General features: G+C 35.5%; 6 protein-coding genes across 12 annotated transcripts; 2 read left to right on the forward strand and 4 right to left on the reverse strand.

Annotated features, from left to right (window-relative positions):
* Positions 1-3,837: 3,837 nt before the first annotated feature.
* On the reverse strand, positions 3,838-13,632 carry LOC126722116 (uncharacterized). 7 transcript variants are annotated; one of them, XM_050425265.1, is made up of 11 exons: positions 13,487-13,632; positions 13,181-13,325; positions 12,339-12,399; positions 12,108-12,240; positions 11,695-11,818; positions 11,406-11,462; positions 11,187-11,283; positions 10,372-10,579; positions 7,747-7,807; positions 4,558-4,658; positions 3,838-4,248 (listed from the first exon to the last, which is right to left on the reverse strand). In XM_050425265.1, the coding sequence occupies exons 1-10, from the start codon at positions 13,576-13,578 to the stop codon at positions 4,593-4,595; spliced, it is 1,044 nt and encodes a 347-aa protein (XP_050281222.1). In that variant the 5' UTR covers positions 13,579-13,632; the 3' UTR covers positions 3,838-4,248; positions 4,558-4,592. The 7 variants fall into 7 exon arrangements, 5 of the variants coding, with proteins under 5 accessions (XP_050281222.1, XP_050281225.1, XP_050281223.1 ...); XM_050425266.1 differs by lacking the exon at positions 3,838-4,248 and adding an exon at positions 4,284-4,341; XR_007653966.1 differs by lacking the exon at positions 7,747-7,807.
* A 4,853-nt stretch (positions 13,633-18,485) lies between these two features.
* On the forward strand, positions 18,486-24,080 carry LOC126721946 (nuclear pore complex protein NUP62-like). The gene is made up of 5 exons (XM_050425090.1): positions 18,486-18,511; positions 19,049-19,307; positions 19,360-19,422; positions 19,510-20,926; positions 23,131-24,080. The coding sequence occupies exons 1-5, from the start codon at positions 18,486-18,488 to the stop codon at positions 24,078-24,080; spliced, it is 2,715 nt and encodes a 904-aa protein (XP_050281047.1).
* Positions 24,081-26,775: 2,695 nt separating this feature from the next.
* LOC126722120 (uncharacterized protein At3g28850-like) lies at positions 26,776-28,363 on the reverse strand. Its single transcript, XM_050425273.1, has one exon. It carries the CDS (start codon positions 28,190-28,192, stop codon positions 27,044-27,046), a length of 1,149 nt encoding a protein of 382 aa, XP_050281230.1. The 5' UTR covers positions 28,193-28,363; the 3' UTR covers positions 26,776-27,043.
* Positions 28,364-33,628: 5,265 nt separating this feature from the next.
* On the reverse strand, positions 33,629-34,526 carry LOC126721947 (uncharacterized). Its single transcript, XM_050425091.1, has 2 exons — positions 34,300-34,526; positions 33,629-34,210 (listed from the first exon to the last, which is right to left on the reverse strand). The coding sequence occupies exon 2, from the start codon at positions 34,190-34,192 to the stop codon at positions 33,629-33,631; it is 564 nt and encodes a 187-aa protein (XP_050281048.1). The 5' UTR covers positions 34,193-34,210; positions 34,300-34,526.
* An 8,785-nt stretch (positions 34,527-43,311) lies between these two features.
* Positions 43,312-43,846, reverse strand: LOC126721948 (KH domain-containing protein HEN4-like; the record flags this gene model as incomplete). The annotated part of the gene is made up of 1 exon (XM_050425093.1): positions 43,312-43,846. A coding segment is annotated over one exon (528 nt), but the record flags the coding sequence as incomplete, so codon positions are not given.
* Positions 43,847-44,402: 556 nt separating this feature from the next.
* Positions 44,403-45,035, forward strand: LOC126721949 (agamous-like MADS-box protein AGL61). Its single transcript, XM_050425094.1, has one exon. The coding sequence runs from the start codon at positions 44,403-44,405 to the stop codon at positions 45,033-45,035; it is 633 nt and encodes a 210-aa protein (XP_050281051.1).
* The last annotated feature ends 27,054 nt before the right edge of the window (positions 45,036-72,089 follow it).

The raw sequence follows: 72,089 nt of genomic DNA on the forward strand, positions 1-72,089 counted from the left end.
ATTTAACAATCAAAATTCGTCAGAATAAGCACTATGATCGCTTTCACTCTCAGTGATCTAACTCTAAATATGGTCATTCTCACTTCTGCACCTTTTGTAGGACTTGAGGCCATTTTATTGAATATTGTCGAAAGCATGTCCATGTCACACTAGAGGCCCGGCTACCTCAAATTAGTTAGATAATTTTTCATACAATTTTTTCTCACTTTGATAAGTATGGGTGGGATTCACAGTTTTTTCATTGAATTTAAGCTTTTTCAATTGGTGGTTGAGGAAAGTGGAAATTTTTTCTCATTAAATATTTTTGAACGGGGCAAACACTTCATGAAGTCAGTATTCATGGGCAAGAATGTAGCGTTATGGTTGATGAAGAATATAGAACACATTATGGTAGGAATCAATCCCAAACAGTTTTTTATGCTTAAGGAAGGAGATATCGCATACACATTGCAGCAAGGATCAAACTCTTTCGGTCAGTTTCTTTTAGTGTCTGAACTCAAAGTTGGCGGGTGTCAAAGGTCTATCATAATCCCTGGAGGCAAAGCACAAAATGGTTGGAAGGTCTTTGGGCTTGAATTGAGGAAGATGTTGGAACCTGACCAATATGCTTTAGGTGGTTCAGGCAAGGCCAAATTTGTGCTCATCCACAGAGGAGAATGTCAGGGTTTCATCCCTCTCAGTCTTTTGTTAAGACATTGAAGGGTCAAGTGCAGTCAAGGGATGTGATTCAGTCACAACATATTACAACCAAGGATGAAGATAAGAATATGATTCAAGAGGAATTTGTGGAGAGGCAGAATCAATCAAGGGGGTTGTTGGCAATGAATCCAAAACTTATAGGTGCTAAGGGGGGGAATATTCAGGTGGGCAAGCCTAGTACAATGGTGGTGGGAGGAGGGGATAGGAGGGAGCAATGCATTGATGTGAATACTAATTTAGGAGAGCAAATTCCGACAGAAAATGGGAAACGATTCCCATTAAGTTTCAGTTTGAATTCAAAATCAAATAAAAATGGGAAGAGGAGTGATATTAGGAGATCATGCTTGATAGGGAGTGGATTAATTGTGGAGGTTGATGAGAAAGGAAAGAGACGGGTTTCTTGGTATAGCACTAAAGAGGGAGTAAAAAACTTTAAATGGGTAACATGAGCCTGTATAGAACTTGGCAAATGTAAGTTAGGTTTGGGCCCTAACAAGTTGGTAGCCCAACAGACACTTAGTAATTCTAGTTTAGGCTCAAGTACCACAAGCCCAAACACTTTTGAGCTTGGGGAGTGTTCCAAAGATTTTGTAGGGCCTATACTCTCTTCCCATAGTCTCGAGAAGGTTGGGGAGAGCCCTTTGGTGCCTCCGATGAGCTCTATGGTGCTGGCACAGGTGGCGAGATGTCTTGTGATGCCATAGAAGGCATGGGTTAAGGCTGAGAATGCCCAAAAGAGTTGCTCGATGCCTTTGATGAGTACTGTTTCTCCGATACAAGTGGCGTGATTCACCAAGACACCAATTAAGGACTATGATGAGGCCAAGAAGGCTGGAGAGAGACTTTTGGTGCCTCCGATGAGCTCAGTGGTGCCGGCACAGGTGGCTGGATGTATCGTGATGCCACAGAAGGCGTGGGTTAAGGCTGAGAAGGCTGGAAAGAGACTCTCAGTGCCTCTGATGAGTATTGTTTCGCCAATACAGGTGGCGTGATGTACCACGTCTCAGAAGGACTATGATGAGGCCGAGAAGGCTAGAGAGAGCCTTTTGATGTCTTTGACGAGTGTTGTGACCTCAACACAAGTGGTGCATTGTCCCGCTAAGCCTTGGAAAGTTTGTTCTGACACTGAGAAGGATGAAGAGATTCCTTCGGTGTCTCCGATGAGTATAGAATTGCCGGAAAAGGTGACGCACTGCCTCTAGAAGCCTTAGAAGATGGTAAAGAGTGTCATCTGCGATGGAATTTGCTCTTTTGGCTTCAAACTGATGAATGGAAGATCGGGTTTGATAGTTCTATGGTCGTCGAACCTCATCCCGTTGCCATGATTGGTTAGCCCTTCTTTCTTCAATCTTCTTATAGGGTTGTCGAAAGCTAGTCTTTTGGGCTTAGGAGATATGGGTGGGAAGGAGAATGTAGTGTTTCATGCAGATTCTCTTAGCTTATCTAGGGTTTCCTTTTCAGCGACAGATGCAATGGTTTTATCAGTGGGTTTGGGTGAGAGCGAGGAATTCTTAGATTGTGCTCCTCTGAAGATTATTACTCCAAATGGGTTGACTACTTCGGTAGAACAGGAGGAGGACGATGAGATTTTGAGCCTTGAGGCTAAGTTGAATATTTTTGGATGGGTGAAGCACAGAATTTCCGGTTTCAGTAAATTGGTTGGGCTTTCTATGAGCCGTCATGAGACACTATGCATTGCTCTATAACAAAGGTTGGAATCTGTGAAGGAGGCAACCAATGTGTTACATAGGGAAGTCAGTGGTAATCAAAAAGTTGTTAAATCTAAGAACAAGGGAAGAAGAGAGCTAAGAAATTTGGTCTCATTGGTGAATTATGATTGGAGATAGAATGTTTAATTGGTGCTTCTGTCAGTAGTTGGGAGACTTTAGTTGTTATGAAGCTAAAAATGATTTCAGGGAATGTTAGAGGTTTAAATGATCCTCAGAAACGTTTGGTAGTGAAAAATTTGTTACAAAAGTGGAAGTGTGATGTAGTATGTCTACAGGAGACAAAGATTGCAAGGATTAATAGACAAATTGTTTGTAGTTTGTGGAGTTGTCCGTATGTGGATTGGGTTGCTTTGGAGGCGGATCAGACTGCTGGTGGGGTATTGATTATGTAGGATAAGAGGGCTTTGGAAAAGATGGAGGCCATGGTTGGTACTTTCTCAGTATCAGTTAAGTGGCAAGGGGTGGTAGACGGTTTTATATGGGCATGCTAAGGGGTTTATTTTTCATATTAATTGCTCAATAGAATCCATGGCCCAGAAAAAATTCAAACGATTGGAATTAAAAAAGAAATAGGTTTCTAATATATAAATAGAATAGTTTTTGTTAGGAGTCGATCATTGGACATGAGGAGAGAAAAAAAAAATCAAATGAAAAGATAACGTATCAAGTCTAAAAGGAATTTCATAGAACAAATGTCATGTTGTACAAAAATAACATATACAGAACAACTAAATAGGTGAATTCAAAGCAACCCAAACTAAGCATTTAAAGAAAAACACATGTAATAAAATTAACAATTAAAGAGAGAAAAAAACTTCAATCACAAAACTAAATCACATAAGCTCAATATAAAGTTCTAAAGAACATAACAATTTATCAACCTAAAGCAGAGATGCAAAAAAAAAAAAATCACCAAAAAATTGAGAGAGAGAGAGAGGGTCTTTTTTTGTGAGGGAAAATAATGTAAAGAATTGAAGAGAGATTGACAAATTTATAGTAAGAGTGTGAATAAGAAATGACAAAACAAAGGAAGATGAAGAGTGATACGTTTTAACGTAGAGGGTAGTGGGGAGATGAAAATGTAAGGTAGAGGGTAATGGGGAGATGAAAAGGTAAGGGATAGAAAAATGTTAGAGAAAGTATAAATATTTAAAAAAAAATTAATAAATGTTAAAAAAAATTATAGGAAAATTGGAAAGAAAAATGATAATGACGTGGACACTGATAAGGCTTAACTGAAGTGTAGCAACAATAAATGCTACCCTTAAGCTTTTAGATATATATAGATTATGGACCATCACTGGCAAGCTAACCCAAAAGGCTTTTCATGGGAGTCCAATAATTACGAAGGGGCATAGTTAAATGCTACCCTTAAGCTTTTAGATATATATAGATTATGGACCATCACTGGCAAGCTAACCCAAAAGGCTTTTCATGGGAGTCCAATAATTACGAAGGGGCATAGTTAAATTGAATCAGCTAATTTTTTATACCTACTCAAATTAACATGGTTTGGCTAATAAGTTCTTGCGCATATGATTCATCTTCCAACTATCAACACAATTCATGCCAACCTAACAAAACTACCCATCTTTTATCACTGTAATAGTATAGTGCCCATGTAATATAGTGACAATCTCCATAGCTCTTTTGATCATCCTCCACACTAAAAATTTAGCTCCATCATGTGTCACGGCCATTCTGAACCCTAGCATCAGTACTGATCTTATAAAATGATAAAGGCAACATTGCAGGCATAAGGGTATGCATGGAGCTTCCTAGATCAGTAGCTGACATGCACAAATCCAAATTTCCTAACCTGAAGGCACGAAATTATCATGGAAGTGAAAACCCAAGCCCAAAAATAGGATCACAAAATTGCAATAGCTTTGAATGTAGAGGTTGTACCTTTCTAGGATCAAAATCAGATAAAAAGAAAATATTAATGTAGGTGTAAATCCACCACCAATACCATTCTAGTAAAGATATAAAGGCCCATAAGTTATGAAAATTATTCATCAGAAGAACATTAAATAATATCATTGCAAATGCCATTTTAGCCTAGCTTGTTCTATATAAGTATGCATGAAGGCTTCCTCCAATGAATTCGTATATGGTAATAAATCACCTTCAAATAAATGAAGTTGAGAGGTAAGGTGGCATTTAATCAACTCCAGCTGAACATAGCTGAGAGACAAGCTTGACTACTCCCCACATGGGTGCATCATTCTGCAAGTAATACAATAAGCTGTATTAGCAATATAATCCTTATTAAGGATACGATATCTTTGGCAAAATCTAGCTAGACTACCCCAACATCCAGACGTGCGTAGTAATACTAATTTTTGTGCTTGTGTAGAGATCTCTTGTAACCAAAACAGTCTTAACTTTACATCATAGAGAGTTGACTCCCACATTTTTTTCTGATCAGAAGTTCCATTAATGTAGACCCTGCATACAAAATGCTTCAATACTTGGGATGTCATATGGTCAAGAAGATTACTGATGCGGGGGCAACAAGGACAAGGAAGAAGCTTTATCAAGGCCATTTCAAATTTATAAGTTTCAGTTTATTCAATTTTAGACAATAAGGATATTTTAGGAATCTAATAAAATATGGAACGGGACAGATCTACGGGATGCAATTAATTGGAATTTCATGTTTTGTAATAAGGCCACACTTGTTCTATTCATGGTTTTAATTTGAGCCCGAGATAGCTTGTAGACCAAGTTGGCTTCTGGTTTTAAGTAGATGCAATAGGCGTTAATTTTTTTTTTTTTTTTTTTTTAATCATTGGTTTATGAATTTTGTAGAGTTTGGAACTTTGATGCGGCCATTGAAGATTAATTTTTTACTACTTCACCAATTCGTCTATTCAAGATTTATTTTATGGGGTCCATATGTGAAGTCCAATCAAAGTTTGGTCATGTGGTTTTAAAAATCTACTTGTGTCCTAGAGTTAAATCAATTTTTAATTTAGGTTTTTGTTCGTATCAACCCAAAAAAAAAAAGTCTTTGTTTAACACAATATGCTCAATTTTGTATTAATGGCAAAAAAAAACCTGTAATTTCTTCAATCCCTTGAATAAAAGGTATTTTGATAGTTTAGTCTTTTTTTTTATTTTTTGGAAGAATTTGATAGTTTAGTTGAGTCTAGAATTTTCTAGATCATAAGTATCTAAGATTTTAATTCATTTATGTCCAATTTAGTCTTTTTTTTCTAAACTATTATCAATAGAACATATATTTTTGGTGTCCACTTTTTAAATTTTCCAAAATGCCCTCACACATTAATCACAATAAATTTTAAAAACTTCAAATCATAGGATCAAATAAGGGAAATAATAAATTTCAAACACCTAAAATTTAGGTACATTTAAAATTTAAAACAGATTCCCCCATATTCCCCAAATTCATATAACTAAATGTATGTTTCTGGCTTTAGAATATTAAAATAGAGTATAAATATGAAGTTCTTATAGCTTCTTCTACTTTTCTTTTTTTTTTTTTTTTAAATTTTTAAAAACACATGTAGTTCATGTAAGAGACTAGTTAGTTATAAATCTTATTAGAATTCAAACTAAAATTTCTAATACTACTAGTACAAGAAAGAGTTCTTACACATATTTATGCTCAATATACTTAAAGGATAGTGCTCAATATACTCAAAGATAGATGGAATTGATTAATTATTGGGTGTTTTCAAGCACCTTTGTGTGTTCTTTTCTCATTTTTTCTTCTCTCTTTCCCTCCTCTTTCTTGTGTTATTATTCACAGGTACTATTTTGCATAGTTATCAGAATCAAACCAGAGGTCGACCTGGCTAAAGGATTGGTTCATTAGTTCAACCGTACATTAATTAATTATAATAAAATATTTTATATTTATAAAAATAAGTATAAAAAAAGTCATTAATGTAAATTATAAAAAGGAAAATAGAAAAATTATATCATATGACAGAAATTTAGAACAAATAAAAAACTAAACACATCATTCATGCAATTGTAAAATGTTATATAATTATATATAAATTATAGAGGCATGTAGATAATCCATTCTAATATATATAAGATTTAACAACTAATAATATAAATACACTGAAAAGTAAATTCTTGAAGTAACATTATAGTTTAATAAATTAAAAAAAATACATAAAATAAGAATAACATACTTAAGGTTTTCAGGTTTGACACATCTCCTAGTAGCTCTTAGTGGCTATAAGTACTTTTTTGCTTATTTGAATAGCTATCATAGTTAGGCTTGAAATACCATTGTATCCATCAAAATAAGAATAGCTATCGTAGTGGTAAATGGTATTGACTGAAAAAATATAATAATAAACAAAAATGTAACTTTTCTAATAGTAATGCACAGAATGACACAAACAAGTAGGTCTGGGGCTTAAGATTCTCTTATTTTTCCATTCGGTCTTGTCTTATCCGTGGTTCAAAGCAATTCACCTGTAAAGTTTCTGTGGTTTTCACAGTTTGAGACTGTATCGTTGCTTATCCGGTATGTAACTTCAAACCATTCCAGATTTTATTTCGAAACACAGTTTAACCAGTGGTCCGGTACGGCATTTATAATACTTCTATTTTGTTCATTCAGCACATAAACACTAAATTTCTTTCTTTCCTTCTTCAAAACCCTAAGTCAAGCTGTATCTCTTACCTATCGAAATCCATAAAACCTCACTTTCTCTATCAAAAAGCCATAAAAAATAATAAATAAATAAATAAAACTCAACAACCCCTAGCCAATCTCAAGCCCTAACCCTTTCTTTTGCAACTCAAAACCCAAGATCCAGAAATCAAGCCCTCACCCTTTCTTCTACGACTCAAGACCCTAGATCTGGAAATCCTACTAGAACTTAATTCACCACAAGTACATGTTAGACATATTCCCCAATTAATCCAACATCACTCTCTTCAGTTAGGTTCTTAGGAAAACCCTTATGTTTTAGGTTATTTTTCTCTCTTTCTTATCACAAATCTGGTCCTACATCAATTACCCAAAGACAAAGTCATTCTAACAAAATGAATGTTGCCAAATCCACAGATTCATCTAGATAGCTATACAAGATTTTTCATCAGATATTTTGATTGCTTAATTTAGTCAGATAAAATCATTGCCTAAGGTTGTGACAGCAGTCCAGGAGAAGAATACCGATTAACAAGACTATTCTTGAGGCACACCAAAAAAGGAGGAAATAGACAAACCAAATATGTGTTGTTACAAGGCATTCAACTCACTAGGCCCACTGGTGCATGTAATAACTTATTTACCAATTAGAAAAAGAAAAGGAATTCAACTCACCAGGTAAACAACATCAAAGGCTTTGCTGTAGCTACTAAGAGATTTCTCAATATGGTCATTCCTGAAATACCATTTTATAGGGTTTAGTAACTAAAAAAGTATGTGATTACAGAATTAATAATAAGCAAGGAAGATGGACAAGTAAAAGAAGCCTCAATATCATGATTAAAAACTAACAAATAGATTGCTTGTCCTCAGTATTATTTTTTATGCGTGATTACAAGGATACAACATTAGTGGTGCTTTAAAGCTTTAACTAAAACAAGTGATCACTCAAATCTGCAACTGAAAATGACCATAGCTTCCCGCAGAACCAAATAACTGATCCTTTTCTTTCAGCAGCTATTGCACTTTACACACAGATTCCAACTTGCCAATCAATATAAATTTTATGGCATGGTTTTTACTCTTTTTTGGAGGGTGTGGGGGATGGGGGAGAGGGGGGATTGGTTACTAGTCATGCCCAAAGGTGACACAAATAGAGTGCCCATCTCAAAGTATTTATAACAAGAAAAACTCACCTTAACCAGTCCTTGGTAATATAATCAAGCATCTATAATTTAGTGATAATCTGATATTGATAACAAAGACAGTCACTTTTTTAAGCATCTTTTTCCCATTAATCAAAACTAATCCCTATTTCTCTTCCACAATTACAAAGAAAACATCTTCTACGTCCACACTTAGCACTGCATAGCTTGATAACCTGCTAACTGTAAAGTATTCCTCTACAATCTTAACAGAGTGTTTGTTTCACAGAAACAGATCAATAACAAATCATATGATCTTATAAACCATCTTTCAGCAGCAATGTAATCAATCTATACACAATTGAAAAATAAAATTAATAGCTTTGAAAAGGCACCCTCAGTTGAACAACACAAATTCCTGTAAAGAATAAGAGGCTAGAAGTCTAAAATACGTTTTACTTGCAAATTATTGTAATTACAACTTCAGATGGAGTTTAAGGAACTTGGCAGTTTGGAAAGCACAGCTCTTATCTTTCCATTTAGCTGCAGGCTGTTCAATTGCACCCTCTTCTGGTTTCAACAGCATGTATGCACCTCCTACCTCAATCTATTTTCCATCAGGCAGGCTACCCACATCCATTCTTACCTTAAAACAAGGACATTATAATTGACACCTTGTTTTCTTTTTTATTTCCTTTTGAATGGTATGGTGTGAATACACACTTGCCTTGTTGGTATTTTGGCCCTTATGAACTAAGTGACTATAGGTGAGGTCGTTCTTCTAAATTAGAGTCAATGATGGGCTTCAACGCTGAACCCAAATCTCACTCTCCTTTGATTAGATTTTAACAAAGAGTTGCATGATGTTAACTAGAGCAGTTACCTTTATCCAATGCCAGTGAGAGCAAGCCCTAGCTCATTCTATCTTCCTAGTTTCTGTTTTTGGATAAGTAATGATATTTTATTAAGAGAATAGACTACTATATGCGCACAACAATGAACACAATGCACAAAAACAAAATCATTCTTTGAAATCTACAAGGGAATTGCTATTTAAGACCCCACCCACACACAAGACCAATCATATCTAGATCTAATCATCAATGATTCCAACTGAGAAATTGATCTTTCTGGATCTTCAAAAGTTTGTCTGTTTCGTTCCCTCCACAATATCCACATCAAACATAGAGGGACAACATACCAAATATCCAATGAGTGCTTCCCAAACCAATTTCTACGTGCAAACAAGAGATCAACTACCCACTTAGGTAACCCATTTAATCCCAAAAACTCTAAAGACAAAGCTCCACAAAGCATAAGCAAGATCACAATGTATCAATAGATGATACACCATCTCCCCACTGAACCAACCAACTAAATATGAACCTCTCTTGATTAGATTATCACAAGTAAGAATCATCCACCATGTTGCTATCCAAACAAAGAATGAAACCCTTTTTGGAGCCTTTACCCATAAAAAACTCTTCCTAGTTTCTTGAACTGCTCAAGAACATTCCTGAACAAGAAACTTGTTGGATATGTTGCTACGCTACAGTCTCCATCCTCAAACAAAAATCCTAATCAGGAAAACCAAAAGAGCTCTAACATGAAAAGAATAAAATCAGCAAAAAGGATTTGGAAACAAACATTTAGTTTACAGAAATAGAAATATTAAACAAAGTGCAGAAACAGTAAAAAAAAAAATTAGATCTATTGTCTGGTACCAGGATTTGAGAAATTTGAAATGTTCGATTGTTATCCAAGAGCATTGTGCAGTGAAGGAACTAAATATGCATTCTATATGCTTTTACAGCGACTGATGTTAATCCAAAATTAATTTTCCTAGAACTCTTCATAAATGTTTCAAAATATATTTTCCAATGACAAAAAGAAAAAGGAAATATGATAGCATCTCACAAGCACTTTACATTACATGAGGATATAAGTACATGTAGTGATAACTTCATAGAATTCAGACAAAGGAAGACTTATATGTTTAAAGATGGTTAATGAACAGGGATATATGTAAAATTTATTCAAGTGATATACTAATATAATAAGAATAGTTTTTTTCTTTTTTTTATTATTTTTTTTATTTTTTTATATAAGTAATATAATAAGAATAGTGGGTGTTGGGAAAGTTTAGAAAACTTACAGAAAACCCACTGATATTCGAGTCTCATAGTTCAAACCATCAGACATTCCCAAGTCTCCAATGTGATCACCAAGAAGCAGCACATTGGTCCTCCTCTTCACCGAGGCATTGTCATCAGTTGACCCATTAATATCACCCAATCGGTCATGTAAAGGAGCAGCCATATCAAGAGCATGCTCATTTTTATTGAGGCTATGAATAGTCTTCCCTGTAAATATTTGCAAGCATAATTAAAAACAGATCCAATATGAAAACCCTGTTTTATAGGTCTAATATAAAAACCCTAAGACAAAAGTAACCAGAAATGATTAAGTTATTATACATTACTTGCTTAAAGATTTTTTAACGATATGTATATAACGGAAATACTAACATAGGTATGAAATTAATATTCTGTTGTAAACTGGCACTACTCAAGGATCATTCAATTGATACCCAAAAAACTTGTCATCAATTAAATATGAACTTGACAAAATAATCATGTCAATTTCACTATACGACTTTCTTGTGTGTTAGTTTTATCAAATAGACACAAATATCTCAAAAGAACTCATTTCCACTGTTTCAGAAAGGAGTTCATAAAACTCAAAGAATGCGTGCCAGATTTTCTAAGCTAACACAGCAAACTCCATGGACAGAAACTCAGAAAGTAATCTAATCAGGCCATTATAGATCAATTGAAAGCTTCAGACATGCAACTTTATGTAGATTACATGCAACTTTATGTAGATTACAGGAAACGCATGAATATGAAGTGGAACTCACTCCTATTATTATAATAAGTTTCTTCAAGGGTTAGAAGAACTAAAGGATACCTTTAAAAGAGACAAGGCGACCGTCACTGTCAAATATCATTCTGTTTGAGACAATTTTAACATTTTTGAAAGATCTATGAAGTTTCTGCCTCAGGACCTAGTACGGTGAGAAAAAAGGCATCGACGCTTAAAAAGAGTTCAAGTCAGGCCTAAACTTAATGAATAAAGGTGACGTGTTTGGAATATGAACCACTGTAAGGAAAAATTTGTTAAACTAACCTCTTCTATGATATCAGCAAGCCCTGCGGAAAATATAAGAACAGGAATGTCTCTTTCCTGCAAATTATAAATAGACAGAGTAAAATATTAAAAAAAGGCAGAATGTCTCGGATAACCAATAACCAACATAAAGCGATCAGCTAATCTAGCTAGTACTATACAAAACAGACCCAAAATCAAAAGACCAAATTTTTCATTGGATAGCTTGGAATACTTTGTGTCACAATCATACAAGTCCCAGATTAGAGTCCGGGGAAAAAGAAAATACCTTGGTTGAGATTAGACTTACCTCCAAAAATTCAAAAAGTTCAGCAACACCCTCCCTAAAAGCAATTGAGGCATTAGCAACGGATTGCTTTATTGCATCATATGTAAGGCCTCCCTCAATAAGAAGTGCATGAGTTTTCCCCCACCTGCAACAATGGAATCAACAGTTATATTCATAGGCCATATAATTAACAAGGGATAATTTTCCAACAAACATAAACATTTAGATGGATAATTTTCTTATTGGTACCAAATGGGTTTTGTACCCATGACCTTATCGTCCACCCACACTTATGAGACAAGGAAGTGCCATTAAAGCAAGGGCTCAATGGAATTGTTGGGGAATAACTAAATTGTCTCATTTAGATGCTTATAAGCTACAATAATGGTTATATTAGATTAAAGAAAGGCATCACAGTTATTGATTTCATGTACCACTCCTCCATGAGCCTTGTTTTCTCTTCGATTGGAATTGTTGGGGAAAACTCTAATGGATGATAATATTCAAATAATTGCCGCCTCTTGGCATCAAATTCTGGATTCTCCTGTCGCAAAAGGCCATGACTGCCTACACATGTTATTAGAGAAAACTGAAACCTAATCCTACAAACAGAGTTATAAGAAAGAAAATAATTACATAACAAAGTAATTGCCGTAAAGACTTACTTGACCCAAGTTGGCCATTGATCGAATACTTTGTTAATGTGCGATCAAAATCTGCAATTACCTGATATTGAAAATAAAAGAATACAATGTGGGTTAAAGAGTAAACTATGAATATCCACTCCAAAAAATTATTCAAAAGAAATGAAGAATTAATTGATCCTCTCTCCCATTTGTTTTCAATTCGATAAAAATAAATTTATATTATCTCAAGCCCAATTCTTCTTGTTACCTAATAAGAACATAAACAACAACAAAGAAAATAAACAACACGATTTCTAAATATGAGCTCTGATTACCACTAACATAATGCAGTAATTGAACCACGGACATGTGCTTATAGAAGCAACAAACTACCACTATCCATAAACGCCTCTCGTCACATAAATCACGTTTCATATCCAAAAAACAAACAAATGTGAAATTCTATTTTTTTTTTAGTGGTAATTAAAGTACCATGAACCCCTCTATTTCAGCTCGATGGAATGAATTCTAGAACAATTTTTAATACATAATATTAGTATACACCAATACTAATAATATGTCAAAAACCCAAAGGAGTTGGTTTAGTGATTCTTGGGTTCAAAATCTCTTTCCTGTAATAATTTAGTGTGTGTTGGACGAGGGACTACATATACTCGAGAGAATAGTCAGATACTTGAAGAGTTCTGAACAACCTCGTTTGTCAAAAACTAAAATAATTAATAAAATTGGAATTGTTTTTTTTTTTTTTAGTTTTAATTTTTAAATGTTTGGTTAGAACTATTCAATTTTAACATTAAGAATTGAACATTGTTTGGTTTTTGAATTATTCAGAATTTCACCATAATGAAAGCCAAAAAGACCTGGAGTTTTTGATGACCAGTGCTTCGAATTGCAGCGATTTTCTTGTCGAGAAGCTCACGGTCACCGACTACCATCTCGGAAGCAACCGTGGAGATGGAGATATCATTTCCTTCCATGCCGATTGGTAAACTATTGAACCAAACCCTAGCCAAGAGAAAAAATGAAAGTATGTATATACATACGTAGATGTACGTAAATGCAAGGATTATGAGTGTGAAGGAAATGTAGATGTATAATACTGATAATAATAAGTATCTGAATTATGAAAGTGTGAAGTTTTGATTTGGGAGTGAAGAGAGAGGAACCTGGGAGTGGGAGCAGAGAAGGAGTGTTTGCGAACGGTGGTGAAGGTGCGAGGGATATTGGTGATGATGCTGCCTTGCAGTCGATTACTCATTTGAGTGTGTTTCTGTTGATCGAAAGGGAAATAATTTATTGCCCTTCCTGCATCTCGCTCTTCTTTTTTTGCATTGCATTTAAATACTCTATTTATTTTTTTTTTTTTTTGCAGGTAAAGGAAAATAAAATTTCTTTCCATACTAGTTGGAAAAAAAAAAATCAAAATTTTCATATATATCTTTTTAGTGTGAATTTTGAAAATCCAACTCTTTAATTTTATATCCCTTATGTTTTTAATATGCATATCAAATTTCATTCAAATTGAATATTATTTAGTATTTGATCAATAAACTTATTTTTTATACACAATTTTAGATCATAAAAATTTGAAATTTTAACATTTGTTTGATGAGATAGTTTGGAGAGAAACTTTGTTCAGTAAAGTATGTATAATTATTCCATTAAAATAAAAAAGTATGTATAATTCTAATATTTACTTTAATGGACACTCCTAAAAGGCTTGGGCTAATTTCAGCAAACTTTTCAAAATTTGATCAACTTAGTCTCTAATAAAAAAAGGGGAGATTGATCAACTTAGTCTTTGATCCAAAAAGGGGGGAAATTTGTGTTACGGTTTAGAGATTAAATTAGTCATTTTTGAAAAATCTTAAACATGACTGACATTAGTGTAAACTTAGGTACAGTATCTTAAGTGTTGTTCCTTATGATTTTCTCTTAAGATTCAGTCATGTGGCTACTTAATTAAAAAAATATACTTTCATCCCATAAGAAAAAATTCACATGACAAAATCTTTAGAGATGAATCTAACGAACAACACCTAAGTACTGTACCTAAATCTTATCCTTAATTTATTATCTATTCTACACTAAGGTTTTTCTTTATAAAAATATTATATCAACAACACTTTCACATTAGATTCTAAGTGGTAAGTTGTTGCTAACTGTTACTAATAAGTAAAATAGTAATTTTAGTAGTAAGTTTTAAATTAGAACCAATAAAAACTTACTACTTAGAATTTATTGTGAAAATGAACTTAGCACTTCTCTTTCCCTTATCACACTAATTTTTTCTATAGTTTAAATTAAGACACTCAATTTCTCTAAAATACAAATTATTTATACTAATTTTCATTAAATGATTAAAAAATTTAAATATTTTCTATTTTCTATTTTCTATTTTACCATCCACTTAAAAAAAAAAAATCATCAACACTGCTTCTAATAGGAAATTCGGTATTTATTAAAACAAATTAAACTTTTTAAGATTTGTTTCAAGATGAATGAATGTACATAATTTATATTTTAAGAGAAATGAATATCTCATTCTAAATTAGTAGAGAAGTGAGTATAATAATAAAATAAAAAAACACAGTTGGTGGTCACTCCAATTTCCCAACTATTAACAACTCATACTGTTTCTACTGCATTTTAAATAATAATAATAATAATAAAATAAAAAGTAGTAGAAGAATGATAAAAATATTATATCAACAATACTTTCACATTAGATTCTAAGTGGTAAGTTGTTGCTAACTGTTACTAATAAGTAAAATAGTAATTTTAGTAGTAGGTTTCAAATTATAACCAATAAAAACTTACTACTTAGAATTTGTTGTGAAAATATTGTAAAAGTGAACTTAGCACTTCTCTTTCCCTTATCACACTAATTTTTTCTATAGTTTAAATTAAGACACTCAATTTCTCTAAAATACAAATTATTTATACTAATTTTCATTAAATGATTAAAAAATTTAAATATTTTCTATTTTCTATTTTACCATCCACTTAAAAAAAAAAAAATCATCAACACTGCTTCTAATAGGAAATTCGGTATTTATTAAAACAAATTAAACTTTTTAAGATTTGTTTCAAGATGAATGAACGTACATAGTTTATATTTTAAGAGAAATGAATATCTCATTCTAAATTAGTAGAGAAGTGAGTATAATAAAAAAAAAAAAAAACACAGTTGGTGGTCACTCCAATTTCCCAACTATTAACAACTCATACTGTTTCTACTGCATTTTAAATAATAATAATAATAAAATAAAATAAAATAAAAGTAGTAGAAGAATGATAAAGTGCCACAACAGTGTCCTCTCATCTCCTTAAGCATGACAAATACAATACCAGCATCAAAATTCATGGGCTTCGTAACATTGGAACTTGAAGTTCCTAACAGCCCACGAACTCCGAGTTTTGATGGTCTCCTCCTGGCTCCATGAATCATATCCATGTTTTTAGATGGACAAAAATTAAGTACAGTATTTTAGGGGTTAGTTTTTAGTTTTTTTTTTTTAAATTTAATTATGTGGTTACTTAACTTAAAAATACATTTTCATCTCATGAGAAAAAATTCAGATGACAAAATGTTAAAAGAAGAACTTAAAAAATAGCACCTAAGTACTATACATAAGTCTTGCTCTTTTAGATTATACTTAATACTAGCTAGCAAATATGGTTGTGTAGTTTTCTTATTAAAAGATTCATGTCACTTCATTAATAATTTAAATGTAGGAAATTGTTGCGAATTTTCAAAATAGATTAATGTTTAGCTACAAAATTAATTGTAACTTTAAGTTACAATTTTACTCAATATTTTTTTATTAGAGGTAAATTTTTACAAATTCACCGTTAGATTATATTTTTTTTCTTATATCCTTCATGTTTGCAAAATTTCTAAAAAATTAAAAATTAATCGTTATGTCATCAATAAAATGTTTAAATTGCAAATTTTTGTATTTTAAAATTATGCATAAAATATAACCTTATAGATCATATGGTAAATAATATTCGATTGACACCAAATTTAACATGTGTATTATGAGTATAAAAAATATGCAATTCAACGATTAGATTTTCAAAATATATAATAAAATTTTGCAATTAAATTTTATCCTTAAAATATGCACTGAATTGCATTTTAGTAAAGATTGAGGTAGGATCTGTACATGTGAAAGACACCTGAATGTAGGTGATATTTGTGGCTGCAGCATTAATCTTAAAAACATGCAATATTCAATATATACTAAATAAAGTAACTTATTTCTTTTTCCGAAAAAAATTATTATTTGGTAGAATATTCAATATATACTCAATAAAGTAACTTATTTCTTTCTCAATTTACTTTTGACTCCCTTTTTTTCCTTACTTTTCTTTTCTTCCATCCTTTCGTTTTTTGCTTTCATATCAGTCGTAACTCCACTACAATTGCATTTTCTCTCTCTGCTCCTGCTTATCTTTTCCTCTTCACTATCATTGCATTTTCTCTCTCGGTTCCTGCTTACCTTTTTCCTCCTTTTTTTTTTTTTTTTTTTTAGAAACGATTTTAATCAATACTTGGTAATATAGAATTGTTTAAAAATTACTTTTGGAAATAGCCTTGTCAAAAAGTCTCTTATTGGAGAGACAAGTCAAGCCTAATTCCGTCTCTTCAAAAGACAAGTATATGTTGTATCTAGAGTTGGTCATGCTAATATGGAATTAAAAAAGGAAAAAAAAAAAAATATATATATATATATATATATATATCATCTTTTCAAAAGACAAGTTTAGTTTGAAACATGGAACTCATCTTTGGAAAAAAAAAAAAAAAAAAAGTTCCACTTAGTCAACATTGTCTTTCAATTTTTTTTTTCTTTTTTTTTTTTGAAAAACACAAAGCACTGCTATTTAAGCAAATAAATTTTAAAATGTATTATTAAACAACAATGACCTGAAGAATGTGATAAAAAAAGTGAAAAATAAAAAACAAAAGGAGTGTAAGACTCAAGTTAGTGTAGTATATATAATTTAGAGTGAAAAAACATGTTTGTGTTTTGGAACATATACGTTCAACATTGGCTTCCTCATCTTTAGGTAGTGAATCTGCAGGACATAAATTTGGTGTTAGTTCGGACCCAAAACCGGAGTGCTCTAGCAGGTTAGTGTATATTTATTGTTACTAAATATATTAAAGGAATTTATTGATTGTCTCCATATTTAGTTATGTTTGGTCTGTCTTGGTGTGATAGATGGTGGTAGGGGTGGTTATCTTGTTTGAAATATATTGATGCTGTCTTATATATGTGTGATTTTGTGTGTTTGTTGTTTTGGATAAAAAGGGGGTTCTATTAGAGGAACATATTGGAACAGTAGTGGAGGGATACTCCTAAGTCAAGGATGAAAAATGATTCACAAATGTAAATTATAGTTCTTCCACCATCTGAGGGGGACAAGTTGAAATTTTAGTTAATTTGTATGTGCAAGGACTTTTGAGATCTATGTCTAGCTTTGACCCATTTTAGTACAAAACATCTGTAGCCTGAATATAATAAGTAATGTTGAACGTATCACAAGTTTGCCTCCCCAGGGTTAGTTAAGAATTCTTCCATAACTTTGAATAACTGGGAAATTAAGGTGATAATTTCCCTATGGTTCTTGAGCATTTGAAGCAAGTGTGATATGGCTCTGAATCTGGAAATAGAACCTGTCAAATCCATGTTTAATTCTTGAGTTCAGTAGTAAGTCTGTATTTGCACAAAAAAAGAAACTAAAAGATGCAGCAGTTATAGAACAGGACACAGCTATAGAATGGAATGGCCAGGGAATTAAAGTTTATTTCCTTTGTTGTTTGTACATATTTTTTTGGCTACTTTATCCTTTTAATGAAGTTGTCTTTTCTCAATAAATTTTTTTTCTTACCTATCAGAAAAAGAGACAATTGTATGTTTGATAATTAAAAAATGGGAGTGGTTTGTCAATGCGCTCAACTCAAGTTATTTGTTTTAGAACCTGGGTGCATGTCTAACTTACCAATTCAGGGAAAAAGGGTTGTAATATCAATTGTTTAGATTATATAGAGATGGAGTTGTAGCAGACACCTGTTTGTATGTGGAGCTATAATTTTAATGAGAAGTTGAGTTGTAATGTCCTTTGGAATTGAAGGGATATAAAATACGTTACATGGTCTCTTTGTTTTTCTTTCTGTGGTAATTAATATGTATTGATAGTCATGATCACGTCATCAGTGCTATGGCTTACTTTTGAATTTGTGAAGACTCTGCATTTCTATGATGGAATTATACTGAATTTTTGAAACTTATGGCATACAAGACGTATTATTTACTTTTTGTTACTCTGTCCAGTGATAATTGATATACATTAATTATCCTGATATGCTTCAACAGTTCTGCAACATGTTTTTGTATTGTGAGGTCTTTTTATGTACATTCATCAATTTCACCTGGGTAAAATTCACTGCTACCATTCATTTATGGACAGAAGAGGTCTATTTGCTACAATACCAAAGTCTATGTACTAAATTGGTGAAAAAATAGTGTGGGGTGATTTTACAACAGCATCAAAGTTTAGCAGTCTAAGGACGTTTTATTTATTTCACATTTAAGTTAAAGCCTAATGTTCAAAATGTAATGTTTTGACTTCTTAGATTTAGACCTAGTCGTCTTTTGTTGAGTAATTGATCTTTGTGAATTTCTTTCTTAAATTTGTATGCTTTTTATCTGCAGCTTTTCAACTTTTGTGGCTGGTGCAACTGATTCTATGCCTAAAGTACCTGAATTGGAAAAAGCTGACAATAAGAACAATTCAAATGCGGGAGTCACTTTTAGGACACCAGAAACTGCATTTTCATCTGCTGCATCAACATCAACACCTACTGCAAGTATTGGCGTCAACACCAGTGCCAATAATTCTTTCTTGAATAATGGGTCTCTGTCTTCAAGCCCATCTTTCCCTTCAACCATTCCACCTCTTCTTTTTAATAATGTTCCCATTCAAAATTCATCAAATAGCTCTACGTTTACTCTTACTTCCACAGGCAGCAGCGGCAGCAGCACTACAACCACCAGTGCCTTTGCCACCTCCATTACCAGCAGCACCAGTCTATCTACCTCAGCTGCATCAGGGCCTATTTTTAAATTTGGACCCATAGTTGTGGAAGCACCAGTAACAGCTACTTCTGGAATAGCATCAGAAGCTGCTAAGGATTGGCAATTTCAGCGGCAATCTTTTTGTTGGCACATCTGCTACAAATGCAAGTACAGGAAGTAGCATTTTTAGATTTAGTGCTGCAGCCACGTCTTCCGCTGCTAATAGTCAGTCTCAGGGTTCTACCCTTTTCAGTGCTGGTAGTGGATCTGCGCTTAGTGCACAGGCATCCCCTGCTGGGACTGGGGTTGCAGCTTTTACCAACAGCATTCCCATTCAATTCAGTTCATCTGCGCCATCCCCATCATTTGGATTGGCTGGCAATACAGCTCTCTCTTTTGGGAGTTCATCATTTGCTGTGTCAACTCCTGCTGCTAAGCCTTTTAATTCAGCAGCTGCTTTTGGACTTGGCACTTCTCCTACAAATGCAAGTACAGGAAGTAGCATTTTTGGATTTAATGCTGCAGCCACGTCTTCCGCTGCTAATAGTCAGTCTCAGGGTTCTACCCTTTTCAGTGCTGGTAGTGGATCTGCACTTAGTGCACAAGCATCCCCTGCTGGGACTGGGGTTGCAGCTTTTACCAACAGCATTCCCATTCAATTCAGTTCATCTGCGCCATCCCCATCATTTGGATTGGCTGGCAATACAGCTCTCTCTTCTGGGAGTTCATCATTTGCTGTGTCAACTCCTGCTGCTAAGCCTTTTAATTCAGCAACTGCTTTTGGACTTGGCACTTCTGCTACAAATGCAAGTACAGGAAGTAGCATTTTTGGATTTAGTGTTGCAGCCACGTCTTCCGCTGCTAATAGTCAGTCTCAGGGTTCTACCCTTTTCAGCGCTGGTAGTGGATCTGTGCTTAGTGCACAGGCATTCCCTGCTGGGGCTGGGGTTGCAGCTTTTACCAACAGCATTCCCATTCAATTCAGTTCATCTGCGCCATCCCCATCATTTGGATCGGCTGGCAATACAGCTCTCTCTTCTGGGAGTTCATCATTTGCTGTGTCAACTCCTGCTGCTAAGCCTTTTAATTCAGCAGCTGCTTTTGTACTTGGCACTTCTGCTTCTTCAACAGATGCCAACTCTAATAATGCCATAGGTAGTACTACTTCAAGCTTGTTTGGTTCTTGGCAGCCTTCAAATTCTCCAATATTTGGTTCAAGTTTGACATTCAACTCTTCATCTTCATCAATTGGGTCGTCCGTTGCAGCATCTACTGCTTTTGTTGCTGCTACAACATCACCCTCAACTGGGTTTTCCTTCCCAATATCATCTACAACTTCTGTTCCTACCACTACATCGCCTTCATCAGGGTTTTCTTTTGCAGCATCTACATCTTCTGTTGCTGCTTCTACAACATCCTCAACTGGATTTCCCTTTGCAGCATCTGGTGCATCTCCCTCAGCTGGGTTTCCATTTGCAGCATCTACAGCTTCTACTGCTGCTCCTAGCAGCGCACCTGTTGCATTTGGATCATCCATTGTTGCATCATCCATTGTTCTATTAGTTGTTTTTCTCAATTAATTATTGGTTAATTAAATTATTGTTTATTAGTTGCACTAGCACACATCTACGTGTACATTACACTAAGGATCCATTTGGATACAGCTGAAAACTGATAACTAAAAACTAAAACTGAAAATTGAAAAACACTGCAGCAAAATAATTTTTAAATGTGTAAATAGTACCGTGGTACCCATTTTTAATGAAAAAGTTGCTGAAAAGTGTAGTTTGTGGGACTCATGAACAGTACACGAGAGTACTATTCACAGAAGAAAAGTCAAAAAGTTACGGTGGGGAAAAAAAAAAATCTGAAACGCAAACGTGCGTCTGGAAAGCGCAAAACGCGCTTCCCAAACGCACTCTAAAAGAGCCAGCCATGTGCACATTACACATCCGATGAGCTGATGTGCACGTTACACTGCTTTAATTATTGTTTACCCTGCCCCATGTGTTCATCCACCCCCTCTCCCACCCTCACCCCACTTCACTCCACTCCACTCCACTCAACTCAATAGACAAGCCAGTCAAGCCTCAAAAAAATTTCCCCAATCACAAGAGTTAACTGCCAATCAGAAAATTTCACAATCACAATACACATTACACTAAAAAGACAATTAATAATTTAAGGGTCATGCTAACGAGTACCCTTAATTATCTATTTTAGGAAAATTTTGACATTACTTTTATGAGAAATGAAAAAACTGTCAAAACATTTTTTTTTTTTTCTTTTCCCACGAAAATTTACTTTTACGGAATTCTTAAAGAGTGCCCAACACTCATTAGCTTTTCCTTAATATCTCACCGACACAAATACACACACCAACACTAACAGCAACACCCACCAACACCAACGGATAAGATATTAAGATAAATCCAAATTCAAAAAGTTAAAAAATCAGTCCAATATTAATAAAGATAAAGTTAAAGTTTAGCAATTCAGTGGCCCAATCACAGAATCAAATAAAGACCAATCACAGAATCAAATAAAGACAAAGTATTAAAATTAGTATTAAAGAATAAAGAAAGAGAGAGAGAGAGAGGGTCATAATTTTCATTTCAGACTTAGTGATTCAGATAGAAAGAGAGTCAGAGAGGGAGGGAGCACTTGCACCAGAGCAGACGAGCACAAGGCGCGAGCGACGACGAGCGATGAGGACGATCTGGACTGGACCGATCTCCGACGACGAGCGAGCTGCGAACGATGTGACCGATCCGATCTCCGTGACTCCGGCTGTTGGCAGTTGGCTTGAGTCTAAGGCGTTGCTCTGAGGGGGACTGAGGCGTTGCTTGCTCTGTCTTCACTATTTAGGTTTGCTTTAGGCCTTTAGGGATTTCTGATTTAGAATATTAGAAGTGAGTTTTGATTTGATTTGCTCTGCAGCCCTGTATTGGGGTTTGGTTTGTTTGTTTTTTTTTTTTTTTTTTTTTTTTTTTTTTTTTTTTTTGAGAATACATGGGTTTGCCTCTGCAATCTGTTGGGCTTGCCGAGTTGCCAATTTTTTTTTTGGGCTTTCTTCTTTTTTATTTTTTTTTTGCGTGAAAGTAGAACAATTAATTTTTATTTATTTTTATTTTTTATAATATGAGGGTATTCCTAATACAGAGCAAGTATAAAAAAATTTGTAATTTTTTTTTTCAGGTTTTCTTTCAAGTCAGGGTGTTCCTGGGAACACCCTGATTTGCACGTGGCGTCGCCACTGGGGCCCATGGCTACTCCCACATCACAGCCTGTATTTGGTAACCCTATAAGCAGAAGTGCTTTTGGACTTGGCACTTGTGCTTCCTCAGCAGATGCCAACTCTAATAATGCCATAGGTAGTACTACTTCAAGCTTGTTTGGTTCTTGGCAGCCCTCAAAGTCTCCAATATTTGGTTCAAGTTCGACATTCAACTCTTCATCTTCATCAATTGGGTCGTCCGTTGCAGCATCTACTGCTTCTGTTGCTGCTACAACATCACCCTCAACTGGGTTTTCCTTCCCAGTATCATCTACAACTTCTGTTCCTACCACTACATCGCCTTTTGCAGCATTTACATCTTCTGTTGCTGCTTCTACAACATCCTCAACTGGATTTCCCTTTGCGGCATCTGGTGCATCTCCCTCAACTGGGTTTCCATTTGCAGCATCTACAGCTTCTGCTGCTGCTCGTAGCAGCGCACCTGTTGCATTTGGATCATCCATTGTTGCATCATCTGGTCCCACTTTCTCATTTACTTTAGCCATGGCTACTCCCACATCACAGCCCGTATTTGGTAACCCTAACCCCTTCACAATTAATCCATCTTCCTCGGGAAATAATGATCAAATGAATATGGAAGACAGCATGGAAGTGGATACCATTCAAGCTTCCATGCCCACAGTTCCAGTATTTGGCCAAGCTCCTGTCACACCACAGAACCAATCTCCATTTCAGGCTTCAAATAGTTTAGGAGGGAGCAGCTTCTCACTGGGTGCTGGTCGCGGTGATATGGTTAATCGAAAAATTGTCAGAGTTAGTCGCAATCCTCAATTTGGAGCCCCACAGAATTCAGCCACCCCACAGAACCAATCTCCATTTCAGGCTTCAAATAGTTTAGGAGGGAGCAGCTTCTCACTGGGTGCTGGTGGCGGTGATAAGGCTAATCGAAAAATTGTCAGAGTTAGTCGCAATCCTCAATTTGGAGCCCCACAGAATTCAGCCACCCCACAGAACCAATCTCCATTTCAGGCTTCAAATAGTTTAGGAGGGAGCAGCTTCTCACTGGGTGCTGGTGGCGGTGATAAGGCTAATCGAAAAATTGTCAGAGTTAGTCGCAATCCTCAATTTGGAGCCCCACAGAATTCAGCCACCCCACAGAACCAATCTCCATTTCAGGCTTCAAATAGTTTAGGAGGGAGCAGCTTCTCACTGGGTGCTGGTGGCGGTGATAAGGCTAATCGAAAAATTGTCAGAGTTAGTCGCAATCCTCAATTTGGAGCCCCACAGAATTCAGCCACCCCACAGAACCAATCTCCATTTCAGGCTTCAAATAGTTTAGGAGGGAGCAGCTTCTCACTGGGTGCTGGTGGCGGTGATAAGGCTAATCGAAAAATTGTCAGAGTTAGTCGCAACAAGACGCGGAGAAAGTAATTAAGTAAATATACCAATCGTTATGTCAACCATTTCGGACAAATTGGGATCGTTGTCAGAGGCGACAGTTGCAATTGATGGATAAATAATTATAATGGTTAGATATTAATTGTTATTAATCTTAATGCCTATATGACTAATATTGGAGTGATGAAATGACATTTTTAAATTTTTTTTTTAAGTGACATAGCAATGTTTTTGTAAAAGAGTTGGCATTTTCCTCTTTTCCCTTGCCTACTAGCTTGTAGAATTAGATGACGTGTGACTACAATGAAGTTTCATGCGATGCATAATTAGAGGTGCTTTTTCAATAAATGAAGGAGCAGTTTAATATGCTGTTAAAGCATCTCATGGTCAATCAGCCTCAAAATCGCTATCCAAATCTTCGCTATGTGGAAGACTAGGAGGATGATGATTTTAATGCCAAAGAGGAGGTTGAACACATGGAAAGACCTGTAATTAAAGAACCTATATAGCTATAAGACCTGTAATTAAAGACAGCTCAACTAGCCATGAAATTTGTAAGAGCATTTGTATTGGTAGTGCTAAAAATAGCAATATGGTTTTTTAGCACCACCAATACTAAAAAGCATGTGACAATAGTGGTGCTATATATGGCTAAAATGTTTTAGCTTCTTGCCACATTGCACAGCCATCTATAGCTGTGCACTATAGCAAAAAATTGTATTTTATTACACTTTCACACTCTCTTTCTCCCTTGCATGCTCTTTTCCTCTTTCTCTCTTGCACGCTGTTTTTCTTTTCTTTTCTTTTTGCCTCTTTCTCCCTTGCATGCTATTTTTCAGCTAATGACTCTCAGCTCTCTTCAGTTTTCAGATTTGGTATGTTGGGTTGTTTATATGGGTTTTGTAAATTGCAATTTTGTGATTTTTTTTTTTTTTTGGCAAAGTTGTGTATTTAGATCAGAAGAAAAATAGTAGGCCAAACCCAATGCAATAATGGTTGTGTTGATTGTTTATTGTAGTTAATATATTATTTTATTATGTTAAAAGCTAAAATAAAACCATGGATGTTAGGTGTTTTGTAAAGTGAAAAGATAAAATAGATAAAGTAATTTTTTGTAGTGCCAAATAGCCAAATTTATGGCTCCACCAACATAGATACTCTAAAGTTAAGGTTTTTAGAGCATCCACATCAGTGGATGTATAAATGTGTATAAGTGTGTAAAATGGAAAAAAGTCACTAATTTTACACATTTTGAGCAAAAAAACACCCACATCAGTGGGTGTAAACTCATGTATAAATGCAAGTTGTTGCAGTACCCGTGTATATTTGCACGGGCACTGTAGCATGTGCATATAATTTTTAAATAATTTTCTCTCTCTCCTCTTTAACTTGGGGCGTAGCCAGGATTTTTAACTTGGGGGGGCCGAGTTATAGTATTTATACAATAATCATAATTCATAAATATATTGAATACAAAGTTATCAACTCTAATTTATCCATAAATTGTCTAATTCACTATAGACATACATGATATCCAATATATATATATATATATATATATATATTGCATGACGATAAATTTTCATAGAATAAAATTAATCTATTATCATCAAATTATGAATTCTAAATGTTGCTACAGGCATCTTAAATTTAGCCACCATCATCAAATCATTAAAGAAGAACATTTTGCATTAAAAAAAAAAAAAAAACATTTGTTGCTACAAGTGTCCTAAATTTTAAATTACTAATATCTTTAATATGACTCAAGAATTAACCTAAAAAGAACCTTAATTTTTTTTTTCTCAATTATATAGATGTTACTCACATTAAAGAAAAACAAATTCCACTATTATTTAAAGCAACATCCACTTTATCATTCATATTATTTATTTTTAAAATATTTTAATGAATTATCGCCCAACACAAACCCACATCCTCACACACTTCCAAGTTCACTACTCTATTATAGCAGCAATGAGATGGAAAAAAAAGGGATAGATTTGTTTTTACTAGCTGTGAGGGTTTTCAGTTTTGTGTGACTATGTTGAGATGAATTTTGTTTTGTTAATATTAAATAAACAATGAGGTTGGCAGCACTATTGAGGAGAAAAAGGCAAAAGGCACGTAGCTTGAGAATGAGAATGAAGAGGAAAATGTAAAAACTTTGTTTTGAAATGGGCTAACATCTATTCTATTTGTAGAAAGTAGTTTATTGTCCACTAGATTAATTACAAATCTTTGGATTATTGGGGAGCTCAACTATTCTTTTATTTGAGGAGAAGTTTTACCTATTAGACAAAATTTAAGTCTTCTAGACAAATGGGGGGCCGGTTATAATTTTTTGAGGGGGCCTATATATTTTTGCTATATATGCTGTTGAGAAAATTTAAAATTTTAGGGAGGCCATGGAGCAACATGGCTCCGCCCCTGTTGGCAACAAGTGTCGAAGACGAAAAGAAAAGTTTAGAAAGCTCCGCACTTGGCAACAAGTGTTGAAGACGAAAAGAAAAGTTTAAAAAGCCTTGGCCTTATCCCTTCTTCTAACCTTTTTTTTTTTTCATCTCAGATTCCCCACTTTCTGTTGGATCACCATGTTTATTTTCATAAATATTGTACTTATTATTGCAATGGTAGGAGTTTTTAGGACTAAAGATTGGAGTTATTTGTAATACAATATATTTGACACTCCTACACATTTTCAATTACCACAAAAAACAATATAAATAAATAGTATAAAAATAAATATTTCAATTTATTTATCAATTAATATTAAAATGCACCAACACTTTTCACAGACGATGCATTTATTAAAACAAGGTGGAAGCATAGAAAGCTCCCAAAAGCATGATTAATTTAATCTATTTGAATTTTACAATGTATGTATTAGCTTTAGAAAGAATATTCATCACAAGAGCACCCCAACAGAAAAGAAGAAAAAACAAAATAAACAGGGATTCAATATACTAAACAAGGAGATCAGAGTCTTTGTAGCTTCTTCAGCAGCAAATTGGGCATACGATCAACCCATTCTCATTACACTCTGGACACACATTCGACTCTCCCTCTGTGGAAACAATCCTGTGGCTGCCATTGCACTTGGAACAAAGCACAAAACGAACTCCAGCACACCCTTCACATGCACCATTAGATCGATCAATCGGAACTCCATGGAAGAGTGGCCGAAACTTCCCTTGCTCGTGTAACGCCAAAACCTCTTCTGCTCCGCCTATATATCTCCCCTTAATAAAAAGCCTTGGAGGAGCTGCTTTACTGTCCAAAATCTTCCACAACTCTTCCTTAAATTCCATATGCATCGACACATCTTTCTCGTAAAATACCACCCGAAAACTCTCCAAAAGAAAGCGGATACTATTGCAATCTTCGAATGTCTTCCTTATCCCGTGGAGTGTGGTTGTGTAGAAAATTACTGAGTCTTTTCCTCCTGGTGGGCATTTCTCTTCGAATTCTAATAGAGGGTTCTCTTGCTCAACTCGACGTGTTTTCGATGGAGGCTCTTCTTCTTCTTCTTTTTCTTTTTCTTTTTCTCTTTCTTCTGCAATTTTTTCAAGATTCTCTTGCTCAATTCTGGCTCTTCTCTCTGCTTCACTCATTCGAATATGCTCTTTCACGGCTAGCTCAAAGGCAGCGAGTAGGTTTGGGTCAAAGAGTGTACCGGAGTTCAAGTCTGGCTTTCGGAACGACGAGATGTCAATCTCCGATAAAGGTGTTTGTTGACAATTACCGTTTCCCATTTCCGATTCTTCCAAAGCTCTGTTTTCCCGAAATTCCGGCTTCGATTTCTCGTATGCAGCTGTCTCTTTTGCTTCCAATGGTGGTCCGATGTTCTCTTTGTTGTTGATTTCGTCATCAAAATCCATACCTTCTTCATCTTCAAGGTCTCGCATAAGCTCCTCAACATCGATAATGTCAGGCTCTTCCACTGTCACACCTGTCTCTATGCTCTGCTTCTGCTCTGTTTCTTCGCAAATCAACTCGGTCTGAGCTCTGAGACTTGGACTCTTGGGGAGAAAGTCAGCGTACCCATCTGATGCATTTACTTGGAGAACTCGATCTTGTTTCAGATACCCAATGGGTCGAATCGATTTGAGCTTCTTCAATATCTTCCCCTTCATAATTGCCTTCATTTTCCCCAAATTGAGCTACCAAAATCTGATCTGGCAAAGGGATATTCAAAGCTCAAAATGGGTTTTCTTATCTGATATTAGAGTGAGAAGCTGAGAGCAAAAAAGTAGAGAGAGAGAGAGAGAGAGAGAGAGAGAGAGAGAGAGAGTTTTCCAGGTTAAACGGCTAGAAAGTTGTGGTGGCATTTAAAATTCGAAAACGTTTGGTGGGGATTGAGGCTAAAAAATCACTGAAAAGACACGTAGGCAATAAAAAGATTATGCAGTGGAAGACAATGAGGTTATCGTTGCAAGTTGCAACGGTCATAATTCATTGGTGGGTCCTACAGTCACTTTACTTTTATTTTTATTTTTAGAAGATGCAGCCACTTTACTTGAGCATGCATAATTGTTGTTGATTATTAGCTTTGTCATGCGGATTTGTCCATCTCCTTTCGGCAAAATTCAATTATACTATATGGAAATCTGGTTGATTTTTTTTGAGGGTTTATAATGATTTTAACATTTATGTTACATTTAGGTTTATAATTTCGAATTACTTTAAGTTTGATTTTATTAGGGACTAGGAAGTTTTGTTACTTTCTTCTTTGTGTTGTTTATCTCGTGGGTCTCACTAAAAACTAAAAATGAAAACAAAAAAAAACATCATTTTTTTTCAGCTAACCAAATATCCTCTAAAGTTCAAAATTTTATCATGATTGCATTGAACTTTTCCCATACTTGGATTGATAACTTCCATAATTCTTTTAAATATAAAGTTTTTTTTTTTTTGGTTTTTGTTTTTGTTTTTGTTTTTCCCTTTTCATGTGATTTCTTATAATAAGAAAAATGGGTTATAGTAATACAACTAAAAATGTTAAAGCAACCACATCAACTCGTAGAAAAGATTCCGTCTATTTTACACAAAAACCTACTTTTTGTATTTTATACCATCATTTTTACAAAACACCCACATCAGTTTATCTATTTTACAAAACTTTTCAATAAAATATTCATTTTTCATCAATTTTTTATTATTTTCCCTAATGGTCATACTTTTTTAATTTAGACTTATATTTTAAGTAAACTACCAACATCGGTGGCTCAACCTATGGAGCCGCTTGTGGTGGAGGTCCGATGGCCGAACCGCAAAATAGTGGCTCCGACAAACACTGCCAGATTGGTCTCGCCGCCCACCGTACCGCCGAATAGTGACCCACCAGTGGGTGGATTGTTAAAATAGTGGCTTTGACAAACGCCGCTGATGCCCAAACTACCAAAATAGTGGCTTTGGTGACCGCCCACCAGATTGGTGTCTCTGACCATTGTACCGCCATCACCGGTGGGCTGACGACCGCCGCCGAATCGATGTCTCCGACCAACGGTCATATTTTTTTTTTTGACCCAACGGTCATAATTTTTATTGCTATATCCACCAGTCATAATTTTGAAATTCAAATGGTAAATTCAAACCTAAATGTCATATTTTTTAACTTTAAACCCAATGGTAAATTCAAACCTAAATGTCATTTTTTTTTTTTTAAACTTTAAATCCAATGGTAAATTCAAACCTAAAGGTCAAATTTTTGAAATTCAAACTCAAGTCACATTCTTGCTCTATAAATATGACCATTTTCTCTCTAATTTCCATCCACTTCCACAAAATTATCTCTTCCATTCGTTTTTTGTTCTCTTTTAATGGATTTCCATTATGACATTGATTTTATTTTTCCAAATTTTGCTGAAACACCAGTGTATCCTCCTAATGTATTTCAAAGGAGGTTTCAAATGAGTCGTTCTCTTTTTCTACATATCCATTCAAGAGTTGAAGCAACTGAACCATACTTTGTTCAAAAAAGAAATGCGGCTAACACACTCGGGTTGTCTTCCCTTCAAAAGATGACCGCCGCAATCAGTATGCTTGCTTATGAAGTGTCGACGGATTTCATGGATGAATACTTGAGGATTGGAGAAACCACTGCAATAAAAAGCTTAAAAAAATTTGTTAAAGCAGTAGTTTCAATCTTTTCTGAAAAGTATTTGAGGTCACCAAACAACAATGACATTGCAAGGTTGTTAGCGGTTGGCCAACACTGTGGATTTCTAGGAATGCTGGGGAGCATTGACTGCATGCATTGGAAATGGAAGAATTGTCCAAGTAAGTGGAAAGGTCAACATATTGGTCATACCCGTGATCCAACAATAATTTTGGAAATCGTGGCGTCATATGACCTTTGGATATGACATGCATTTTTTGGGTTACCAGGGTCTGACAATGACATCAATGTCCTAGAGCGGTCTTTTGTATTTTCTGAGCTTGTTGAAGGGCGTGCTTCTTTGATTCATTACTCGATAAATGGTAATGACTATTCGATGGGGTACTATCTTGCAGATGGTATATATCCATCATGGGCAACATTTTTCAAAACAATTCTAGCACCATAAGATAGTAAAAGACAACATTTTGCTTTCGCACAAGAGGCAGCCAGGAAGGATGTCGAACGTGCATTTGGAGTACTTCAAGCGTGATTTGCAATTGTGCGCGGGCCTGCACGTTTTTTCCACCTTGAAACGCTTAAGGACATTATGATGGCATGTATAATATTGCATAAGCGAAAACCACATTTTCATGTGATTCTCACTTTGGTCCTTAACTTTTTTTTTCCACCGCTTTTAGTCCATAAAATAAAAAAGGTGATCTCGTTTTTGCCCCTACCGTCAGTGCCCTAACGGCAAAGTCCTAGGTGGCAGACGGAACATCCTATTAGCTAATGTGGTGCTGACGTGACAGTGATGTGGCAATTAAAATATTATTTGGTATTTTTATATGCCATGTTAGCATTTTAATTTTTTTTTAAAGCCACATCAGAAAATATTTATAAAAAATTAAATTTAAAGAAAAACCTTAAATCTAATTAATTTAAAATTTTAATTAAAATTTTCTTTTCTTAATATTCATGTTCCTCAACTTGCTCTTTGTGTTCTTCACAAACCAAACCCAGCAACAAGAACTCAAACCCATATCATAAGATCACAAACAAAAACAAGAAGAAAAAATTAAATTAAATACTAACAACAAATTTTCTTCATGTTCTTCCCATATCCAAGAAGCAAACAAACCAATTTTATAAAACAAAAAAGCAGAAACAGAAACAGAAACACATGGCTTATAATTTCCTAGATCTACACCAAACCCACTTCTACTACTAACGAATTCAGATCACAAACCAACCTACGTTTTTTTGCAATGTCAGATCTGACGTTTTCAAAGCCACAATCCCACATCGACCACTTCGACCGTCTTCCCGACTCTATACTCCTCTTAATCTTCAAAAGGATCGCAATGTCAAGGCCTTGGGTCGGTGTTGCGTCGTTTTGCCCCGCTTCCACTCCCTCGTCCCTCAGGTCGACAACATCGTCGTTCAGGTCGACTGCGTTATCTCCAACAACGACTCTTCGTCTTCTTCTCTTTCCGCCCCGGCTATCTCCTCTTCCTCTGACAAGTCTTGCAACCCGTTCTTGAACCTCTTCTGGTTCGTTTTTGGCGGAATTGTCAAACCCCTTCAGCTCTTTACCCAATTCCTTAACCCTAAGAGACCCGCTTTGTCTTCTTCCGCCTCCTCTACTCTGTTGCTCTCCTCAAAGACTTCAACGAAATTCGCTTCCTTCGAATCAAGCTTCCCAGCGGTGAATTGGGTATCGAGGACGGGGTTTTGTTTTTTCGAGAGGATGTGGAGTTTTTTGATTTTATAGGTTTTTTGTGTGTTTGTTTCCCAAGAAAATTTTTGGGTTTATGGGTTTGCTAGAGATTGGGTTAGTTGCTGTGTTTATGGGTTTATTTCTTGGATTTATTTTTTGTTTTTCTAGATTTGATGGAGATTGGGTTTGGTTGCTGGATTTGGATTTGGGGTTTGCTAGAGATTGGTTTGGTTGCTTCTTGGATTTGGGAAGAACATGAAGAAAATTTCCTACTAGTATTTAATTTAATTTTTTCTTCCTGTTTTTGTTTGTGATCTCCTGATATGGGTTTGAGTTCTTGGTTGCTGGGTTTGGTCTGTGAAGAACATGAAGAGCAAGTTGAAGAACATGAATATTAAGAAAAGAAAATTTTAATTAAAATTTTAAATTAATTAGATTTAAGGTTTTTCTTTAAATTTAATTTTTTTTAAAATTTTCTGATCTGGCTTTTAAAAAAAAATTAAAATGCTGACGTGGCATATAAAAATGCAAAATAATATTTTTTAGGAATATTTTAATTGCCACATCACTGTCAGATTAGCGCCACGTAAGCTAATAGGATGTTTCGTCTACCACCTAGGACTTTGCTATAGGGGCACTAACAGTAGGGACAAAAACGAGATCACTTTTTTGATCTTACGGACTAAAAGCGGTGGAAAAAAAATTTAGGGACCAAAGTGGAATCGCATGAAAATGTAAGGACGAAAATGTAGTTTTCGCCTATTGCATAATATGATCGTTGAAGATAAGCGACATACTTACCTTGGAGCAAATGACTTCGATTATGATCCAATCGATGATAATGGACTTGAACCGGTGTCACATAATCCCATTTGTAACCTTATGCAGTTCATTGAACATCATAATTCCATTAGAGATAGAGGAATTCATTCTCAACTTCAAGTGGATCTCATCGAGCATCTATGGCAACTATAAGGCTAGTCGTAGGAATTTGGAATTCTAAATTTCTAAGTATTACTACTTTTATTTAATGTGAACCTTCATTGGAATTTGAAATTTACTAAGTTTAATATTACTAAGTTTCCAAAAAGGACACTGTAAATTTTATTCTAATATTAAACTTCATTGTCACTCTATTAAACTTCATTGTCACGAATTTGAAATTTATTAAGGTTTTTTTTTTTTTTTGAGATAAAAGATAGAAATTTTATTTGATATACAGGGGTATTTAACCATTTGCTAACAACAGAACAATAATGCAGAACTATGCAGAAAATCACGTTTGCATAATTCAAAAACAATACATAGAAACCTATAAAACAAGCAGATACAACATTACCGGACCTATACTACAGAAGCAAGAAATATGCAAAAAAACAAAATAGTTTCTGTAGAAACAAATAATTATGTAGAAAAATAGATATACAACCAATAAAATCAGCAAGTACAACCACCTTTAACAGAGATGTCGCTTCACCCAAAACAGAATGACAAGAATAGAATCACAAATTAAATTGAATAATAAAGTGCTATTGTCTGTGCACAATACAAAATTTATAACATTGCATTTGTTTCTTTACACAAGTGAAAACTACAAAAACATATCTAACATGATTAGAGATTGCATAATCATGTTCCCTACATAAGTAAATACTACAAAAGAGATGTCTAACATCAAATCATCTATGTCAACCATGTGCTAGTATCTTTGCACTATACAAAAAATTACTTGATTAGCTATTGTCAATAATAATATTCAAATTATGATGGAAATTTAGACCTTAACCTCTCCAAGATTTCCAAACAACATAGACGAATATATTCTTTTTGCTCAGGATCCATGGTTCTTGTATCTTTCATCATAATTTCATCTTCCATTTTCCTCTTTTCTACTTCATTCTTCTCTTCCTTGATACGAATTAACTCTCTTTGTTCTTCGGATGCAATGCACATTGACTCTCTTCGTTCTTCTAATGCAATGTGCATACTTTCCTTTTTCTCCTCATGCATTCTCCTCTTTTCTTCCTTGATTTCGTCCAATTGGGAGGAAAGTATTGGGACCACGTCATCACAATTCTTTCTTTTCTTTAATTTCTCCTTTTTGGCCTTCTTGCTTATGGGTCTCTTCAAGGTTTCACCGGAGTTCATCTCATCATTATCTTCATCTAGATTTATTGAGCTTGCAAAAGTATGACAAGATTGTGTGGCTAGTTGTCTTGTGTGGACTTTCAAATTATCTCTTAGAATCAACCACTTAGCTTCATTCCTCAAAATTCTCCAACAATGTTCCAATTGAAATGCATTTTTGCTATTACTTTGATACATAGCTTTTGCATCATTAATCTACAAAAGTAAAATATTGAAAATAATGAGAATCATAAAACTAAAAGTGTATTGATGTACAATACATATTAGATGTTAAGTCGAAATACCTTGTTATGCTCAATTTTACCACTTAACTTGTTGGTCTCCCTTTGAATTGTTGACCACCGACTGTTTAAAGAATCCTTGGTGCGGTTAAATTTTTTGTCATTGTGGAAGGTGGACCAAATTCGATCCCAAAATGTTGTGTGTTTTTGGTCCGTCGATGTCACGACATCTAAGCTAACATTGAGCCACGCCGACACTAGCTTAATGTCTTCATCTACGGTGAAGTTGTTTCCCCAATGACCTCTCTTAGTAGTTGATTTTTTTTTTTTTTTTTTTTTTTTTTTTTTTGCAAATGGAGGGGCGGGGGGGGGGGGGGTGTAGATTGTCCCATTTCAACTTGGGGTGGAGATTGATGGACATTAATGTCTGAATGCGGAGTGGACATCAAAATACTACTGTAAAAAAACTTAAAACCTTGTTCATTGTCTTGTAAAATGTTAAGGAGGAATGGATTTTGTGAGTATTTGACTCCTTTTTTACTAGCATATATAAAGTGATGGAGACGTGGGGTTTAAAGGCCAAATCCCACGATTGGTGATTGATCCAAGGAATAATCACTCTAATTTCAAGGCCATCATCTTGTTAGCTATATTGCTTGCAACCTATAAGATTAGTCTTAGAATAAAAATAAAAAATTAAAGATTAGTCCTAGATTAAAATTGCTCCACAGGCAGAGACATACTAGAAAGTTCTTTCATGGCCAACAAACAGTATATGTTTCTTAAGTATATCCCAAAGAAACATCCAAAATCAATGTAAAACCTTTAACATCAGTGTAAAACCTTTAACATCAGGTTGAAGTAGTTTATAACTAAGTAATAAGAGACTCCACCAAATCAGCATGGGGAAAACAATCCGAAAAGTAAGTATATAACTAAGTAGTTATAACTAAGTATATACCCTGTTCAAGTAGTTCGAAAACAGGGGAGAAATTGAAATTTAATACAAGTTTAAAAAACTCCAAATTCTTCAAACACTCCCTACACACGGGGAAACTAATCCCTATCAAAAGACATAAAATTTAATCCTTATTTGAACTCTAAAATAATCAAATATAAATACACACAAAATCTGAAATACTAATAAATTCCAAAAATAACTTCGGGTGTGTTTCGAAGAATCCCTAAAAAAAACCCCCAAACCAGAAAAAAATTTGAAACAAGAAACTCCCAAGAAACCCTAAAAAAATTAGTTTAGAGAAACTCCCAAGAATCTTGCTTGAAACCAAAAAACAAAAAACACCCTAAAATCTCAGTGAGAAAAACCCATACCTTTTTAGAGAAATTAGCCCCAAAGTCTGTCAATAGAGAAGATGAGTCTGTCAATTGATCCACCCTTCTCACGGGGTTGCAAAACCCCCAAACCGATCACATTATTTCTCGTGGTGATGAGAATGAGCAAAAGCTGATAAGAAGTAGACGAAGAGAGAAGATGAGAGGAAAAGCTCAGGAATGAAATAGGGAGAGACAAGCTGAGACCAGAGAGGCGTTGGTGTTGCTCAGTGAGAGGAGAGAGAAAAAAAGTGTGAAAAAGGTATTTTTATATTGTATGAGGATAATATTAAAATATTAAAATATTAGATAAACGAGCTACAGTAACCGTGTAAATATACACAGTTACCGTAGCTAATGTATATACTTACACATTTTTACACCCACTAATGTGGGTGTTTTTTTGCTCAAAATGTGTAAAATTGGTACATATTTCTATTTTAGAAGATTATACACATGCTGATGTGGTTGCTCTAAGGCTTTTTTATAATTGTACTCTGGTTATATAATATATTATAAACCGGGTTCAAAACATTAGTATTACTATTTTTGTGTGTATTCTAATAAGTATTACTGTTTACTTAAAAAAAAAATAGAGATATTTATCCCACATTAGTTATATGTATCTAGTGTCCGTTATTTATAACCCTAGTCTACAACTACAAAGATTAGACTTTTTTGTAATTATATTTTGGTTATATAATGTATCATAAACTCGGTTTAAAATACTAGTATTACTATTTTCGTGTGTATTCTAATAAGTGTTTACTCAAAAAAAAAAAAAAATATATATATATATATATATATGTATGTATATTAGCAGCTAGGAGTGGATGGATTTGAATCTGGATATTTTTGTTAGAAACACTAAGAGATGTCAAATGAGTAACAAGGCACTTGAGATGCGGTTTGCTTTAAGAGTATAGATTTGACAAATAAAACCGTGTCAACTCTTGTTACAAAAAGAATTTGGAATTGTTAAGAACCCGTATAACCACTTAAACCATAAGAAGAAAAGAATGTGAAGGGTCGAATCTTTCTTTAAGGAGATAGTATAAAAAACTATCTTTTTTTTTTTTTTGAGAAACATAAAAAACTAGCTTTGATTAGAAACAAATTTGAAATTTGATTTATTCTGGTCTATAAGTTTTATTTACTCACATTTAAAATGCATATTTCTGTTTTTTTTTTTTTGGTTTAATTTTTTTTATTTATAAATAATTACTTGTAATAAATATTTTATGCATTTTACCTGACATGTATATATGCATTGTGGGAGTTGAGATTTTTCTGAGTTAGGAGGAAGCTTGTGGAAGTCAGGGTGATTTAGAGCCTGTTTGGGTAAGCAATTTCCATAACTCAATTCTCAGTTTCCATAACTCATAACTCAAAAATGGTGGGACCCATAGCAAAAAGGTTGTTTGGCCAAACGATAACTCTGTTTCCATCACTCAATTCTCTGATTTTTGAGTTATGAGTTATGGAAACTGAAAACAACAAAAGGCTGTTTTCAGTTTCCATAACTCATAACTCAATGGCATTTCCGTAAATAAACACACATGAGGGACCCACAGCCGCAACTTTTGACCACCTTTTGACCTTTTTTTTTTTTTTTTTTTTTTTTTTTTTTTTTTTTCTGGGTTGGCTGTTCGTTCTTTTTTTTTTTTTTTTTTTTCTTCTTCTGCTGGGTTGGCGTTGGCTGTTCTTCCTTTTTTTTTTTTTTTTTTTTTCTGCTGGGTTGGCGTTGGCTGTTTTTCTTTTTTTTTTTTTTTTTTTTTTTTTTTTTGGTTGGCGTTGGCTGTTCGTACCTCTTCTTTTCTTTTCTTTTCTTTTTTTTTTTTTTTTTTTTACTAGTTCGTCTGTTCTGTTTTTTTTTTTTTTTTCTTTAGTACCTAGACTCACCAAACTTAGTGAAAAAAAAAAAAAAAAAAAACCCAGATGGAACAGCCAACCCAGGAGGAAAAAAAAAAAAAAAGAAGCTGCTAGTGAAAAAAAAAAAAAAAAAAAAAAAAAAGCTGCACTGTGACAGGCGTGGGCCCTCCAAATAGTGTGAAAAATTGTGAGTGATGGAAACTGAGTGATGAAGGCAAACGGATGTGAAAAATTGAGTGATGAGTGATGAGTGATGAGTGATGAGTGATGAGTGATGGAAATTGAGTGACGGAAATTGAGTGACGAAAAATGCTTACCCAAACAGGCACTTAGCTTCAGTCTGTACAAACACGAACGAAAATCATTATGAAATCGATTCTCCCATGGGGCTCACAAGCAAGGGTGGCTGCACATACAAGTCAGGGTGATCTTGCTAAAAAAAAAATATATATATATATATATATACTTGAAAAAATAAATTATAACATAATTATATTTAAATTAGCATGTTTTGTCTACCCTAAAAAAAAAAAAAATATTAACCAGACTTGATAATTTCAAGAATTTGAATTCAATAATAATAAGAGTAATGCTAAGAACACGATAAAATGTTGCAACAATTTTATAATAAATCCAAATTTAGTATGCCAACTCACACGGGCTTTTTTTTAACCTCTAATTTAAAATTTTTTGTATACTAATGTAGAAATTGTTGTGACATTTTGTTATGTCTCTAGGCATTATTTACAAAAATAATCTTGGCCCTCCAAAAATAATCCTTAATCCTTTAAACAAATAAAAGTTCAAATAACAATAAAAATGAGCCCAAATGACATCAAAAATAGCCTAAAAAACAACAAGATTAAAACAAACAACAATGTCAAAAAAATGAACAAAATATTCAACAAAAGCTCATTAAAAAACAAAAAGTAAAATTCGTAATCATTTCATAACTCATTCAACCCATTCAATAAAAATAATTAAATAATCCATAATTTTATTTTCTTAAAAAATGATACTAAGAGAGTGATTGTGGTCATGAGTTCTCTCCTTAGTGATGCCGAGAGCTCTACTCTTCAATTACTTGGCTTGCAATCGCATTATATATCATTCATTGCTCTCTCTCACTTTCTCCATTTTTCTTCTCTATTATTAACGGACTCTTTTTTATTTTATTACTCTCATCTTAGCATTCTTAATTCTCACTTAATTTCTCATCAATCCCTCTTTGCTTTTTAATTTTGTTTATAGAAGGAAATTGTAAAATTTCATGTATTTTCATTTTTTTCGATTATTCAAATTCTCTTTCTATTAGATTTCGTATAATTTAAGTTTGTTAATAATCACCAAAAATTTTGTAGTTTAATTGACACCTCCTCATACACCAAGTGCTTGGGGGTTTAGGGGGATAAATGATTCAAATTACGAAATTAGCAGCATATTGTAATGTCACTACTCACAAATGACACTCCGATGATAATCTTAGGCTGGGTTTAATTCCACAAAGTAAACAACAGTATTTGTTGAGTTTTGAATTTCATAAATTCTTCTATCGTTTGGTGGCTTTTATATTTGCTAATTGTCCTTCCTTGTCCCAAAACGTGACCTAATGCTCCTAATGATGGTGAGGCTGGGGTACCCGTACCTTCGTCATGCATTACATTTTTTATTTATTTATATTTATTATAGGAAAAAGCGTAACAATCTTTGGAATACTATTAGGTAGGTACACAATATATGTTTGAAATTGCTTTTTTTTTTTTTTTTTTTTTTGAGTTGAAGTTAGAAAATGTTTGAAATTACCTTGAACTCACATTGAACTGGGATATAACAATACCAAAATATAAAACTATTATATTAATTTTATTTCATTAAAATACACGTTATTTACAAAACTTTATTTAATTAGGCCTAGGTTAACGAATTCTGTCCCTGCAGGAAAAGAATAGAGAACCACAAGCTGATGATTAACGGGCTCGGCCCAACGTTAGCTCACTAGAGCCCAGTGTCACTCTGGGACAGTCCACTCTCCTCAGCAGCCCCACACCGTCCCAAACCAACACAGTTTTTTTTTTTTTTTTTTACTTAAATAGTACAGCATGACGACTCTCAACTCAAGACCCCACTTTCTTAAAATTAAGCTCAGAGTTAAGAAAATAATAATTTAAATCATAAAACTCATGCAGTGAGACATCTGATACTATATATATCCAACATTTGTCCCCAAAATCAATAAATATCAAGCAAAAACAATAGCGTGTAAGATTGCAAAAGTACACACCATCACCAGTCAATGTGAGATTCCACCACATTCCAACCCAGATTGCACCCCTCTCCAGCATGGCTCATGACACGTGTGGCCCCACCAATGAGTAGGACACTGCTGCTTTGATACCATTTGCAATCCTTCAAGCCTAAAACGCTAGCCCAATGAGGAACGAGTGCTCAAGAGTCATAAACTTCTCAACCTCGACTAGTGAAAAACTCTTACACTCCTGCATTGGGCTACCCTTTCGGCCTTGAAGGACCCTGTTACAATAATTCATATATGCGTGTGTGTGTTTTTGCTTCATTCCCATCAAATATAAGATGCTAGACAAACAACTTCATCTCTAAATTCTTTAAAATTTTACTTTGAAATGTTTTAAAAATAAAGTAATCCATGAATATATTAAATCTTTTTTTTTTTTTTTTTTTTTAAGTGTTGGGAAAAATAGCTTAGAGTGAATAAGAAATTGATATTTTCTATGTTCATTTGAAAATGTTATTATAAGTGATGAAAATCCTTGATTCCCACATTGGAATTGATAAAGAATATAAGTTTGGGTTGGATATTGGGTTGGACTTTAGGCATATGTGGACTAGACTCACTTATCTAATTAATAATAATATTTTATTATTTTAATTATTGAGTCAGTTAGTCTGTACACAGCAGTTATCACTGAAACAGAATGCCTGTTCAGTAATATATAAGTTTTATAGTCCCTCATTCATGAAAATGACTTTTTAGAAAAAACTCTCAGAGTGAGAATATTTTTGTTCATTCATTTTGTGTCAAAGAGAGACAAAGAGACATTGAGTAGTTCGCAGAGCACGACCTTGTATGCTTCGTTTTCGTGTTGTAGATTATTTTATCCTGGGAGGCAGACATCCACGAGTCTCAAAGCACCACAGGAATTGTGTGAGGGGTGAAATCTGCTTTAAGGAGATTGTGTAAAACACAAGACTTGATCTCAATTGTTCATCCTTTCACGTATCTGGTCTGTGAGTCTTTAATTATTTACAGATTTCTTATTATATATATATTCAGTATTTATCTATTACTTTTGCCTATCATATCTATTTGTGTTATTGTTTAATTTTAGATCTGTGTATTATTCCTTTTGCTTTATCATAAAAGTAAATTGTTGAAATATATCCAACAGGAATAATATAAAAACTCATTTATGGATTGGATAGTAAATGGCATTCAATTAACATGAAATTTGCGTGCATGATAAACATTATTGGTAGGATTGAAAAAAAAAACATTAAGGCTAAATTACAAATTAAAACCTAACTTTGACATGTTTTCCATTCAGCGCTTTCCCTCCATCTCAGTTCTTTAAACTTATATTCATTTCCAATATAGTCCTTCCATCCATCTCCGTCCAATCCACACCGTTAGGTCCACCAAAACATCATTTGGAAAGTGAAAATACCTAAACAATCAACATGATTGGACAAAGCTAGAGGAAGAACTAAACTGAAAATAGAATAAAATTGAGGGACGGAGATGAGGATAAACGATACCTGAAAGATTGAATTGAAAACAGGTCAAACACTACAAAACGCGGGGGTCTTAGGCCGCGTTTTTTAAGTTGTGGCTATAAAAAACGCGGCCTAAGATGGACTGAAGCCGCGTTTCATAAAAACGGGCCCATAGACGGGCTTTTAGGCCGCGTTTTTTAAACGTGGCCATAGACGGGACCTTAGGCCGCGTTTTCTTGAGCTAAAAACGCGGCCTAAGGACCTCCATGTTTTTTTTTTCGGCAAATTTTTTTTTCCTTTTCCTTAACTGTGGCCGCATTTTAAAAATGAGGCCATAGACAGGTTTTTAGGCCGCGTTTTTTAAGCGTGGCCATAGACGGGCTCTTAGGCCGCGTTTATTTGAGCTAAAAACGCGGCCTAAGGACCTCCGTGTTTTTTTTTTGGCAAATTTTTTTTTTCTTTTCCTTAACTGTGGCCGCATTTTAAAAATGAGGCCATAGACAGGTTTTTAGGCCGCGTTTTTTAAGCGTGGCCATAGACGGGCTCTTAGGCCGCGTTTATTTGAGCTAAAAACGCGGCCTAAGGACCTCCGTGTTTTTTTTTTCGGCAAATTTTTTTTTTCTTTTCCTTAACTGTGGCCGCGTTTTAAAAATGAGGCCATAGACTGTTCTTAGGCTGCGTTTTTTAAGCGTGGCCATAGACGGGCTCTTAGGCCGCGTTTATTTAAGCTAAAAACGCGGCCTAAGGACCTCCGTGTTTTATTTTTGGCAAATTTTTTTTTCTTTTCCTTAACTGTGGCCGCGTTTTAGAAGCGTGGCCATAGACGGGTTCTTAGGCCACGTTTTTTTGAGATAAAAACGCGGCCTAAGGACCTCCGTACTTTATTTTTTGACAAACTTTTTTTTTTTTCTTTTCCTTAACTGGAGCCATTCAATACTAATAGCACACCAACAAACACAAACAAACACAAACCACAACCCAGAGCCATTCAACCCAGAGCCATTTCGGTCAAAAAAAAAAAAAAAAAAACACAAACCAAAAACACAAACCCAGAGCCAACCTTCGTGCTGAAGCGTCGCGATCGCGACTCTCAAGCGTCGATCGCGACGCTTGAGCGCCGCCGTTGGCCTACTGAGCGCCGCCGATAGACAAGTTTTTTTTTTTGGGTCAGGAATTCTTATTTTCTTTTGTTTGATTCTTTTGTTTGATTGTGTTTTGATTAATTTTTTGTTTGAGCATATGGACTCTTTTTGGTTGTGTTTTTGTTATGGGGATTTTTGTATTTTTGAGCTTGTGCTTTTGTTTTCCTTGAATAGTTTGTGTTCAGTTTGGGTTGATTTCGTTGAAGGAGATGTTTTGTTTGTGTTCTTGTACTGTTTTCTTGTATTTTAGAACATGTTGTGGTTGATTAATTTTGAAATTTTCTGGGTTTTTGTTTGAATTTGAATTTGCTGGGTTTGTATTTTTGTTTTGAATTTCTTTATTTATTTAAAATTGAAATTTTAAAGTTTGAAAGTATTAATTTTAAAAATTTTAATTTTAATTTAAAAAAAAAAACTTTTGATTACCGAAAATTAATTTTTGGTAATCAAAGGTTTTTTTTTTAAAAAAAAATTTAAGGGTATATAGTCGCGTTTTAAACGTGGCCTAAGGTTAAACCTTGGGCCGCGTTTAAAACGCAGCCCAAGATCACAACCTTAGGCCGCGTTTAAAATGCGGCCCAAGACCACAACCTTAGGCCGCGTTTTAAACGCGGCTATAGGACCTGGTCTTGGGCCGCGGTTAAAAAGTGTGGCCATAGGACCGTGAGTCCTATAGTCACAGGTTTTAGGCCACACTAGAAAGCGTGGCCTAAAAAAACGCGACTATAGGCTATAGCCACGTTTTTTTGACATATAGCCACGTTTTAAAAGCGCGGCCATAGAACCTTTTTTTTGTAGTGAAAGTTATGCATGTAATTTGTAATTTAACAAAATATTAATCTATCTAAAATAAAATTAGACAGCAGCGTATAAAAATGAAATAAAGATAGTACAAGTAACATGCATAAAGTGTAAGCCAGTTTGAAATTTGAATTCTCTCCAAACTAAAAAGGAACTTGCCTGCTTAAGATGTTCTTAGCCAGAGATTAATATGGAAGAACTGGCAGAAATGCAGACACTGCACCCTCCCTATCAAAAAGATTTGCTCTTAACCGTGTAACTACTTGTATAAGAGCATCCTTGGCAACATCAAGGTCTCCGGAAATCTGCACCATCTCATCATCATCGGATGCAACTTTGGGAAGGTTTTCCTTTGAGAGTATTCGAATATTAGCTTTGGTGAGTCTCCTCATTTCAGTTACAATAGCTACTCCCTTACCAATAAGACAGCCAATTCGTGAAGTCGGCACAAGCAGACGGGTTGTAAATGAGATAATTCCTGAATCTCTTTCAACTTTCTCACTACACCTGGTTGGCAAACGCACAGCTGCTTCTATAGTTGGAGAAAATGTGTCTTCAAAAAACTCCTTTGCTGAAATAGTTATTAAGCAATCATCTCCTTCAGAAGTTGAACTGTCAACTTTAATGACAGCCCCAGATTCCTGTCTAATCTGATTGATTATGGCACCACCCTTGCCAATCACGCCTCCAATATTGGCAGTAGGACCAACACAGTTATATAGTCAGAAAATTATCGGATAAACAAATCAAAAAAGGAATGAATCTTAAGAAAATTTTGCCAATTTCAAAAATCGTCAACTCTAATTATGATAATTGTTTATCTTCGCGCGAAAGAATAAAACATATCTAGAAAATCAAGGATTGTCTACAACCAAAATTATAGGTACTAATTTGATCCTTAAACAAAGGAATATCCCATTATAAAAAAATAATCCCTCATTCATATTTGTTTTATACCATATTCCCTTTTGTGTGTGTGTGTGTGTGAGAGAATCTCTTACTTATTCTCGGTATTTTTGTTTTACTATATTTTTCAGTCTCTTAGTATCTTAGTTAGAAAGAAGAAAATATGTCTAGAAAGTCAAGGATCCTCTATTACTATAAGCAAAATTATAGGTACTTGGTCCTTAAACAAAGGAGTATCCGATTATAAATATAATCCCACTTTCATATTTGTTATATACCATATCCTCCTTCTTCTTGGTATTTTTGTTTGACTATATTTGTTCAGTTATAGTACTAGCAGCCATGGTTCTAGAGAAAAAGGTCATGACTAAAGGCAAGAAAACCATAGGGCGACAAAGGATAGAAATCAAGGAATTAGACGACCGAAGCAAGCAACAAGTAACCTTCTCAAAACGCCGTACTGGGCTGTTCAAGAAAGCGAGCGAGCTTTGTGTTTTGTGTGGTGCTGAAGTTGCTGTATTTGTGGTCTCTCAGAAGAAGAACATGTACAGCTTTGGCCACCCTAATGTTGAAACCATCCTCGAACGCTACCTCGATGGGAAGACCATGTCAGACTCATCATCCTCGTCCCAAGAACTTGTGCCTGTGGATGAGTTCAACAGGCAATATTATCAGCTTCAGAAGGAGTTGGAAAAGGAAAAGATGCATTTAGGGGAAATCGAGGAGATGAATAAGAAGATGAAGAACACTAATGTTGGGTTCTGGTGGGATGAGCCATTTGATGAGAATATGGGGTTGGAGGAGATGGAGCAATATATGAAGGCTTTGCAAGAGGTGCGAAGGAAAGTGGGGGCCAGAATTGAAGAGTTTAGAATGCCAAGAACATCTCTGATGCAGCCAATGAATATGCCTATGGGTTTGGGGAACGATTTTGTTAATGTTAATAGTTGGGAAAGCAATGCTTGTGGAGGTTTTGTGTGTTGGAATAATATGTAATTAAATTTGTTATTTTTTATCATCTTGAATAAGTACTGGTTTATTATGACTTTTTTATTAATTTAAGTTTTTGGGCAAATTATCATTATGGGTGATCATAATTTTGGCTCTGGGTTTAGACATGGGTTGTTCTAATCTGAAACTTTCTCTAACCTCTCCTCTTTTTAGGGTTGTGGTTAGAGATGTTGATGATTTCTAGGTTTCCTACATAAATTATGTTTGAATGAAGACTAATAATGATCTTGTTTCTTTTTGGTATCAAGCAAAACCATATGGCAAGCGATCATTAATGCAATTTTATTTTATCTTGAGCTTGATAAAATTTAAATCTTTAACCCCTTTATAATGTTGGAAATTAAGCCACCAACTTCCTTTGATAAATAGCGATATGATTGTATTGCTTTAATTCCCACGCTAACCATTGTGCTAATTATACTCTCATGTGTACTTAGCACCTTTCTTCCAGATCTCAAATTGCACATTTCTTCTTGAATAGCAAATTCATGATTATGTATATCATTTAAAAGAGCAACACTGAAAACATCATCCTTCATATCAAATCGGATTCTAGCACAACAACCCATTCTTGTCTCCAAATGATTAAACTTTTTTTATTTTATTTTTTATTTTTCTATAAAAGGATCTTCAAACAGTTTTTATTCTTGTTTAGAACACACATATTCTTGTTGCTTAAGAATGCCATCAACCTCTCATTTATTCCATTTTTGAATACTATATCCTTTCTTTAAAGCATATTCATTGTATAGGTTGTATGCTTCCTCTTCAGAGCCCACTTGCATTCCAAGTTTGATTTCATTACATTTAACCAAAATTACATTCTCATAATCTTCTCTTTTATCATTATCCACAAACACATTGGGTACATTATTTGAAACATCCATCAAATTAACATAACCTGATCAAAGAAAAAAGTATATTGCATAAACAAATAGTTTTGTTCACAACCAAACTAGATAAATGGAAGTTACAGAAAAAATAATGAATTATAATTTAAACTCAAATATGAAAAAGGTGGGAAAAGTTTTACCCTCTCAACTTTATTTGTGCATTTACTGGTGCATGCAACAATTTCTAAATTGAAGAGAAGAAACTAGTACAAAATTTTCATTATACTATACCAAAAGTTTCCTTTGTCCATGCTTATTACATTGGAAAAAAAAAAAATTTTTAGAATACCTCTCTCTATATCACAACACATCTGCGACAAGTTGAAAAAAAAATACCAAGTATTTAACTTGTCAATCATTTTATCAACATTCAGACAAAAGAAATAAAGAAAATACCATTTTTCCTTAGCAAACTACAAGTGAATCTCAACACAACTACAGCAAGTTACAAAAAGAAAAAAAATTATTTACTTTATTCGTTGTTTACTCAACTCCCAAACAAAAGATATAAAAAATATATATATATATATATATATATATATATAAAACCACTTACATTAAACAAATAATTTGGTGTAGATAACAGCAAACTAGGTGAGAAAATCTGAGCAAATCGCTACAAACCCAGGTAAACAGAAAAGTAAAACTCAATAAATTGGTTTAAATTTTTGGCCAAATAATCATTATGGATAGTCACAATTTTGGCTTTGGGTTTAGACATGGGTTGTTCTGATCTAAAACTCTCTCTAACCTCTCCTCTTTTTAGAGTTGGGATTAGAGATGTTGATGATTTCTAGGTTTCTTGCATAAATTATGTGCATATGAAGATTACTAATGTTCTTGTTTCTTTTTGGTATCAAGCAAAAACTTATAGCAAACGATCATTAATGCACTTTTATTTTATTATGAGTTTGATAAAATTTAAATCTTTACTAGGTGTGGGAGGTAAGAGCCGGCGTTCAAGTTTTTAGGAGGGAGTTTTACACACATATACACTTAGATTAGGATAGAGTAAAATTTCTATCTTGTATTAAAAAAAAAAAAAATTAAACCTTTAACCACTTTATGATGTTAGAAATTAAGCCAATAGCCTTGTTTATTATGGTTAAAGTGTATAATTTAACAACACCATGTATAAGACAATGAATGATGAAGGAAAACTGAAATAGAATCTTTAATTTTGATTATGGTATTGAGAGAGAGAGAGAGGGGGAAGGAGAGAGAGGGAAAGTTGAAATAGAATTTCTAATTTTGATTTTGAGAGAGAGAGAGAGAGAGAGAGAGAGAGAGAGAGAGGAAAGCTGAAATAGAATTTCTAATTTTGATTTTGGTAAATATATATATATATATATATATATGGATTAAATTTTATAAAAATGTGGTGTAAAACCTAAATTTTACCCCTCCAATCTTAACATGCCATATCATTATATTACATATTAAAGAATAGACACTACTAAACTTAATCAATTCTAATATATATGTATGTATGTATATATCATGAACTAACTTAGAGTTTTAATTTGGATAGATTTCTAAGGATTTGGATTTTGGATTCAAAATCACTACAAATCTGTAGTAAAATTACTATGTACTACTATAACACATACCACGAATCACACATTCTCTTACTCCTTTTTACTTTATTTTTCAAGTCATTTTTTTTGCCTTTTAAAATCAAACTATAAGACATGATAGAATAATATGGTAAAGTTCTTTCCACATTGAAAGTTTACCAGTTTAGACCACAAATTACAGCTTATATCAATTTTAAGCTAACTACTAACTTTAACCCAATTGTTAATTTGGTTAGACAATTGATATATGCATGGAGACGCAAACACATTAGCAAATCCCAAAACACCCAAACATTGCAAAGTGTTTATGAAGAGAAAAACCCAAAATCGAGCAAAAACAATTCTCCAAGACCTATAGCACAAAATCAATATCACTAGTAAGAATAATTGCAATACATCATACTTAAAAACCCTTTAAGCTATGTATATAAAAATGTATTTGAGCTTCTCACTCCTACTTGCAACCAATTGCACCAATTTTTTTCTCCTTATTAGCTATTGGTTTTGCAAGTTAAGCCATTAAATGCTAGACCAAATCTCCTTAGCCAATCCAAGGCCTCTTAAAGATTTAGGGATTGTTCCAATGATTCCCAGTACCAAGCCTCAACCAAGATTGCTCAAGTATCAAGTGTGTAAGGTTGCCCTGTTTAAGGATTTCACAATTTGAGAGGATGAAGGAAGAGACTACAATGAGTTTTTCTGCTAAGTAAAATGGGTAGCTCTCTCACTCTTCAATATGAGAATTAGGTTTTGTATCTCGTAGTTTTTAAGAATGCTATATGAGAGGATTATTTGGATGGGTACTGCAGAGGAGTGTAATTGAATAACAAAAAATGAGAAGAACAATACTTGGGTAGGATTAATAAATAAAGTTGGTTTGAAATTATCATTCACACTTTTCTTTGTTACCTTGCAAATGACGGAAGAACTAGAGGAAAGAAAAACAGAAAAGAAAGAAAAAGAAGGCAGACATAGCAGAAAAGAAGTTAGTTCGACACTTCAGTGCTTAGTTGAGACGCCAAAGAGAGAGACAGAGAGAGAGAGAGAGAGTCAGTATAGGAGGAATATTAGAAAAATTTTCCCCTTTTATTTGTTCAGATAATTGTCTCTAATTATTGTAATTTTTTGACATATATATTTATCATTAATTGTATTGTGTATATATATTAACTGGGTATGGGGATTTTTTTTTGGGTGGGGTGGGGGGTAAAAGAATAAATGTTCCCTAGAAATTTTCAAATTAGTTAGGATAACTCCAAAATCTATATATCTGCTAATTTTTCCCCAAAAATTTTGGGGGCTCATGACCCCCTTGGGTCCCAACATGGCTCTGCCATAGCTTAATTGGTTGGTATCTTCTAGTATTTTCATGTCATCCAATATTCAAATTCTCTTTCCCTCATTATAACTATAGAATTAATTATAATAAAAAAAATTATCCTTCCCATGAGTTGAATCCAAGACCTCTTCAAATAATAAGTTTATGGACACACTTTGCTACACAAATTACCACAACTTGTGCATGTGTTAAATGATGATTGAATTATTTTTTTTTTATTTTTTTTATACCAATTATTAGCATTGGTTCCATATATAAGTGATGTAATCTAATCACAAGTTGACAAATATGTAAAGTATGCACAATGTAAATGTTCCCTGACAAAGTACTAGGTTATTATTAGTTTTTTTTTCTCGGCTTCATTTTCTCTCTGAGAAACTAGGCTAGTAGAATCTCAATTATCTTCTCCGGAGTGATATCTTTCTCCCTCTGTTAACACAGTTAGCAGTAGGGCTCGTTGGTTTTATTTTCGTGGGTTTAGGGAAACACTCTCCACTTTTTCTTTCTTCCTTTCTCCATTCATTCTACACAAGCCTTTGTACTCAAACCATGGATGAAGTACTTAGTGCATGGAAAAAATTGTCCCTTACTGCCGAGGAAAGTACAAAACTTAGCCTTACAAAATCAAAAAATCTGAGAAGAAAAGAATATGTCCTTGCAGCGAAGTTTCTAACAAAACGCGCCCTAAATGTGGATGCTATAGGGAGAACTTTCAAACCCTTATGGCGGGCCAGGAACGAGTTCAAGATTAGAGAAGTAGGAGACCACATTTTACTATTTGTTTTCGAACTTGAGACAGATGCGGAGCGAGTTTTAGCCCATGAACCATGGTCGTTTGATAAGCACCTTGTTCTGTTCCAGCGATACGATTATTCGATCCCGGCCAAACATCTACGCTTTACTAAGATCATGTTCTGGGTGCAAATACATGGCCTGCCTATGAGAATGCTAGACCCCGAGACTGCCATTGAATTAGGAGAAACCCTTGGGGAGGTGTCAACCAAGGAAGCCGAGAAGGAGATGGTAGGGGGTGATTTTGTCAGGGTAAGGGTGAAAATAGATGTCTCAAAACCACTAAGCCGAGGTCGAAGAATCGTTCTGGATGAAGACACTGAGGCCTGGGTATCCTTCAAATACGAGAAGCTCACCAACTTCTGTTACTGGTGTGGCATGGTGTCCCACGATGAGAAAGAGTGCGAGAAGTGGCTTGCTGGGAAAGGTTCAAACTCTCATGAAAAGCAAGAATATGGAGCATGGCTGCGGGCTACCCCTTACAATCCGGGGAAATCTCCATACACGACTGTACCAGGTCTGGGCGATGGGCTTGAAGGCTCTACATCGCAGTTGTTTGCAAACAGGGCTAGTGAGACAGAGGAGCCATTACCGGCGACAGAACAGAGCGGACATGCACCGATGCAACCTAGTAACGGCCATGTTAACGTTGACCTCCATCAAGTCTTCCATATGGATATCGCGGATTTCACGGAGGATCTGGCGCAGATTTCACGTTCGAAATTACCTCCAATTACTCCGGTAATAAATTCCATTCAAGACTCCACTCCCTCCCATATCCGTTCACAAGATCTTGAAAACCAAATAAAAGATATTGATTTGGCTTTAAAGAAATTTGACTCCCACACACCTCCTATAATTATTAAGCCAACTGTCACACTCTCACATGATGATCATGTTGGAGACAAAACAGGGGATATTATAGAGATTCAAGGAGAAGCAGAAAAAGGTAACTCCCCTCACTTGCTCACCCATAATGCCTCACATGATACCCATGCACTTCGCATGTGGAAGAGAATAGCAAGAAATAACATGCAACCAGAGACGTCAATTAACTACTCTGTTTCACACAAACGAAACAGAGAGTCTAATGAGTGTGCCCATCCTGAGTTACCTACAAAAAAATTCTTGGTTTCGAAGGATGATTCGGAAAATTTATTGGTGGAGGCTGCTGTGCAGCCCCGCCAAGAGCCATGAGCATCATTGTTTGGAACTGCCATGGACTTGGGAACCCACGGACAGGTAAAGAGCTTGAAGTAGTGATTCGAGCAAAAGATCTCTCCGTTGTGTTTATAGCCGAAACGTGGGCGGATGAAGCAAGGCTACAAGAGATCAAACGTAATATTGATTTTGATAACTTATTTTTTGTTGAGAGAAATAACAGGGGTGGAGGTCTAGCACTATTTTGGCGAAACTCTGTTGACCTGAGCGTTGATTCCTCTTCACCAAACCATATAGACTCTATTATAAATAAGGGGAAGGAAGAAGTATGGAGGTTCATAGGATTTTACGGTGAGCCAGTGACGCATAAAAGAATGGATTCATGGGAGAAGCTTCGACACTTACATAACAAATTTAATCTCCCTTGGCTGTGCGCCAGGGATTTTAATGAGATCATTCAAAGCTCTGAAAAATTGGGAGGAAGTAGCAGAGGCCAAACACAGATGCAATTATTTCGGGACGTAGTGGATGAGTGCGAATTTATCGACCTTGGTTTCTCAGGTCCCTGGTACACTTGGCAGAAACACTTCTCTGCAGGCCACTCGATCTGGGAGAGACTTGACCGTGCTTTAGCTACTAATGATTGGTTGCTGAAATTTGCAGGTACAAAAGTCCACCATCTCAAGGCAGACACTTCAGATCACAGCCCACTATGGATTGATATGGAGGGCCTTAATTTCCAGTCTACATCCAAACCTTTCCGTTTCGAGGAGGCATGGCTTTCTGACCACACATGCTCGGAGATTGTGGAAGCAGTCTGGGAATCAAGGGAAGTGGACGATCCTGCAGCTAGAGTCCCTCGAAAAATTGACAAGTGTGGCCGAGAATTAAAGAGATGGGAAAGAGACCATTTTGGCAATATCAGGAAAACATTGAAGGAGAAAAGGAAGGAGTTGGCTGAAGCAGAAGAAGAGGCTTTACGCACTGGACAGAATTTTCGAATTCAGGAACTAAGAAAGGAGATTACAGTCTTGGTGGACAAAGAGAATAGGCTTTGGTTTCAAAGGTCCAAGGTACTTTGGGCAAAACAGGGAGACCGAAACTCAAAATATTTTCACAGCCGGGCCACTCAACGACGGCGTAAAAATACCATCCAAAAGCTTCGATCATCAAATGGACAGTGGCAGTCTAGAAATGCGAAGGTAGCAGAGATTCTCATAAGCTATTTCCAGGAGCTGTACACTTCGGCCAACCAGACCCTGAGTGATGCAGCCACCGTGTCCATTGAAAAGGTTATCAGCTCAGATATGAATAATCAGCTGGAACAGGAATTTACTGCGTGGGAGGTTCAGAAAGCAATAAAAGAAATGGGCCCGCTCAAAGCCCTTGGTCCAGACGGAATGCCTCCACTGTTCTACCAACATTATTGGAACACAATTGGTAACGATGTCACACAATCTATTTTACATTTCCTTAATTCAGCATGTCTTCCTGAAAATCTCAATCACACTTTCATTACCCTCATCCCAAAAAAGAATTCTCCTGAATATGCTTCCGACTTTAGACCCATCAGCCTTTGCAATGTTTTGTATAAAATATTTTCAAAGGTCCTGGCCAATAGAATAAAAAAAATTCTTCCAAATATCATTTCGGAACATCAAAGTGCCTTTACCAAGAGTAGATTAATTTCTGACAATATTCTAGTTGCTTTTGAATCTCTCCATAGTATGCAGAAACATGTGGCAAAGGAAGATTACATGGCCATCAAATTGGATATGAGCAAAGCATATGACAGGGTAGAATGGTCATATTTGGAATCAGTCATGAGACGGGTGGGCTTTACTGAAAGATGGATTACTCTCTTGATGCTATGTGTTAAGACGGTCTCTTATTATATTTTGGTGAATGGAGAGCCAAAAGGGATGATTTACCCTACACGAGGCATCCGCCAAGGAGACCCTTTGTCACCATTCCTTTTTCTACTTTGCACAGAAGGATTAAATGGTCTCATCAATAAGGCAGCGGGTAAAGGTGATATTAAAGGCTATGCCCTATGCAAAAAGAGCCCCAGACTAACTCATCTCCTTTTTGCAGATGATAGTCTTTTATTTTGCAGGGCTACAATCCAGGAGTGCCAACAAGTTTTGAATATTCTTGAGACTTATGGCAGGTGTTCGGGTCAACAGATTAATAAAGCAAAAACTACCATTTTTTTTCAGCAAATCTACTCTTGAAGAGGTCAAAAACCATCAAATCTGCCTTAGATGTTCCGGTGATCTTACAATATGAGAAGTATTTGGGGTTACCATCCTTGGTGGGGAAAAATAAAAAGGCCAGTTTCAATTACATTAAGGAGAGAGTTTGGAAAAAAATTCAAGGGTGGAAGGAGAAACTTTTGTCTCAAGCAGGTAGAGAAATACTCATCAAGGCCGTAGTACAAGCAATCCCAACTTACACAATGAGTTGCTTTAAACTCCCCTTGGGCCTATGTGGAGACATTGAAAGTATTATAAGGAAGTTTTGGTGGGGTCAAAAAGGAGACCGAAGGAAGATACATTGGGTTAAATGGGACACACTTTGTAAACCCAAAGCGGAAGGAGGCATGGGATTTAAAAACTTGGCAAATTTCAACGATGCTCTCTTAGCCAAACAAGCATGGCGATTACTTCACCAAAAAAATTCTCTATTCTATAAGGTTTTTAAGGAGAGGTTTTTCCCACATTGTTCTATCTTAGAAGCTCCTTATTCAAGCTCGGGATCATACGCATGGCATAGCATATTGAAAGGACGAGACTTATTGTTGAAGGGTGTACGGTGGAGAGTGGGAAGTGGTGATGCCATAAGTGTATGGAATGATGCTTGGTTGCCATCCACAGTCCATCCGAGAATTGAAGCCCAATTGGTACCAGGTTTTGAAGATATGAAAGTTTCGGCCCTCATTGATCCAGCCACGAAGAAGTGGGATGTCAACATGCTGAATGGACTCTTTACTCCCCATGACGTGGAGTTGATCTCAAGCATTCCTTTATGTCCCAATGCAGTGGAAGATGTTGTGGTCTGGCCCTTTACCCGAATCAGGTACCTACACGGTGAGGTCTGGAACAAGATTTCTTACATCTGACCAAACTCTAGAGCAACCTACTGTGACTGCCCAGCCTGAAAATGAAGTGTGGAAATTGATTTGGAGCCTTAATGTACAAAGCAAAGTCAGAAACTTCCTTTGGAGGTCCTGCCACAATGCTATTCCGGTGAAGCAAAACTTGAAAAGACGGCATATTCTACATGACGACGTATGCGATCTGTGTAAGTGTGAGTCCGAATCAGTCGTCCATGCTCTCTGGGAATGCTCACAGCTTACACAGGTGTGGGAATCTATCCCGACCTTTTTGTTTCGGCAGACACAAGCTTTTTCCTCCATCAAAGAAGTGCTCATGTATGCTCACCAAGAACAGAAGAATACGGAGCTGCTGGCATCAGTCATGTGGTCACTGTGGCATCTTAGAAACAAAGTGCGAACATCCCATATGGAGTATCCGCTATCGCTGGTCGTTCCAACAACGTCACAAGCATTGGCTGACTTCCAACGGGCAAATTCCTCTGTTTCTCCACAGCTCAGAAGCTTTAGCCAACCCCAGAATCAATGGTCTCCACCGGCAGAGGGTGAAATAAAAGTAAATTTCGATGGCGCACAGTTTAGAGATATGGGCAAAACAGGCTTAGGAGTCGTCATTCAAGATAGCAGAGGACAAGCATTGGCTTCTTTGTCTGAACAAGCAAGTCTACCGTTCTCTCCAGAAATTGTCGAAGCTATGGCAGTAGCTAGAGCTATTTCCTTCGCACAGGGACTTGGTTTCACCTCCTTTGTACTAGAGGGTGATTCTATAAATATCATAAAGGCACTTCAGTCTGATGATGAATCCCTCTCTCCATATGGGCATATACTCAGCTCGGCAAAAGCAATGGTCGTAGCAGGTAGCAGCATCACATACTCGCATGTGGGTCGAAGTGGTAATAATGTAGCGCACAATCTAGCTAAACATGCTAGACATGTTAGAGGTTGTTCGGTGTGGACGGAGGATGTTCCTCCACACCTTTCTCATGTATTTTTTGCCGATCATGGCTGATTTACTTAATAAAGGTTCAAAGTCTTGATTCTCAAAAAAAAATATATAAATAAACGTTCCCTGACAAGTTGCTTTTCAAATGGAGAAGTGACATGTCACTTTTTTCTTTTAATTTATTATTATTATTTTTTTGTCATGATTCTTAATTAAGGGATTAGTAAAAACGTGTGGGGTTCATAAAAAAAAAGATAATAGCATGTGGGGTTGGGATGGGAGTATTAATCAAAAGTTTTTATTTATGGAAAGAAATAGAATGTTGAATAGGGAAAATTCTTAGGTATTCCTGAGGTATCGATAAATGGTACTTTATTCTTTCACATTCATGGGACCTTATCATGAATTTAATGATCAACTCTACCATAATGTGAGAGGAGGGAGCACCATTTTTTATACTCCAAAAGTATCTATGAATTACTCATTAAATAGTAATTTTTTCTGTTTCTAAAAAAAAAAAATTAGTAATTTTTTCTTAGCTAATGTAACATGCGAGTATACGATACCTTGTTATACATGATGTTTAATGTTGATTTTAACATTTATTGTGAACTTGAAAACCCTAAAACATTAAAAATGTATAATTATAGCAACGGTTATCTCGATCTCATCTTACATCTCATGAGTATTCAAAATTCCTTCCAAACATAAAAAGATAAAAAAAAAATCAATTGTCTAATTGCATAACATTTTTGTTGCATTAAAAAAAATGCTGGTTTTGAAAAAAATTTCATATCATGAGTCATGAGTTTTTTCTCTCTTCTTAACAAAATCTCGGCTTGGAGCTTTGACCAGAGCTGGAGGCAAAAGCCAAAAGCATGAAAAAATTGATAACTTTAATTCTTTAATTACTTGACGCCTTCATCTTTCCGTTTTGGTCTTATAGCAATAACAATTCATTCTCAACGTACGTTCTACTTAAATTTCTTCTCCTATATTAATAGACCGTTACATCTCTTTTCTTGCTGTGCCCTAAACCTATTCATTCTCTGTTCTTTGCCTCTTGTCTCTCTAACCTACGTCAGAACCAAAAAAACACTGAGAAAAACACAAACCCCCTCTCTCTCTCTTGCTATGGCTAGGCGTGGACACCCTTTGTTTCAATCAGGCATGTTGGTATTGGTGGTGGTGGCTGCATTGTTTGGTTGCACCTCTGCTTGCCCAAGTTGCCCACCTGGGTGCCCACCTGCAGTGCGATACCGAGTGGGAGACTCAATCTGGTCCATAGCACCATCCCCAAACTATTACACCAACTGGTCCTCCTCTCATTTTTTCCGAACCGGCGACTCTCTCAGTAACTCACACACTTAAATATCTATTAATGAAAATAAAACTAATTTACACTTTTGATGTTTATTGTTTTTGGTTGTTTTCATTTTAGTACTTTTTTTTTTTGGTTTGGTTTATCAAATTTAATTTCATCTTCAAAATGATCATTTCATCAATTTTCATGATTAATCTGACCATTATGCATAATAAAATTGTGTCATTTCTAATTTTTTCCCCTCCTTTTCTCTGCTTAATTGTCAAATTAGTTATGTTTACAAGTGAAATGAACACGTTGAAAATAAAATAAATTTTGATGGATCAAAATGAAAAATCTCGAATATAAAAAACTGAAATGAAAACAATCCTATATTTTATGGGTCAAAAAGTATAATTTTGTCAATAGTAATATTGTAGTGCACAAACACCTTTGCATGCCTAATTCCAATGATGTTTTTTTGTTTCTCTTGTAGGTTTTGACTTTGAGACGGGTGTTAACAATGTAATTCAAGTGTCAAGGCAAGAGTACCAGAGGTGCACTGCGTGCAACCCCTATAAGGTCTTCAACAATGGTCCCGCAATTGTACCATTGAATCAGATAGGTGTCTTCTATTTCATCAGCAACTTCTCAAACAACTGTGCTCTTGGGATCAAGGTTTCAGTGAAGGTTCATGCGTGCTCCGACAAATCTCCACTTACTCCATTGCCATCACCTTCTCCTTCTCCTAGTCCTCGATCAACAACGCCCGCATCATCTCCCGGCACGAGGAATGGATCTAATCCACCAGTGCCAGATATTAGCCCAGCGGCATCCCCTTATGGCTATGCTCCAGAAGCTAATGCTCCCACTTCCAAGTCTGCGGCATCGGGGCTTAGAAGGATCGGTACGAGTTCTTCTGAAGTCCTATTTGCATGGGCTTTTGGATTGTGCATGGTGGTATTTACCATACTTGGATGATCTAGGAAATTTATGATTTGCATTGGGTTATAACACATAAGAAGCATTACTTTAAATTTGATTCTTTAGGATGTGACCACTTGTTCCACTAGCTAGCTATTGGAATGAGATTAGAAGTTTGGAATTTTGAATTTGAGATATTTAAAAAAAAAAATAAATTTACTTAGATTTTCTGTATTTCCTTGGTAGCAAGTTGTTTATGTTATATTAAGGGGAGAGTGAATGACAGCCTACTTATTCAGAGTCCAATTCTAGCTACTATTGTGCTAGAAATGTGTTATTTTCTTCTATTAATTCTTAGTGAAATTTAACATCCTTTGCAAATGTGTACCTTTTTTTTTTTTTTTTTTTTTTTTTTTTTTTTTTTTGTGGAGAAAGTTGCAAATGTGTAATTAGTTGGAAACATTGGTTGGAAACATAAAATTTTTGGTCTCGTGGAAATTTGAATGTGTAAGCTGCTTGGTTAACAGTCAAAAAAAAAAAAAAGATTTTGGATTGCTAGAGGCCGTTGATTTGGCCTTTTAAGAAGTTGGTTTTTCTGATTAGTCAGTTGGTCCTCTCACACTTTCCCCACGACACTTCAGGCAATCCGGATTTAAAGAAGAGAGGCACAGATTCTATAAATTTTACAAATATTTTCACTTTCACAATCAGGATACAAATTAATACAATGAACAAGATAGTGGTATGCTTAAAAAATTTGCAAAATCTTCCCCAAAGTGTCTTGTAATATTAATTACTTTTGAAGGTGAATTAAAAAAAAATTATATATAGGCATCCTTTAGAGAGTGTCTTGTAAGATTAATTACTTTTGAAGGTGAATTAAAAAAAAAAAGAATTATATATAGGCATCCTTTAGAGATACTGTAATTTTGTTTTTTTTTTTTTTTTTTTTTTTTTTTTTTTTTTTTTTTTTTTTGAGAATCAAAGATACTGTAATTAATTGCATTGTCTTTTGACGGAGATATATATAACGGTCCAGTAAAATTAATAATTGCAATTTTGTTTTTAAATTCAATGCCATGTCCAGCGGTTTTCATCTCGAACATTCCTAACGTCACCAATTCACGTTTCTTGTTTTCTTTCTATATTTACGTTTGTTTTTTGCTTTGAGTTTGAAAATTTCAATTGAAATTCATTAAAAGATCATCATATAAAAAGAGAAACCTCATGAGATTATGGAGAATATGAGATCAATACAAAAACATTTAAAAAATAATAATAATAACATGAGATTATGATAGAAAATATGGATCATTGAAAAGATTCAGTGCAGTGGTGGAGCTAGGAATTTATTTTGAGGGAGCCATATATAATATATATATATATATATATATTGTTTGTGTATAAAATGTAAAATAGTAATGTACAATACTTCATAACTAAATATGTATAAGCAAAAGCATATTTAATTAAAATTAAACAATCATGAGAAAAATTGACAAAATGATTTAATATCTTTAATCAACTATGAAATGGGAAAAGTTGCAAAACATATAATAACATAAAAGTTAAACATCTTTGTTCAAAATTATAACCATGAAGAAAAAAAAGATAAAACAAAGAAAAACAAATACTTGGAAAGTGTTAAAAACTTATGGGTCAGCCAATTTTAAGGGCATAGATAGAGCACTACACACTGCATAAGTATGGAAGCTTCACAAATTGAGGGGACCATGGCAATGAGTCACTGACAATGACAATGACAATGATAAAGAGACAAAATTGAGTCACTCTTTCTTGTCTAAAGTGAACACATAGTACACTACACTACTGCAAAACTTTTACTTTTAAACAAAGGGACAAAACTTTTACTTTTAAACAAACATGGATGAAAAGCAAAGAACTGAAATTTGAAAAGATAAAGAAAGAAAGAAGAAGAAGACAAAGGTAGTGGTGAGAAGAAGGCAAAGAGAAAGAACTGAAAGTCTAAAAGAAGAAAAAGAAGAATGCAAAGGCCAAGTCCTCAACGGAGAGAGAGAGAGAGAGAGAGAGAGAGAGAGAGAGAGAGAGAGAGAGAGAGAGAGAGAGAGAGAGAGAGAGAGAGAGAGAGAGTCACCTGTGTAAGAAAGATTGTTTCTGCAAGACTACAATTGTGTGGTCATGTGGGAGACTTGGTGGTGTAGCATATCAACAAAGTTTTAGACTTTTTAATTTTTCTACTGTGTATAAGTAATCCCTAGATGTGTTGGGATGAAAATTATAATTTTTTTTCATTAAAATACCTATGTGTTCATTTTAAAGATGCTGAATGTGTAATTATTGTAATTTGTTGACATGTATTTGTGGATTGTATTTTATTTAAATGAAAATTGTGTTTATTTTTAGACTTTCTTAAATATATATGTATATTATCAGGTTTGGGGGCAGGTTATTTAAGAATTTTCAATTTATTTAGGATATTTCAATTTATTTTTAAAATTTTTTTCAAAAATTTTGGGGGGACCAAGGCCCCCCTCGGTCCTTAAGTGGCTCTGCCATTGATTTAGTGGTGGTTCCATGAATTTTTTTCAGGGTGTTCATTAAGAAACTTAAATTATACAAAATCTAATAAAAAGAGAACTTTATATATTGACAACCAAAAAGGAAAAAAAAAAAAAAAAACACACGCAAATATATAAAGTCTAACAATTTCCTTCTACGAGTTTTTTAATTTTGAAATCGTTTCATTATAGTAGTATTATCAATGTTGCAATCTACAGTTTTTAATTTTTTAAATCGTTTCATTATAGTTTTATTATCAATGTTGCAATCTACATCTCTTTCAAAAAATTTCTTGGAATTTTTCTTTTTGATTGTAAGGGCCTAATATATTGTTAAGGGACCAAAGTATAAGGGCAAAATTTGGCTACAAACTTAGTTGTGGCCTAAAGTTACAACTCTCACTAAACAAATTAATATGATTACATATTTTTAAAATTTAACTATTGAATTGCATTCTTTGTTCTTAAAACATGCCAAATTTCATGCCAATCCAATATTATTAAACATTTGATTGATGACATAGCTATTAATCTTTGATATTCTTGAAATGTTGCTAGCATGAAGAATAGAAGAAAAAAAAAAGTATTTCAATGGTGGATTTTGAAAGTTCAAAAACGTGTACCAATACACTTTTGAACGTTTAGACCCCCAAAAATTAACTTAACCAACACAAGCAATATGTCAAACAACAAGTGTGCGGAAACTTAACATATGCTATAATGTGAAATAGGTTAAATACTATCTAAGCCATAACAGAATAAAATCCACAGCAGATAATATAAAGGCAAAGATAGAGAGGAAGGAAGATGCAAACACAAAGACAACACGCGATGTGTTATCGAAGAGGAAACCGAAGTCCTCGGCGAAAAACCTCTCCGCCGCCCTCCAAGCGGTAATCAATCCACTAGAAAATACAGTTGGGATACAAGGACAGCAATAGACCCTCCAAGCCTAATCTACCCAGTGCACCTAAGCCCTCCAAGCTTCTTGCTCCAACGAGGTTGCGCCGAACCTTTTTCTTTTCTAGCTTCCCGGATTCCGCTACTAGACCGTAGCATCAACCAATGAAGATTGGCTCCTTCCTAACTGCTTCCCAGAACTTCAAACGACTGTCTCACAAGGATGATGATGGTGAGAACCAGGTTTGGTATAATGCCTCTCAAGGATTTGACAATGGAGAGGAAGAGAGTAAGGGAATTTGAAGAGACTCTAAGGTATAGATTGTGGGTGAAACAATCTAATTTTTCTTTAGGGTTTCTCTCTCAAAATTCTCTCTGGAAGCTCTCTTTCAATCGTGGGTTAAAGGGGTATTTATACTGGAGTGGAGAGGAATGTGAAATGTCAGGTTTTAGCAAAACAGGGGTGGCTCGCGGCTTGACCTCGCGGCTTGACCAAGTCGCGAGATCCAGTCGCGAGTTAACCGTATGGCCAGTTGTCCTGTTTTGTCCTGTAGTGCTCCAGCTAGCATGACTGTTCATCTTCCAGCATGCTTGGCACGTGTGCAGCTTCTGGCGGCTTGCAGCCGCGAGTCCACCCGCGAGTCCCAGCCGCGACACTCTGTTTTCTTGCACACTCTTGAGCAATCTTCACTCTATCTCACTCACTACCCTTACAACAAACCCACCTAGATACAGGGTTACTAAATGCTGAATTACAAGCAAACTTGGCACGGAATAAAGCCAATTAGATGGTTGAATAAATTCAACCTTACAATCTCCCCCTTTGGCTATTCCGTGACAAAACCCTAAAACAGACTCTAGACTTAACATGTGAGTTGGGAACAGTTGAACAAAACTCACTCACACCTAACTCTAGAAGCTGTGAAGCACTTGAATCATATGAACATAAACTCCTGAAACACAACAATACACTATGATCATTGTAAGCAGAAAATTATAAATGCATATGAAATAGGCAATATGAGATCAAGCAAAGATGGAGTTAATAAACACACCATGGCTTGATCAACCAAGTGAACACCACAAGATAGTGATCACAGTGCTCATTCACACTTGGAATGAACACAAAGACATACAAGTTAACAAGCACAAGGCAAGACACTTGTATGCTCAACACTCAACCAATGCATAGCACACAAGGCATATGCATCTAGGAACAATCCTACAAGGGCACAAGAGTGACAGTACATAAACCAAAATGCAGAACATTTAGATTAAAGTACTGATTTTAACATAGCATAAAGGCTGCACTTAAGCAAGGTACATACCATAAAGCCTACAAACTATGCATAAAACATTAACCCTAAAAGCTTACAAAAGCATATGGGTACAAAACAACAGAGTAACCTGAATAACAGTTTTACAAAACACAATATATTAACTTAAAGAGAAAAATGAAACTAAAAAAAATAAAGACACTCCCCCTTAGATAATGACGCTCCCCCTTAGGGTAATATCCTCCCCCTCTGATTATGCCTATCACTCCCCCTTTTTGTCATGGAATAGGCTAGTCATCCTCTTCTAGCTTTCTCTGAATTTGATCCAATTGAGTTTGAAGAGAAGTAAACTTCATATCCCATCGGTTGCTTTGATGGTGTAGAGAAGCAGTGAGTCCAGACATCTTTGTATTCAACTCGTGGACAGAGAAGACAATGCGATCAAGTTTCTCATCGAGGGAGAGATTGCTGAACTGAGAGTCACTGTGAGATGCAGAAGTTTCTGGTTTGGCTCTCTTCCGACTATGTCCAACACTTGCATTGTATGTGCGCATGTTGATTGGACTCGGTTTGGGGATAGGAGACTCATCAGCCGTTGGATAAATTCCCTTGAGCTTCAAGATCCGTGAAATGAGACTGCAGAAAGGAATGCATATCCGAGACTCACTTCGAAGAACCGTTTTGCGCAGAACATGAAAGATATGAGCACAAATGTTGATTTCTTCATCAGAGATTAGATCATGAAGAAACAAAGCACGTCCGAGGTTCATATACCCAGTACTTGATAAAGGGTACAAATTGTGAAACATCACAATTGTAAGCACTCTCAGTTTCGGAGAAAGGGAGGAAACACTGATGGATTTGCCATTGGGTGAGAACTCTAAGTCTTGACCAAGACTTTGTTTGAGAAGCTCCTCATCAGGACATAGATCATCATAGACCGGTGAATGTCGAAAAATGGGTCTGTTGATGTGAAGAATTTCTACCAGGTATGTAGGAGAGACAGAAAAGCTTTTTTGCCGAACCCAGCACTTAAGTTCATCGCCTTCCACAATTGCGTTAGCATAAAATTCTTTAACCAACTCTTCATACACGATATCCGGATCAGAGAGAAGGTAATTCCAATCCTTGTGAGCAAACCATTTCGGAATGTCAGTGTTATGAAGTGAGGACAGATCCACAGCTCTTTCTAGTAATGGTGTGGCATGAAGAAAAAAATTCTCATATGACTGATAGGCTGCATATGATCTGAACTTATTGGGATCGAATCGCTGTGATGAAGAGCGAGTCACTTTCGGAAGAGGTGTGTCTTCATCAACATCAATTACGGGTTCCTTCCCTTTGGAAGAACCTCCTTTCACAGCAGCCTTTTTGAATGGAGACATGACCAGTCTGCATTATAAACAAGGGAAATGACAGAACACAATCCAACAGACTATATCAGCAGTGGGTTAGTGAAAATTTAGGAACAATGAAGAAACCCTAACAGCTGGATGAGAATGGTCAGAAAATAGCAATGAGGGACACCAAAAGCCCAAATTTGAACTACACAGTATAGAGAGCTCAAATACAACCACATAATCAGCTGAAAAATGGACCATAATCAATAACACATCAACAAGATACCACACAAGATCAAAGTGAAACAATATAGCAATAGCAGATCAGACAAAAATAGCTAACCCTAGCTAAGCACAGAATGAAGAACACAACCACCAACATAAACTAGCTCAAACACAGAAACACAAGCATCCAAGCGAAGCTAGAACAAAGAATAATAGTTGAGCTAAAAACCCATCACAAAATCACAATCAAATGTGAATGAACCAGAGGGAAAACCATAAGAACAAGTAAAATAGAGTGCAGGACAGAAAACCATACCTGTTAGTCGACGATTTTGAGCTGAAAAGAGACAAGTATGGGAGATCGAAAATGGAGGCACGGTGACACAGTGTAAGAGCATATGAGAAAGACAATGAATAGTCACAAAAAGATCGAGGGAAAAATAAAAAGTTTAAAAACTGCCCCTGTTTATCCAAAACACGCGATTTTCGCGACTGGAACGAGTCGCCAAAAAGTCGCCAGATCAAGCCGCCAAAACACTGAAGGACAAAAAGTTGAAAAATTTTCTAAGTGTTTTTCGCGACTGGAAAGTCTAACCGCGAGTGAGTCGCGAGCTGAGCCGCGAAAATCTCTGAGTGAACCTCGCGACTGAACCTTCCACTCGCGAACAAGTCGCCAAAAATGACCAGCAAAGATGCGATTGAGTCTCGCGACTTGACATACCCGCGACTGAGCCGCCAAAACAGGGCAAAACAGGATTTTTGAAATTTTCAGAATTTTCAAATAAAATACTTTCCAAAAACACCTAAAACACTCAAAAATCTTTTTGTACTTGAATTAACAAAGATTGAGCATGTGAAAAACACATTTCATCAAGTACAATCACACAAATGAATATGACATTTATTGAACATAAACTTGTGTGTTGTGTGTGGATATCAACAATGAGATAGTCCTTTGTCTAATGTGAAGCTTCAATGATCAATTCAACCAAGGCATACACAATTAGCACTAGATCATGTGACCAATCTCAATTATAGAAATATGAATATATGACCTCCCACACATCTTGATAACATAACTTGGAGCCTTTTATTTGACTCCACTTTCTATCATAACAACTGATCTTTTTGATCTTTTGAGGCAATCATCTCTCATTGTGAGAGGGATATATAACATTTCTCTTTGAAGAACAGGCCTTTGGCCTTTTTGAATGAACATTCACTTTTAATATAAGGTCGCTTACCCTTTTTCCTAGTCAAATACTAGAATGTGCGACAGGCTTTTGCAGCTCAATATCTCTTTTCATTTGGAGATTTACATTTGGTGAGCTCTTTTTAGCAATATAAAAAATAAAAAGTGGGAAGATATATAGACACAAGTCTATGCATGTCTCAAGATCAACAAAACCATTCACTAATTATTCATGACAAGTTTGAAGATCTATTTACAACAATCACATAGATTTCAAGATTTTTCCCACAGAGATATAGGTGCATGAAAACAAGCAATGCTCGAAAATGCACAAAGCCATTAGCACAAAGGTACAAGGCAAAACAAGTTTTGAGACAAAACTCAACAAAGTCAATCAAGCTTTTTGATTTTCTAATTTTTATGTGATTTTTGGATTTTTGACACAAGAAGCAAAAATGATTGAATAAACATAAAAAGAAACAACAGTATTCACAAATGGACAAACAAACAAGAAACATGTTGCACAAAAAGACTAATAAAAAAGGTGTGTGCCCCAACACAGACAGATTTAGCATATTATAAATATGTGAAGCACACAACACACAAGAGAGTCAAGGAATTGTACCAACACCAATGGTCTTACGGAGTGATGCAAACCGTGGACCATCGAGAGGCTTGGTGAAGATATTCGCCTTTTGATTGTCGGTGTGTATGAACTCAAGACACACAACTCTTTCCTCTACCAAATCCCGAATGAAATGGTAACGTATCTCTATGTGTTTGGATTTTGAATGCTGAACAGGATTCTTAGAAAGATTGATGGCACTGGTGTTGTCACAGAAGACACACATCGTTTCTTGAGGAATTCCATAGTCATGAAGTAATTTCTTCATCCAAAGAAGCTGAGTGCAGCAACTTCCAGCAGCGATGTATTCTGCTTCTGCAGTAGATAGAGACACTGAATTCTGCTTCTTGCTCATCCACGAAACCAGATTGTTACCAAGATAAAAACAGCCGCCTGAAGTGCTTTTCCGATCGTCTACACTGCCAGCCCAGTCAGCATCTGAATACCCAGCAAGACAAGCATTTGAGTCTTTTGAATACCACAGATCATAGTTTGCAGTACCATTCATATATCGAATGATTCGCTTAGCAGCAGTCAGATGAGATTCCTTCGGATTAGCTTGGTACCTGGCACAAACGCCCACACTGAAAGCAATGTTCGGTCTACTGGCTGTAAGGTAGAGCAAACTTCCTATGATGCTCCTATACAATGTAGGACTTACTTCAACTCCTGACGAATCCGCATTCAGTTTAGTGGAAGAGCTCATGGGAGTGGAGGCATGTTTTTTGGAGTCTAGGCCAAACTTCTTGACAATGTTTCTGGCATACTTCTCTTGAGATACAAATATACCCTCCTTCTGTTGTTTGACTTGAAGACCCAAGAAGAATGTGAGCTCCCCCACCATGCTCATCTCAAACTCCTTCTTCATCTCCTCAGAAAATTCAGTAGCACGATCTTCGATAGTTGCCCCAAACACTATGTCATCAACATAGACTTGTGCCACAAGGAGATAATCTTCATCATTTTTGACAAACAGAGTTCAATCGGCGTATCCTCTCTTGAAACCTCTATCTAGAAGATAATGTGTAAGACGATCGTACCAGGCTCTAGGCGCTTGTTTCAAACCATAAAGTGCTTTCTTCAATCTTAATACATGGTCTGGAAAATGAGGATCCTCAAATCCTTTTGGTTGCTCAACAAAAACTTCTTCATTTAGATATCCATTCAGAAAAGCGCACTTAACATCCATTTGATAAAGTTTGAAATTCAAAGTGCACGCAATGGACATGAGGATTCGAATGGATTCGAGTCTTGCCACTGGAGCAAATGATTCATCAAAATCCACCCCTTCTACTTGTGTGTATCCTTGAGCCACCAACCGAGACTTGTTTCGAATTATCTCTCCATCTTCATCAGTTTTGTTTTTAAAAATCCACTTTGTGCCTATAACATGAACGTTCTCAGGCCGTGGAGCAAGTTCCCACACGTCATTCCTCACAAACTGATTCAGCTCTTCATGCATTGACTCAACCCAATTCTCATCTTGAAGAGCCTCTTCAACCCTTTTTGGTTCAAACTGTGCAAGATAACAGTGATATGTTACATGATTGGCTAGCAGAATATTTCCTTTCCTGAGGCGAAGACCGTCATCAAGTGATCCTATGATATTACTTTCCGGATGATTCTTGATAACTCTTGAAGATGGCCTTTTTGAAGTGGAAACTTCATCACTACGAGAGATAGGAGGATGAACTTCTGGAGGAGTAAGAGGACTTGAAGTTCTAGTCATCGATCTCGTTTCCATTCTTGGGTTGATTGGAGTCGATTCTACTTCTGGTATAGGTTTTTCACCTTCTATATCCAAAGCTTCTACCTCAACATTAGGCTCTTCGGTGCTCGGCCCTTCTACATCATCAATCATTTCCACCTTAGGTAAGGCATCATCAATCTTGACATTTATGGATTCCATCACAGCCTTTGTTCTCTTGTTAAACACTCTATACGCTCGACTTGTAGTAGAGTAGCCAAGAAAAATACCCTCATCACTTCTTGCATCAAACTTCCCAAGATTCTCTCGATCATTTAAGATATAACATTTACTTCCAAATACCTGGAAATACTTCACTTTAGGCTTCTTCCCATTCCATATCTCATATGTAGTCTTCTTTGTTCCAACTCGAAAGAAAATCCTATTGCCAATGTGACACGAGGTGTTGACAGCTTCTCCCCAAAATTTTTGAGGTATTTGCTTGTTAAGCAACATGACTCTTGCCATCTCCTGAATCACACGATTTTTTCTCTCTACCACTCCATTTTGTTGTGGAGTTTTGGGAGCTGAAAACTCTCTTTTAATACCATTCTTCTCACAGAAGGACTCGAATCTTGCATTCTCAAATTCTCTCCCATGATTACTTCTAACTTTGGCTATCGGAATCCCCTTTTCATTTTGTAGTTTCTTGCACAGAATCTCCAACCTCTCACAAGCTTCTGATTTTTCTCTAAGGAATTCAACCCAAGTGTATCTTGAGTAGTCGTCCACAATGACCATAATGTATCTTTTTCCCCTTAGGCTTTCAGTTCTGGTGGGCCCCATCAGATCAACATGAAGTAACTCCAAACACCGAGAGGTGGCTATCACATTTACCTTGTGATGACTTGCCTTGGTTTGCTTCCCCATTTGACATGCACCACACACGGTCTTCTTCACTTTTCCAAACTTAGGAAGTCCCTCGACTGCTTCAAGTTTGGAGACTTTTGCTACTTGTTTGAAGTTGGCATGCCCAAATCTGTGATGCCACAGCTCCAACATATCCACCCGAGCACTTCTGCACGATATTGGTGCCGTGGGAACTATTCCATAACAATTATCTGTAGTCCGATTTCCTTCCAAAACCTGAATCCCCTCTTCATTGATGATCAAACATCCTTTCTTAGAGAATTGTACCAGGAAATCGTCATCACAAATTTGAGTGATGCTCAGCAAATTCACCTTCAGCCCTTTTATGAACAGCATTTCTTTCAACAGAGGCAAACCGGGTATCTAAATGGTTCCTTTGCCTAGGACTTGAGCATGACTTCCATCCCCAAAAGTCACATAGTCACCAACCTTTTCTTTGAGTGACTTAAACAGTGACTTATCCCCTGTCATATGGCGAGAACACCCACTGTCAAGATACCACAAACATGCATTAAACACCTTTAATGAGGTATGCACAAATAGGTTCACATGTGACAGACATTCTTGACCTTCAAACACAAACTCATCATCAGGTTTCATGCTTCTTTTAGATTGATTTTTCATTTTCAGATTCTCAATCATCTCACACAACATTCTATTCTTTCTTTTATATTTCTTAATCAATGATTTAGATTCAGATATGCTACTGTGTAAGACAAGATTCTGATTTTCAAGATATTCCAGCATGTGAACAAAAACTCTAGCATGTTTCTTAGTTTTTAATAACTCTACAAGATCATCATTAAGACAACTTTCAGACATATGCATAGAGACATTTTCACAAACATTTGAGCTACAATTCAGCATGGTATAAACGAAAACAACAACCACAACTCAGGGGTCTAGGATCACACTTAGGTAATAAAACCAACAGCAGTGTACCCGCTCTGATACCAATTGAAAGTTCAAAATCGTGTACCAATACACTTTTGAACGTTTAGACCCCCAAAAATTAACTTAACCAACACAAGCAATATGTCAAACAACAAGTGTGCGGAAACTTAACATATGCTATAATGTGAAATAGGTTAAATACTATCTAAGCCATAACAGAATAAAATCCACAGCAGATAATATAAAGGCAAAGATAGAGAGGAAGGAAGATGCAAACACAAAGACAACACGCGATGTGTTATCGAAGAGGAAACCGAAGTCCTCGGCGAAAAACCTCTCCGCCGCCCTCCAAGCGGTAATCAATCCACTAGAAAATACAGTTGGGATACAAGGACAGCAATAGACCCTCCAAGCCTAATCTACCTAGTGCACCTAAGCCCTCCAAGCTTCTTGCTCCAACGAGGTTGGGCCGAACCTTTTTCTTTTCTAGCTTCCCGGATTCCGCTACTAGACTGTAGCATCAACCAATGAAGATTGGCTTCTTCCTAACTGCTTCCTAGAACTCCAAACGACTGTCTCACAAGGATGATGATGGTGAGAACCAGGTTTGGTATAATGCCTCTCAAGGATTTGACAATGGAGAGGAAGAGAGTAAGGGAATTTGAAGAGACTCTAAGGTATAGATTGTGGGTGAAACAATCTGATTTTTCTTTAGGGTTTCTCTCTCAAAATTCTCTCTGGAAGCTCTCTTTCAATCATGGGTTAAAGGGGTATTTATACTGGAGTGGAGAGGAATGTGAAATGTCAGGTTTTAGCAAAACAGGGGTGGCTCGCGACTTGACCAAGTCGCGAGATCCAGTCGCGAGTTAACCGTATGACCAGTTGTCCTGTTTTGTCCTGTAGTGCTCCAGCTAGCATGACTGTTCATCTTCCAGCATGCTTGGCACGTGTGCAGCTTCTGGCGGCTTGCAGCCGCGAGTCCACCCGCGAGTCCCAGCCGCGACACTCTGTTTTCTTGCACACTCTTGAGCAATCTTCACTCTATCTCACTCACTACCCTTACAACAAACCCACCTAGATACAGGGTTACTAAATGCTGAATTACAAGCAAATTTTGCATGGAATAAAGCCAATTAGATGGTTGAATAAATTCAACCTTACAGATTTGTCAAAATTCACTTCTAATAAAAAAAAATATTGAGTGGAGTTGTAGTCTTAATCTACAACCAAGTTTGTTATTAAATTTTGTCCAAAGTTAAATTATGTTGGGCCTAAAAAAATTTTAGGGTTGTCACAATTTTTTATTTTTATTTTTTTTTAAGAATAAAAAATTATAAAATTTTTAAAATTTATATATAAATTTTTTTTTCCAAGCCAGGATGGTCAAAGGACCATCCTGGCTTCAATGTGGAGCCACCCCTGAGAAGATTCATGCCTTACTCGATTAGATATAAAGTTGATGACTGATCCCTCAGTTGAAATTTGTTATCGCAACAATGTGTGTTTAGATCAACGGATTGGAAAAGGTTTTGGTAAGGCTATGTTTATTGGCTTTGAACTTTAGATGAACTAATGGAAATGAATGAGAGATGTAATGTTGAAAGTTGCAAAATATGAGTGAAAGATTAGTTTCCTAGCCGCTGAGTGCCAAAAATCTCAATTAGCTAGACACTTACAAAATCTACCCTCTCTACTTAGGTCTCGAAGGAAAAAAAGGTATATAACAATAACATTTCGATAGAGTTTTAGTATATGAGAGTTTTCGAATCCTTTGAAATGATTATAAGGTAGGGTCATATTTAAAGTTCTTTGGAAGCTTTTAGGGTTGGTGAAGGTTCTAGCCAATTAGAGAGCTGACCAGAATTGATTCTCAACAAGATGAAAATGGAAGAGAGTAATTTGGGGTAAGTGAGTGGCATGACATAAGATACTTTGAGATGTCTATGTAATGTCTGGAAGTCAGACAACATAAGATAAAGATCATTTCAAGTTAACTTCAAATAAAGTTCTTAAGTTGAATTCAAGTAATATCATGTAGCTAATTAGGGGATTATAATTGCATTTCATTTCAAGTTGTATTTAAATTTAAATAGGAGTTGGTTCCTATTTGTTAGGATTAGATTGTGATGAGGTTATTTCATTATTAGCTATTTATGTACGTGGAAGACATTAATGAGAATTAAACAGAAAATTAACTAAAAGGTCTATTCTCTCTTTTAAGTTCAAGAGGCTAGTCACTTCGAATTGACTAATCTATCTTTCAACTATCAATTTGAAATGAAATGCAATCTTAATCCCCTAATCATCTACATGATATTATTTGAATTCAACTTAATCACATTATTTGAATTTAACTTGACGCAATCAATATCTTAAGTTTGATTTCTGAACATAACAATGTTGTAAACCAGGATAATTGAAAGACAGATTAGTCAATCTAGATGATTAGCCTCTTGAATTTAGAGGGAGAATAGACTTTTTAGTTAATTTTTTGCTTAACTTTTAGGCATTTAACAATAAATGGGCTTAAAACTAGGCTAAGGCCTTGCTTCTTGGCTTGTTGAGCTTAACAGACGATGATGTTTATTTTGAGAGTAATTGAAGCTTTCTTTATCATTGGGGTTGAAGATCTTGTGTTATAGATCGGCATAGAATAGTATGTTTACACCCCCAAACCTAGAAAAATGCCGAAGTACTTCTGAAACTCCCATATAAGCACATTCTTTTTTTTCTAAAAAATACACCATGTCGATAATTAGATGTAGTGTGTGCTTGTTATATCTACAACTTTTTTATTACAATTGTTCAGCCACACATATCTTTAATGGTAAGGGCGTACTTACAACCCCATAGATTTGATCCGTCATATGTTATTAATTTTGGGAATGCCTCTTAGTCCAACTCTTACGGATGATTCTTTGATTTGGAATTCCACAGCCAATGGTGTTTTCTTTTTTTCTTTTTTGTTAGAAGTGCCTACAAGGTAGCTATGGATTTAAGACATCGTCAGGACACAAGTGGCAGATCCTCTGATGATGATATAAATAACTTTTGGAGAAGAACATGGAGCTTACAATTCCTAGTATAGTGAAAAACTTTGCTTGGTGTGCTTGTAAAAATATTTTACCAACTCTCTCTAATCTCAAGAAGCGTGGTATTGTGGGGATGACACATGTGAGGAATGTAGAAATGGTTTTGAAACCTCTGGTCATGTTCTATGGGGCTGTAGGTGTGCGAAGGATATTTGGGAATTGGTTCCTTTTTTTGGTGTTGACAGCAACCTTATTTTCTTGGAATTTATGGACTCGTTAATTGTTATGGTTTTTAATTTTTTTCAGGGAAATAGACGATGGAGCTCTTACTTTGGTGGGGACAATTGCAT

The sequence above is a fragment of the Quercus robur genome, chromosome 4 (genome assembly GCF_932294415.1).
Source record: "Quercus robur chromosome 4, dhQueRobu3.1, whole genome shotgun sequence".
NCBI classification, from domain to species: domain Eukaryota; kingdom Viridiplantae; phylum Streptophyta; class Magnoliopsida; order Fagales; family Fagaceae; genus Quercus; species Quercus robur.

Excerpts from the sequence above, each read along its gene's own strand:
- LOC126722116 (XM_050425265.1), bottom strand. The coding sequence starts at position 13,578 with ATGAGTAATCGACTGCAAGGCAGCATCATCACCAATATCCCTCGCACC. Across the intron at positions 7,808-10,371 it reads CGAATATCAGTGGGTTTTCT|GAATGACCATATTGAGAAAT; the intron begins GTAAGTTTTCTA and ends ATGGTATTTCAG. Across the intron at positions 4,659-7,746 it reads CCTTTGATGTTGTTTACCTG|AATGATGCACCCATGTGGGG; the intron begins GTGAGTTGAATT and ends TATTACTTGCAG.
- LOC126721946 (XM_050425090.1), top strand. The coding sequence starts at position 18,486 with ATGGTCTCTTTGTTTTTCTTTCTGTG. Across the intron at positions 19,308-19,359 it reads CACCTCTTCTTTTTAATAAT|GCAGCAGCGGCAGCAGCACT; the intron begins GTTCCCATTCAA and ends TTACTTCCACAG. Across the intron at positions 19,423-19,509 it reads CTCCATTACCAGCAGCACCA|CATCAGAAGCTGCTAAGGAT; the intron begins GTCTATCTACCT and ends CTTCTGGAATAG.
- LOC126722120 (XM_050425273.1), bottom strand. The coding sequence starts at position 28,192 with ATGAAGGCAATTATGAAGGGGAAGATATTGAAGAAGCTCAAATCGATT.
- LOC126721947 (XM_050425091.1), bottom strand. The coding sequence starts at position 34,192 with ATGTATCAAAGTAATAGCAAAAATGCATTTCAATTGGAACATTGTTGG.
- LOC126721949 (XM_050425094.1), top strand. The coding sequence starts at position 44,403 with ATGACTAAAGGCAAGAAAACCATAGGGCGACAAAGGATAGAAATCAAG.